Source organism: Oncorhynchus clarkii, chromosome 16 (assembly GCF_045791955.1).
Source record: "Oncorhynchus clarkii lewisi isolate Uvic-CL-2024 chromosome 16, UVic_Ocla_1.0, whole genome shotgun sequence".
NCBI classification, from domain to species: domain Eukaryota; kingdom Metazoa; phylum Chordata; class Actinopteri; order Salmoniformes; family Salmonidae; genus Oncorhynchus; species Oncorhynchus clarkii.
This window is the reverse complement of record NC_092162.1, coordinates 36,407,213-36,467,837: the sequence shown is the minus strand read 5'-3', so window position 1 is coordinate 36,467,837 and position 60,625 is coordinate 36,407,213. Positions and strand designations below refer to the sequence as shown.

The following is a 60,625-nucleotide window of genomic DNA, read 5'->3' as shown; positions in this document are numbered from 1 at the left end:
CATATGACTGCGGGATTGACCTTCTCCCTAGCACCACTCCCGCCCTGGGGATGACTGTACTCGCTGTCGGGACCGGAGACCAAGGCTTTGGACACCTACATTGGGAACTCCCTAGCTGCAGGATTTATACGTCCTTCGTTCTCCCTGGATGTGTTCTCCATGACATGTTAAACCGGTTCGTCTTCGTCTATATTGATGACATCCTCGTCTTCTCCCGCTCCCCCCAAGAACATGTGGTCCACGTCCGACAGGTTCTTCAACGCCTCCTGGAGAACCAGCTGTTTGTCAAGGCAGAAAAGTGTGAGTTCCATCACTCCACCATCCCCTTTCTTGGGTACATCATCTCCGCTGGGAGTGTCCAGATGGATCCCGGGAAGGTGAGAGCAGTGGTGGATTGGCCCCAGCCTTTGTCCAGGGTGCAGCTGCAACGTTTCCTGGGGTTCGCCAACTTCTATCGCCGTTTCATCTGGGGTTACAGCACCCTGGCTTCCCCCCTGTCAGCATTCACTTCTCCCAAGGTTCTGTTCACGTGGTCCCCTGCTGGTGACCGGGCTTCCGGGACCACAAACATCGCTTGACCACTGCTCCCATCCTGACCCTTCCTGTCAGTTCGTGGTGGAGGCCGATGTGTCGGATGTAGGAGTGGGGGTGGTCCTGTCCCAGCATTCTGCCCTGAACCTGTCTTCTGTTTCCAGGCCCATCCCTCCGCCCAGTGTCATTAATGGCCATCTGGCGTGCACGGTGAGATGCCTCCTGAGTGCTCGACCACTGAGCAGGGGTTTCCAGTACCTGGTTGACTGGGAGGGTTATGGCCTGGAGGAGAGGTGCTGCGTCCTCGCTAGAGACATCCTGGACCCAGCCCTCATCGCCGACATCCACCGCCGGCACCCTGGTCAACCAGGTATGCACCCAAGTAGGATGCCAGGTGACACACCTGGGGGGATACTGTCACACCCTGATCTGTTTCACCTGTCTTTGTGCTTGTCTCTACCCCCTCCAGGTGTCGCCCATCTTCCCCATTATCCCCTGTGTACTTATACCTGTGTTTTCTGTTTGTCTGTTGCCAGTTGTCTTGTTTGTCAAGCTTACCAGCGTTTGTCCTGTCAGCTCCTGTCTTTTCCCAGCCTATCTTTTTCTGGCGCTCCTGGTTTTTGACCCTTGCCTGTCCTGACCCTGAACCCGCCCGCCTGACCCCTCTGCCTGACCCTGAGCCTGCCTGCCATTCTGTACCTTTGCCCCGTCTTTGGATTACCAACCTCTACCGGATCTGAGCATGCCTGCCGTCCTGTACCTTTGCCCCTGTTGCTGTAATAAACATTGTTACTTCGACACGGTCTGCATCTGGGTCTTACCTTATCCTGATAATTAACTAAGGATTCAAGAGTCTAAGCTAAACAAGTTAATCTTGAAATGGGGCGAGAGTTGTCAAGATCATTTGTATCCCCACCCTTATGGAGTGGCAGAACATGCTTATGGAATAGTTCCTAAAAACAATGATAAATTAAAAATGTGGGCTACTGAGCCAGCAATAAGGGGTGCACTTAAGCAGACCAGGTTCCAAATGATTCTGGATTTTTTTTGGTCTAATGTTAACAAAGCATCCAGGACTTCTTTATCAGTGAATTTCTGAAAGGAAAACTCTGACCAGCATTTTCAGTATCATTCAATAGATTTTCCCCATCTACATCCAAACTACTCTTTTCAAGAGCTGGCTTTGAAATACATTCAAATATAAAGCGTGCAGAGATACAATGGTGATTAAATGCATTAATGATATCACTTTTTTCAGTAATAGGGCCAGAATCTAAATTAATTAATTGGGGAAGAGAAGAGGAGACACAAACCTTCAGTGATTTAACAGCGTTCCTAAATGTAGCTGGGTTCCCTGTACATTCAGTGTATTAACATAGTAATCTGATTTTGCTTTTTGAACTAGTTTTACACACAGATTTCTCAATCGTATGAAAGACTGCAAGTCTGGGCCCGAGTCTGTGAATCTAGCTTTGGCCCAGGCAGCATCTCTGTTGTGTATGACTTCAGATAGCTCTGGACTGAAGCAAGGGCAAGACTGAGTTTTAAATCATTTTTTTTTTAAAGGGAGCATGTCTATCTACAATACAATTGAAAACATTTGAGAAGTGGTTAAGAGCCAACTCTGGGTCAGGTATAGATGCAATACAATCAAAGTCACCAAAATAAAGGTCACAAAAAAGGCCTGTTCATTGAAATGTTTAAAATTCCTCTTGTTCATAAAACAATAAACGATAATAAACTACTACCTACTAACAACTACCTTTTCTGCTTTTAAAATCATCCTGAGTTTCAATACAAGTCAGATTACTTTGAGATTTCAGAACAACAGGATTACATCATACCTATTAGGAAAAGGAAACAAAGTAGGAATAGCAATTACATTTCTCCAGTTAGCACCATTTGGCATGTCACCACTTTCAGATACAACATGTGGAACTCTCACATTGACAAAAGAGGAGATGGCAGGAAGCTTGGCCCCAGTGATGTACTGGGCCGTACGCATTACCCTCTGTAGTGCCTTGCGGTCGGAGGCCGAGCAGCTGCCATACCAGGCAGTGATGCAACCAGTCAGGATGCTCTCCATGGTGCAGCTGTAGAACTTTTTGAGTATCTGAGGACCCATGTCAAATATTTTCAGTCTCCTGAGGGGGAATAGGCTTTGTCGTGCCCTCTTCACGACTGTCTTGGTGTGTTTGGACCATGATAGTTTGTTGGTAATGTGGACACCTGCTCCAGGTGTGGACACCTGCTCCACTACAAGACTATCAATGAGAATGGAGGTGTGCTCGGGCCTCCTTTTCCTATAGTCCACAATTATCTCCTTTGTCTTGATCACATTGATGGAGAGGTTGTCGTCTCTGACTTCCTCCCTATAGGCTTTCTCATCGTTCGGTAATCAGGCAGCACTGTCATGCCATCGGCAAATTTAATGTTGGTGTTAGAGTCGAGACATAATCCTACAGTTATTTGTCATACCAGACAGAATTAGCAAATTAATTATATTTATTTCTCACCAATTGACTGTCCATTACCAAGACAGTATGTGCCACGTTTTACATATGGCAACAAGGGTATCAGTCAGAGCACAGGAATATATCAGGGCAGATGAATGATCAATGTTTCTCCTACAACTGAGATCAGGTGGCCATGATCTGGATATTGTAGTAGTAATGTTTTCTTGTGTGTATAATGCTGAATAGCCTGAAGGGTGAGAACTGGGATGGGCCTTGAGTCAAAGTGCATGTATTGTCGAATATAAATTCCATAACACACACTGAGTGTACAAAACATTAGGAACATTTGCTCTTTCCATGACATACAGTGGGGCAAAAAAGTATTTAGTCAGCCACCAATTGTGCAAGTTCTCCCACTTAAAAAGATGAGAGAGGCCGGTAATTTTCATCATCGATACACTTCAACTATGACAGACAAAATGAGAAAAGAAATCCAGAAAATCACATTGTAGGATTTTTAATGAATTTATTTGCAAATTATGGTGGAAAATAAGTATTTGGTCAATAACAAAAGTTTATCTCAATACTTTGTTATATACCCTTTGTTATATCTCCCCTGGGGTTGAGATCTGGAGACTGGCTAGGCCTTTCCAGGACCTTGAAATGCTTCTTATGAAGCCACTCCTTCGTTGCCCGGGCGGTGAGTTTGGGATCATTGTCATGCAGAAAGACCCAACCACGTTTCATCTTCAATGCCCTTGCTGATGGAAGGAGGTTTTCACTCAAAATCTCACGATACATGGCCCCATTCATTCTTTCCTTTACACGGATCAGTCGTCCTGGTCCCTTTGCAGAAAAACAGCCCCAAAGCATGATGTTTCCACCCCCATGCTTCACAGTAGTTATTGTGTTCTTTGGATGCAACTCAGCATTCTTTGTCCTCCAAACACGACGAGTTGAGTTTTTACCAAAAAGTTATATTTTGGTTTCATCTGACCATATGACATTCTCCAATCTTCTTCTGGATCATCCAAATGCTCTCTAGCAAACTTCAGACGGGCCTGGACATGTACTGGCTTAAGCAGGGGGACACGTCTGGCACTGCAGGATTTGAGTCCCTGGCGGCTTAGTGTGTTACTGATAGTAGGCTTTGTTACTTTGGTCCCAGCTCTCTGCAGGTCATTCACTAGGTCCCCCCGTGTGGTTCTGGGATTTTTGCTCACCGTTCTTGTGATCATTTTGACCCCACGGGGTGAGATCTTGCGTGGAGCCCCAGATCGAGGGAGATTATCAGTGGTCTTGTATGTCTTCCAATTCCTAATATTTGCTCCCACAGTGTTGATTTCTTCAAACCAAGCTGCTTAACTACTGCAGATTCAGTCTTCCCAGCCTGGTGCAGGTCTACAATTTTGTTTCTGGTGTCCTTTGACAGCTCTTTGGTCTTGGCCATAGTGGAGTTTGGAGTGTACCCCACTGTACACTAACCAGGTGAATCCAGGTGAAAGCTATGATCCCTTATTGAGTGTAGATAAGGGGAGGAGAAAGGTTAAAGACGGATTTTTAAGCCTTGAAAATTGAGACATGCATTGTGTACGTTTGCAATTCAAATCAAATTAAATTGATTTGTCGAATGCTTCGTAAACAACCGGTGTAGACTAAGAGTGAAATGCTTACTTAAGGGCCCTTCCCAACAACGCAGAGAGAAAAAAATAGAGTAGTTAAAAGTAAATCATAATAATGAAAAAATAATAACACAGGGAATAAATACACATTGGGTAATGATAACTTGGCTATATACACATCTAGGTAGGGGTACAGTGACTAGGCAACGGGATAGATAATAAACAGTAACAGCAGGGTACTGCATGTGATGAGTCAAAAGAGATTTGTGCAAAAAGGGTCAGTGCAGATACTACAGTATTTAACTAACTATTTAGCAGTCTTATAGCTTGGGGATAGAAGCTGTTCAGGGTGCCTATTGGTTCCAGACTTGGTGCATCAGTACCGCTTGCCATGTGGTAGCAGAGAGAACAGTCTATGACTTGGGTGGCTGAAGTCTTTGACCATTTTTAGGGCCTTCCTCTGACACACCGCCTGGTATAGAGGTCCTGGATGGCAGGGAGCTCGGCCCGAGTGATGTACTGTGCCGCACACACTACCCTGTGTAGCACCTTGCGGTCGGATACCAAACAGTTTCTAAATAGTGGAGCTGTAGAACCTTTAAGGATCCGAGGGCCAAAGCAAAATATTTGCAGCCTCCTGAGGGGGAAGAAGCGTTGTTGTGCCCTCTTCACGACCATGTTGATGTGTGTGGATCGTGATTAGTTGCTTAGCGATGTGGACACAGAGGAACTTGAAGTTCTCAATCTGTTTCACAACAGCCCCGTTGAGGGAGAGGTTGTTGTCTCTGACCTCCTCCCTATAGGCTGTCTCATAGTTGTCAGTGTTCAGGCCTACCACCGTTGTGTAGTCTACAAACTTAATGACGGCGTTGGAGTCATGAGCAGTTGTGAGTGAAAAGGGAGTACAGGAATAGACTAAACACGATCAAATCAAATGTATTTATATAGTCCTTCTTACATCAGCTGATATCTCAAAGTGCTGTACAGAAAGCACACACCCCTGAGGGGGCCACAGTGTTGAGAGCAAGTGGGGAAGATGTGTTGTTGCCGACACTCTCCACCATCAGGAAGTCCAGGATCCAGTAGCAGAGATAGTTGTTTAAACCCAGGGTCCTTAGCTTAGTGATGAGCTTGGAAGGCACAATGGTGTTGAATGCTGAGCTGTAGTCAATGAACAGCATTCTCACGTAGTGTGGAGTGCAATAGAGGTTGCGTCATCTGTGGATCTGTTGGAGTGGTATGTGAATTGGAGTGGGACCAGGGTGTCTGGGATGATGGTGTTGATTTGAGCCATGGCCAGCCTTTCAAAGCATTTCATGGCTACAGATGTGAGTGCTACGGGGCGATAGTCATTTAGACAGGTTACCTTGGTGTTATTGGGCACAGATACTATGGTGGTCTGCTTGAAACATGTAGGTATTACAAACTGGGTCAGGGAGAGGTTGAAAATGTCAGTGAAGACACTTGCCAGCTGGTCCGTGCATGCTCTGAGTACGCGTCCTGATAATTTGTCCTGCCCTGCGGCGTTGTGAATGTTAACTTGTTTAAAGGTCGCACTCATGCACAGTTAAGTGTTTCTAGCCTCGAAAGAACACATATAAGGTATTTATCTCGTCAGGTAAGCTTGCGTCAATGGACAGCATGCGGCTGGGTTTCCCTTTGCAATCCATTATAGTTTACAGGCCCTGCCACATCCAACGAGCATCAGAGCCGGTGTAGTAGGATTCGATCTTGGTTCTGTATTAACACTTTGCCTGTTTGACGGTTCATCAGAGGGCATAGTGGGATTTCTTATAAGTGTCCAGATTAGTGTCCCACTCATTGAAAGTAGCAGCTCTAGCCTTTAGCTCACTGTGTATTTTTCATGTTTCCTGGCTTCTGGTTGTGATATGAATGTACAGTCAATGTGGGGACAACGTCATTGATGCACTTATTAATGAAGCCGGTGACTGATGTGGTAAATTCCTCAATGCCATCGGATGAAACCCAGAACATATTCCAGTCTGTGCCAGAGAAAGAGTCCTGTAGCTTAGCATCTGCTTCATCGGACGTATTGAACGCACTGTTACTTCCTGTTAGAGTTTTTGCTTGTGAGCAGGAATCAGGAGGATAATGTTGTGGTCAAATTTGGTAAATGTGCCTTTGAATGGGGTATGGTAGTAGGTGCCAGGCGCACTGGTTTGAGTGTGTCAAGAACTGCAACGCTGCTGGGTTTTTCATGCTCAACAGTTTCCCGTGTATATCAAGAATGGTCCACCACCCAAAGGACATCCAGGCAACTTGACATAACTATGGGAAGCTTTGGAGTCTGCATGGCTAGCATCTCGTTAAATGCTTTTGACACCTTATGGAGTCCATGACCTGCCCAATTGAGGCTGTTCTGAGGGCAAAAGGGGGTGCAACTCAATATTAGGAAGATGTTCCTAATATTTTGCACACTTAGTGTAGAGTGAATGCTGCCACAGGGTATTCCTTAATTTCCTGTCAGAATGTTCCTTTACATACACTCAATTAGTATTTGGTAGCGTTGCCTTTAAATTGTTTCACTTGAGTCAGATGTTTTGGGTAGCCTTCTACAAGCTTCCCACAAAAAGTTGGGTGAATTTTGGCCCATTCCTCCTGGCAGACCTGGTGTAACTGAGTCAGATTTGTAGGCCTCCTTGCTCGCACACGTTTTTTCAGTTCTGCCCACAAATGTTCTATAGGGTAGAGGTCAGGGCTTTGTGATGGCCAATCCAATACCTTGACTTTGTTGTCCTTAAGCCATTTTGCCACAACTTTGGAAGTGTGCTTGGGGGTCATTGTCCATTTGGAAAACCCATTTGCGACCAGGCTTTAACTTCCTGACTGATGTCTTGAGATGTTGCTTCAATATATCAACATAATTTGCTTCCACATGATGCCATCTATTTTGTGAAGTACACCAGTCCCTCCTGCAGCAAAGCACCCCCACAACATGATGCTGCCACGGTTGGGATGGTGTTCCTCAGCTTGCAAGCCTCCCCCTTTTTCCTCCAAACATAACGATGGTCATTATGGCCAAACAGTTCTATTTTTGTTTCATCAGACCAGAGGACATTTCTCCAAAAAGTACGATCTTTCTCCCCATGTCCAGTTGCAAACCATAGTCTGGCTTTTTTTATGGCGGTTTTGGAGCAGTGGCGTCTTCCTTGCTCGAATCAAATAAAGTTTTATTTGTCACATACACATGGTTAGCAGATGTTAATGAGAGTGTAGTGAAATGCTTGTGCTTCTAATTCCGATAATGCAGTAATAACCAACGAGTAATCTAACCTAACAATTTCACAACAACTACCTTGTACACACAAGTGTAAAGGGATGAAGAATATGTACATAAAGATATATGCTGAGCGGCCTTTCAGGTTATTTCGATATAGGACTCGTTTTACTGTGGATATAGGTACTTTTGTACCTGTTTCCTCCAACATCTTCACAAGGTCCTTTGCTGTTGTTCTGGAATTGATTTGCACTTTTTGCACCAAAGTACGTTCATATCTAAGAGACAGAACGCATCTCCTTCCTGAACGGTATGACGGCCGCGTGATCCCATGGTGTTAATACTTGCGTACTATTGTTTGTACAGATGAACGTGGTACCTTCAGTGGTTTGGAAATTTCTCCCACGGATGAATCAGACTTGTGGAGGTCTACAATTTTTTTCTGAGGTCTTGGCTGATTTCTTTTGATTTTTCCCTTGATGTCAAGCAGAGAGGCACTGAGTTTGAAGGTAGGCCTTGAAATATATTCACAGGTACACAGGCCTATCAGAAGCTTCTAAAGCCATGACATAATTTTCTGGAATTTTCCAAGCTGTTTAATGGCACAGTCAACTTAGTGTATGTAAACTTCTGACCCACTGGAATTGTGATACAGTGAATTATAAGTGAAATAATCAGTCTGTAAACAATTGTTGGAAAAATGACTTGTCATGCACAAAGTAGATGTCCTAACTGCTTTGCCAAATCTATAGTTTTTAACAAGAAATTTGTGGAGTGGTTGAAAAACAAGTTTTAATGACTCCAACCTAAGTGTATGTAAACTTCCGATTTCAACTGTATATGCTGTTAACCAACGTATTTTTCAGTGGGCATTGCATATACTCAGTTCTTCATCCAACGATGGATATCAAAGTAGTGTAGTGGAGGTATATACACCATATCAATTAATAAGGTTTATGGAACAGATCAGAATGTTTAGCTTAAAATGTTGATAAACTATTATTTCTTCACATTTTAGGCGCAGCAATGTGCACACAGGCGTTAGGCCTACGCATGAATGCTCCAAAATGCAATTAGCAGGAAAACACCATTTTAAAATGAGCAGTTTCATGGACAGAGATGAAAATATCCGTTAGAAATTTAGAAAGAGGGGAGATCTAAAAAGATGCAACACTATCATGGGTTGCTAATATGACAAGGATAATGCCTTTGGCTCTTAGACAATGAAAGAACGTTGAACGAAAACCAATAGAACAGCAGAATGCATAGAAGGAAGTCTTTATAAAATAATTGCCTCCGTGTTTCTATAGTGGGATTTTGGCTATAGGCTACGTTGAAGCAAGTTAAGACATGCCTCATAATATGAGGTAAAACGTCCAAGTTTCAAATAATTAAGGGACAGTAAAAATGTACAGATGCTAATGATAGGCTTAAATTATAATGGTAGATGGAAAGGCTTTCCTGAAAACCTTTCTCAGTTAAATGCTAACTAGCTACAAAGTATCCTATGCTGGCAGAATGATATCATGGTTATTTGCATTTATCCAGTGGCCGTTAGTTTAGCTAACTCCATCTCATGTGCAACAGAACAACCTAACCAAACAACAGTGTTAGGTGCCTGTGCACTTGAATGAAATTATTATTATTTATTTTTTTCCAAACCTCAAAAGGGGTCTACTGATGTGGTTTAGCATGGTTATGCACTTAGAACATCCCAATTGTGTATTTTTCTTTCTATTCAAAAAGTGGGACTGAAACCTAAAAGAAAGAGGAAACTTGTGAATTTCTGACTCAGTTGACAGCTTTCAGTGATCTGTTTCAAAAGTAGGCCTACTATTAGCCTATTCACACAGTACAGCTTGGGTTGGCCTGACTGTGAAAGACCAATATGGGAATTATTATTTTAGGTCATTCAGATTGTGTATGTCGCTGTTTCTCATATAATTTGTCACACAGGGTGCCTTTCCTTAGTTTTGGATAAAAATATATATAATTTGGAGTACACCCACTTCTCCAGGCACCTGTACACTACTGGGTGACTGCTATGTTATTGTTTGAACTGCAGGTTGCAAACCGCAGGGGGAAAAAGCACATCTCTTTATTCCATCACTTACCAAAATGTACTGTAAGTATACTGACTGCAGCAGCACTCGTACTCCCCCTACTATAATGACAAATCCGATTAGTGCACTTAGAAGGTGGCACCGTGGTAGTATCTTGTCTTGTTATCCGGTTTATCTGCTTGTAATCAAATCTATACTTGGCCGTAAAGAGCATGGAATCCACAGCTGTCTCAAGTGACGATGCCTCAAAAGAGGTCCCAAAGGAGACATGCAGGATTTTGATTTTAGAGCTTTATGAGTCGATGCGACATGGAGGCAAATTCAAGATACAACCCAGCTAGCACATAACATTCTGAGAACTCAGAATTGTTTCTCAGAGCTTGGTGAGAGCGTGGTTGTCCTATGGTTATTCTGCACACAACCTTCCTACAACTTTCTGGGAATTGTTGCTTTACTTTGGAACATTCTCAGCACAATTAAGGAACTTCACAAAAAAAAAGTTATTTTCTTGGTATTTTATTACTTTAACAGAACTTTCCTAAAAGTTCAAACATGGTTACATTTAATTTACATTTTGGTAATGTTTTAGGAACTTTCTCCAACTGGTTCAACATTGGAAATGTTCCCAAATAGGTCAGTGAATGTTAAGAAACTACTTTCTACTGTGGGAATTCCAGTACTACAGTATAACGTTTTCTACAGGTTCCGTCATGGTTCTATTTAAAGTCAAGTTCTCAGAATGTTCAGAGAGCGTTAAGAAACAACGTTGTTCTTTGGGAATTTCAATACTTCCGCATAATGTTTTCTGCAGTCATGTTCTCAGAACATTAAGAAAACTTTCCATGAAAACCACATGAAGACATTAGAGCATTCAAAGAATGCTCTAAGAATTGTATTTTAAAACATAGACATTCGGTTCTCATCATCAACAAAACTCTCTCTATCCTCTGTCTTGTTAAGTGTGTTCAAGTGTGTTGGCTGCCCACACAGATTGGCCACACCTTATCTTGTTTCCTTTAAAATGGAGTCTTTTGGAATAGACAAAAATAAACAGCTTTAACGAGTCACGCTAGCTCCATCCTGGTGGCGCAGTGGACTAATTACATGGACAGAGAAAAGAAGATCACTGGTTTGAAACTCACTGATGCCGTGCCACAATGAAATATAAGTGTTTTTGCATGATTAATGCCGAAGCAAATTAATTTCCATTTGTCCTACAGTATCTGTGCTTGGAGATCAAAAGAGTTAACCTAAGCTAGCAGTGTTATTAAAAGTCTTATTTAAACATTCAGGGAACGTTTTAAGGGAAATATTCAAAAACCTCCAAATAACCTTTACATTTTGTTCACAACATTTAGAGAATGTTAATTTCCGTTCTCAGAACGTTAATAAATCGTCCTAGGAAAACTTTCAGGGAAACATAGTAAAACGTTTTCAAAACCTCCCTGCCTCCTAAAAATTTTCCCAGAACAGGCAAAATGTTCACTTCCGTCCTAAGAATGTTTAAAAAGTGTTCAGTTTTAATGTTCAAATTACGTATGGCTTTTTCCAAGAACCAATGGGAAACCAAAAACATACTTTCCCACAACTGAGAAGAACCATTTGAACAGTTGTCTACTATAGCATGAATGTGGTGCTTTACATTAATCTAACAATTCATAAGAGATATAGGTTGGAGCACTGCATGCCAGAATTTATGTTTTATGCATAGTAAAAACATGATATGTGCACTCAGGCTTCATTAGCTGGCCATGTATCTCATAGCTATCAGGCCAGCCTACCTAAGGGAAAGCCCACCTAATTTATAATGTCATATTTTAGTACATGTTGATTCATTTGTATTATACATGTAGTATCACACCACTTCAATCACATCATTCTGAAAAAGGGAGTGGTCAACAGCCTATGAAGGAACATATCAAGGTGTTGGGTGATGAGGTGGAGTGAAGATTTTGTTATACTTTGCTGCCCCCTGGTGAGCAATGCAAAATAACTCAATCTGACTTCTATCACAGAGTACACCACATGTTATACTGCTCCCTCTACTGGCTGAGAGGACGTATTGAGAGAGCTTTGTCTTTAGTAGGCCTTCAACTACAGGTAGTTGCCAAAATAATAGAAACATTTGTGGAAATGAGGGATACAAAGTGAATTGAAAGCAGGTGCTTCCACACAGGTGTGGTTCCTGAGCTAATTAAGCAATTAACATCCCATCATGCTTAGGGTCATGTATAAGAATGCTGGGTAGGCCATCATTTTTTGCTTACCATGGCTATGCTATAGGATAACAATGCCCCCATCCACAGAGCACAATTGTTCACTGAATGGTTTGATGAACATGAAAATATGTAAACCATATGCCATGGCTGTCTCATGGTGTTCCATCCCTCCAATATAATGGTTCTCCATCCCTCCAATAGAGTTCCAGACACTTGTAGAATCTATGCCAAGGTTCATTGAAGCTGTTAAGGCTCCCGGTGGCCCAGATACTTTATGTTGGCGTTTCCTTTATTTTGACCTGTATGGTTTCATTAAATTACATTTTTGACAGTCACTCAAAGTTTGTGTGTTCTGAGTGCAAATACAATTATTGCATATCTAGGCTGCTAATGGTGAAATGAGAATATTAAAAAATATATGTTTATTGGAACATTTTGGCTAAAGGCTTCTTAATGCATACAGAAATTAAATGGAAACAACATTGATTCAACAAGTGTGTGCCCAGTGGGTCATTACTGCAGACATGTCTGTCACTGTGTAACTTGTACTGCACGTCACTGGTGATTATTTTGGTGTTATGTACAGTAGAATGGTGTGCAATATATTATCACAGCCCAAAAAAGGCTAGTGTAGAGGTGTGGAGTCATTTGTTGGGGTGCTGTGTATATCACCTTCAACTTGTGTCCCTTCTCCTTTACTACCACTGGATGCTTCTCTGTCTCTTCCCTTTTTCACAATTTATCCATGGTTTTGATTGTCTCAGGTAAAAAAAAAAAAATGTATACTCCTTTTTTCTCCCCAATTTCATGGGATCCAATTGGTAGTAGTTACAGTCTTGTCTCATCGCTGCAACTCCCGCACAGACTTGGGGAGAGGTGAAGGTCGAGAGCCATGCATCCTCCGAAACACAACCAAACCAATGCACACCCAACCTGGAAGCCAGCCACAACAATGTGTCCGAGGAAACACTGGTGAGCGTGCACTGTGCCCAGCCTGCCACAGGAGTCACTAATGCACAATAAGACAAGGATATCCCTGCCGGCCAAACCCTCCCTAACCTGGGCCAATTGTGCGCTGCCCCATGGGCCTCCCCGTCATGCCCAGCTGCGACAGCGCCTGGGCTCAAACCCAGACTCTCTGGTGGCACAGCTAGCACTGCAGTGCCTTAGACCACTGCACCACCCAGGAGGCCCCTATCTCTGGTTTTTACACAGACTTCATGACATCGAATGCTCATTTATGTGTGCAACCCAAGTTGGGAAATTCTGGGTGACAGGGTTGAACACAGGCTCATAATTCTAGATTATGCAATCATGGCTGCCATGTTGGAATTCACAATGAAAAAAATGTTTTTATTTAACTAGGCAAGTCAGGTTAAGAACACATTCTTATTGTCAATGATGGACTAGGAATAGTGGGTTAACTGCCTTGTTTAGGGGCAGAAAGACAGATTTTTACCTTGTCAGCTCAGGGATTTGATCTTGTAACCTTTCGGTTACAAATCCAATGCTCTAACCACTAGGCTACCTATATGCATACAGAATCAAGATGAAAAACTCAGACAATCCAAGCAGTTTTCAGTAAACACATTTAATTGTTTGGTAGCAAAAACAGCACCTCAGGCAACAGTACACTGTGGGCAGCTTCTTTGGGGTCCAATAGAACACGACAGGGAAGACATGCACTTCTTTCTACTTAAGCCTAGCAGACATTTTAGACTAGTTGACCAAGAACACGGCTGCTGCACTGTTACATTCACACACTCTGAGCAACACTACTCATGAACACAACGTTATCATCCTTTTCATGCAACTGAACTCAGAGAATGGCCCTCTATACAGTTAACATGGTTGCATAGGTTTGGACAGAATGTACTACAAGTTGCAACTTATGGTTTTGCTTATTGACTTGTGGTGTAGCAAACTGCAGGCATTTTGTTTTAGTACAGAATTAGAAAAGGCGAAAGACATACAGTATGAACAAGAAAAATATTATTTGGTCCCTTTCAAATCTTTGGTTGGATTAAAAATGTTTATTGCTAAACAGCCACATTTATATTTCTTCTCATGTAGCATTGTTTACCTTTGACTTGAATTGTTACACTGTAGTGGAATGGTGAGCAAGAGAGTAGAGAAGGGGGCATTATCCAGCCGCTCAATCATCGACCACTTCAGAGGACTCGGAAACAACTTTGCCATCCTTGGTCTCGATCATCTTGATGACAACACTCTTCTTGTTCTGAGTGGTGACGCTGGTGCCGCTGCCGCCGCCGTAGCGGCTGCCGCCGCCATAGCCGCTACCAGAGCTGTAGCTGCTGCCACCGCCGTATCCACTGCCGTATCCACCACCGTATCCGCCGGAGAAGCCACTGGAGTAGCCGCTAGTGTAGCTGCTGTTAACACTCTCAGAGGGGAAGGAGTTGTAGCTAGCTGTAAGGTGACACAGAGAGAGACAACAGGTGAGTAGGGGCTGGCTAAATATGAATATCAAGATGTTATGAATGCACCACAACACATAAGGAGAAAACACAGGGTTTTATTTGAAGAAAGCAGGTACTTACAGCTCTGTTTGGTTATGTTGATGGACTTGATACCAGTTGCTAGCCTGGTGGTGAAAAGAAGACCATTTTGAAAATGTTTGTTTTTGGTAATAAATGTCCATTATCTTATATTAAGATTACACTGTACTTTCAAATTGATGTTTCCCATTTCCATGTTTGTCAAAAGGCTCACCTGTCCTCCTCTCCTTCCAGCAGTTTCCTGTAGGTGGCGATCTCAATGTCCAGGGCCAGTTTGACGTTCATCAGGTCCTGGTATTCCCTGATCTGGCGGGCCATGTCCTGCTTGGCTCTCTGTAGGGCATCCTCCAGGTCTCTGATGCGGAGCTTGGCATCCTTCACTGCCATCTCCCCGCGCTCCTCAGCCTCGGCGATCTGGTTCTCCAGGTTGGCACGCTAACAGAAGACAAAGACGCAGCATGTCGCTACTTCTGCTTATTATCAAATTGATAATTCCGTTGAAAAATACCCTATTCTGTCAATATCATGTAGGTCTACATGCCACCAATTTAATTCTTAGCACAGAGATTCTTTATTGTGTACCTGTCCCTTGACGGAGTCAATCTCAGACTGCAGCCTCTGGATCATACGGTTCAGGTCGGAGATCTCTGTCTTGGTGGATCTCAGGTCATCCCCATATCTGGTGGCAGATGTCTGCATCTCCTCATACTAAACATCCAACAGAGGAGAAAGTGGATGGTTTGTTGGTAATACATGGTTAGTGTGGAAGAACCATGTGACATCAACTTATGTTCCTTTGAACCGCATACAGTGTACTGAAAGGCTATTAGCAGCCCTGAACATAATCAAGAGGCCAAATATATATTTAAGCCCATTACTGTACCTTGCTCTTGTACCATGTCTCCGCCTCGGCCCGGCTCTTGTTGGCGACGTCCTCATACTGGGCGCGCACTTCCGCCACGATGGCATCCATGTCCAGGTTACGGCTGTTGTCCATCTCCACCACCACTGAGGTGTCCTTAATCTGGCACTGAAGCTCACGCAGCTCCTGGAAAGAGGGAGAAGGAGAGAGAGAGAAAAGAGAGAGACCATTAAACACTTGGCCTATTGCAGACAAGGCTTTCAGACGTCTGCCTTCCCCAGAGATAAAAACCCACCCAGACTGAGTCCATCAGTTTGACGTCAAAGTCCAGATACCAAGCAGATCCGTATGCCATAACTCAGTGAATAAATAAACCATACGCAAATACATCAGAGCAGTTGTTAGAAGCCGCCAACAACACAACTGGTTATAAGGAATGAGTGTCTTATTAACAACTGAAGTAGCTAAGCGATGAGCTCAGTGCCGTACCTCCTCATAGATCTGCCTCAGGAAGTTAATTTCATCGGTCAGGCTCTCCAGCTTAGCCTCCAGCTCAACTTTGTTCATGTACGCCTCATCCACGTCCTGAGTGGATAATTCACAATCAATATGTTAGTAAAATGGCAAGATGACAATAAGTGAATGACAGAAAAACGAATGGGATCCAAACTTAAGTTACTAACCTTCTTAATGAGCACAAAGTCATTTTCACACTCTGTACGCTTGTTGATCTCATCTTCATACCTGAGAAGATACAGAGCAATTGTTAGCTTTTTCTGATATTCATATATTCAAGATTACTTTATATATTTCTATGTCATAATTATATTGTAACTATTTATTATGTGTTTTTAAAAAACATGTATCATTCTTATTTACAGCAACGACCTGTGGAATAGCTACAGGGGAGAGGAGGGGGATGAATGAGCCAATTGTAAACTGGATTATTAGTTGACCGTGATGGTTTGAGTGCCAGATTGGGAATTTAGCCAGGTCACCGAGGTTAAAACCCCTACTCTTACGATAAGTGCCATGGGATCTTTAATGACCCCAGAGAGTCAGGAGACCCATTTAACAACCCCCAGTTTCCCTCAAACACTGTCCTGGGAATTGGGATATTTTTTAGACCAGAGGAAAGAGTGCCTCCTACTGGCCCTCCAACACCACTTCCAGCATTATCTGGTCTCCCATCCAGGGACTGACCAGGACCAACCCTGCTTAGCTTCAGAAGTAAGCCAGCAGTGGTATGCAGGGTGGTATGCTGCTGGGCTATTGTGATTTTCTTTACATAGATAATGTACCATTTTCACACTAGGGGGCATAAGTGCTACATCCACAACAAACATGCGTCTGGGAATTGTTTTCTACTGTGGTATCTTGACTCCATGCCAAACTTGTGTGGTGTTTCTTTACTTTGTGCTTTTTCTCCTGAGGACATAAATTATATGAGCACATAAGCAGTCTGTCAGGACTGACACACTGATGTGTGCGCCATGATGCAAGTGTGTGACATGAAGCTGAAAGACATCCAGCTCTGTCATCTAAATGATTTTCACCTCCAGACATGTGAAAACAATGGACTGCAGTTGGGTGTTGTCCATCCATAGTACTGAAATGTCCTATTACTGGTGTGTCCTGTATTACTGATTAAATCAAATACTCCATGAAACTCCCTTTACTAACATGCGTTCCATGACCTTATCTCTACAGTGGTGCTATGCACTGGGACAGAGGGTCTGCTATGGAAAAAGGAGTAACATTTGTAGTCACTTCTTCTTCAAGTCTTACTCACTTGTTCTTGAAGTCCTCGACCAGACCCTGCATGTTGTGCAGGTCAGCCTCCAGCCTCATCTTGTCGTTACCCAGGCTGTCCAGCTGTCTGCGCAGGTTGGCGATGTAGGCCTCAAACATGGCATCAATGTTGGAGCGGGTGGTGGTCTGTCCCTGGAGGAGACCCCACTTGGTCTCCAGCATTTTGTTCTGCTGTTCCAGGAAGCGTACCTATGTGTAGAGAGAGGGGGTAGATGTTTATGCATTTGATAGGCACACTGATCACAAGTTTATCATATTATATTGTTGCCTTTGGGACTTTTTCTGTTTTATATGAAAGAATAAAGAGAATAATCACATTTTTGAATAAAAGGACATTAGGAACATTGATGGTGGGCTAACATGACTCATCCATTACTATCATGTCATCCTCGTTAAATTAGGGTGTTTATTGCTTCAATTAGTGTTTGGAACATGTACGGACAGCTGACTCTGTTTTCAGGATAGACCTAGCAAGCTGTTTTTCCAAGGAAGCTATGACGTGCATCCTGACAGGAGGCAGAGGGGGCAGATGGAAAGAGCTGGTGAATTAGGCTTCCTTCATGTTTTCCTGTTTTAATAAAAGGGCAAGGTCGGGAAGTGGAGAATGGAGAGGAACAGGACAAAGATATAGGCGGGGCTTCATCCAAATGGCTAGAATGTAAATATTTGACTGTAGTATACAGGTAGGTGTTAATGGGGGAAGGGGAGAGCATGCAGGCTGACATGTTGGCTCGCTAACAATAGGGTGAGAAAATAGATAGATGGCTGTCAGTGGACATTGCTGATGAATGAGCCTCAGGTGAGATCAGGAATTCTCCTAAAATGGCTGTGTCAACTGGTATTGGATAAGAGTCAATACTTAGAAATAAGTATAAAAGGGAATTGTTATCACGATAAGAAAAGAGAGTCTATTTGCACATTTTTATTTCGTTTCTTTGGAAACATGCAGAGGTGAAATCTCTTTCTGATTAGTTTTGCTCCTTTTTATGTAATCAATCCACTAGTGTTAGCTAGAACATGAAACCAGCTGCCCTTATAAAATATTAACCCGCTGGAGCAGCCTACACGTGGGACAGTAGAAAACTGATAGGCCAGTAGACAACTCATAAAGAAAACACCCCCCAGGCACGAATGAAAGCAAACATTGCTATCACTTGTAAATGTTATCTATTGATGTTTGACCGTGTTCAGATGTTGCCCTCCATCTATCGGTATAAGCTACCCTATCAATGAATTTCACTCCATTGTTCCAAGACTTGTTAGGAATGTGAAATGTATGTAAGCATAGCAATGATGGTGATGACCAAATGCTCCTGTCTGTGCTTCAGGTGTATGGCCTTTTTTGTCATGTCATCCAGGGTAGGGGCGGATCACATACACCCCTCTGCAGGGTCAGGGTAGCCATTCCCAAAGTAAACCAGATCACTAGCTATGAGCTATACTCTAACCAGAGACAGACACACCCTTCTGTAGAAACTCTCTCCCCCACCCCACCCTGCTGCACTTTTGTTATTCATCACTATAAAAGGACAATTACTGCAAACCATTAGATGTGAAATCTTGAGAACCCAGGGAAAATGATCACACTTAGTTAGTTTGACTGTATCTGTGCTTTATTCAATATCAGACTTTTCTACATTTCCTTCCCTTTTCCAAAGTCATGAGTTTGCTTGTGCGTGTAATCAACCTAACATAATGTAACAGAGCTCTAACGGCGTGTACCAGCATTACACAACGTGGACTTTTCTATGTATCTTCTCCACTGTTCCACATTCATTACACAACAGACACCTCAGCATTCGAATGGCTAATAGAGATAGATTCATAAAACCCCACAGTACATGACTGTCTCTACTTCCCTTTTAAAATTTCTGGCAGTTTACAAGCTCCAGGCAAACTACATTGTCAGACATCTTCATAGGTACAGAAAGACAGACAGACAGGTTACCAGGACTGACCTTATCAATGAAAGAGGCAAAGCGGTTGTTGAGGCCCTTGATCTGTTCTTTCTCATGGGTGCGGACGATCTGGATGTTGGGGTCGATGTCCAGGTTAAGGGGGGCAAGCAGGCTCTTGTTCACTTGGACAGCAGTGATGGGGGCATGAGAGATGCCACCCATCCCCATCCCCATCCCCAGGCCCATGCCACCTCCATAGGCAGAGGAGCTGGAAATGTAGCTGCCGCCTCCACCACCGGCCCCGAACCCACCTCCCATGCCTCTGTTGGCCCCTCCATAGGAGCTGCGGGCGCTATAGCTCTGGCGAGAGACCCCCTGGCTAGGTCCAGAGTAGGACATGCTGCTAAAGCTGCGAGGGGCTGCCCCGGAGGAAGAGGACTTGACGGTGTAGCTGGTGGTTTTCCTGACCGACATCGTGGTTGGTGAGTGCAGGACAATAAGGGGGAGATAGAATGGCAGGCGGCTTGTCTTGAGTACTGGGGAGACCTGAGTGGATAGACAGAGAATTAGTTACAGCACTGGTTTTAAGAGCCTCCCTGGTGGGAGGGGCCAATGGCTAACTCTCATTGGCCAGGCCTCTGGGTGAATGGTAGGAGAGGGAGGAGTTGTGCAGTGTAACAGAACACTTTTAGTTTCTAACACAAGCCCACGAAACCATAACCTGGGTTTTGGAGCCTGTTAGGAAAAACACAATTTTGTAGGTATTTTGGGGTGTTTTTTTCCGTGATGGAGGTACGGCATAGGGGCTGGGGCATTAGAATAACTGTTAGAATGTGACATCTGTGGTGAAATAAGAGAGCAGTATGTCCTCAGCAGGCTATTGTGTAAACAGATCTGAGGCCTTATGTCAGTCCTTACCCAGCTCCTTGCTAAACTTTCTGATCTATTTATGTTGTTCAGATATTATGGTACTTAAGTTTGGATGGTAGCACTTTACATTAATGTAAGGGTTTCTAGGCTTTATAAGTAGATTGTTAATCATTAGTTTAGTTTAAGAATCAATAATAAACAAATATTTCTTACTATCACACTATTTGCCAAGCATCAAAACTTCAACCACACAATTTCAACCAATGTCTTACTAACCATTTTCTACAGATTTATAATGATCTATAAGTAAGTGTATCAACTGACTTATGAACCCTTTTTAATATATTTATCTGTTAGAGATATCTGAAATGAATGTTGAATGTCATGAAGTTAATCAGCCTCATATGAACTTTGTTTTACCTTTTTTTTTAGCACTCCCTCAGCTTATTCAAATTGTCATGTAGTTGAACAGTGTCACCTCTCAGCATACAGTTGAAGTCGGAAGTTTACATACACTTAGGATGGAGTCATTAAAACTCGTTTTTCAACCACTCCACACATTTCTTGTCAACAAGCTATAGTTTTGGCAAGTCGGTTAGAAGTCAGTCATTTTTCCAACAATTGTTAACAAACAGATTATTTAACTTATAATTCACTGTTTCACAATTCGAGTGGGTCAGAAGTTTACATACACTAAGTTGACTGTGCCTTTAAACAGCTTGGAAAATTCCAGAGAATGATGTCATGGCTTTAGAAGATTCTGATAGGCTAATTGACATCATTCAAGTCAATTGGAGGAGTACCTGTGGATGTAGTTCAGGGGTGTCAAAGTCAAATGGACGGAGGGCCAAATAAAAAAATCAGCTACAAGACGAGGGCCGGACTGTTCGAATGTTCATTGAAAATTTTTTAAATGACGCATATAGTCTAGTGAACCTAATTGAACCTACTGAAAACCTAACAAATATATTACAATATGATCAGATAAATAAAGCAATATTTTCTTATGGCTCTGTCAGTAATCTTTAATTTTCAACAGACACAAAAGACAAATTTCCTTTATATAAATATCCCCATAACATGAACATTAAATGAAAGAAACCGGTATTCAAGGCACCATCAGTAGACTATATTTTCTATTTTAGCAAAAGTGGGCTAAATTTACTTCAAAGAAAAAACAATAATAGCAATTTTCTATCATCCACTCAACTGAAATATTTTTAAAATATAATTGGATTGAAATACAAAAAAATAAAGTGCAAAAATCTATTAATCAAAAACAACACTTTGTTTAAGGAGAAGTAACATGCAGTGAAAACAAATATTAAATTTTAACTTTTAAACTTGAACTGAGTAAAAACTCTAAATATGTGATTGCACAGTAATGTTCACTTGTTTGAGGTTGAGGGTGATACTTGGTGGTGTCCCATCTTTTCCACAAGTTCATCAATGTTCGGGGTAAGGCTCTGAGCTGAAGAAATCCTCAGAATTGAGTGGAGGTGTTCAGCAGTAAGTCGACTTCTGTGTGATGTTTTGTTCAGGTTCATCAAAGAAAACAGTTGTTCACACAGGTATGTGCTGCCAAACATAGACAACGTTTGAGCAGCCTGGATGCGCAGCTGGGGCATTGTGCCGGGGAGGAAACGGGCGAACTCCGCAGCACCCACTGCCGCATATTTTGCCCTCAGTGCATCATTGCATTGGAGGTCAATCAACTCCATTTGGAGGTTTGGTGGTGAGCTTTCCACGTCAACAGCAAATGGGTTACCGAGCAGTTCCAACCTGCTTTTTTGTGCTTCAAAGTCAGCAAATCGGCGTCGAAAGTCAGCGGCAAGCATACCTATTTTATCAGCCAACTGTGTGCTCGGGAACGCACTGGTAGAGAGCTTCTCTTTCATGGTCTGGCAGCTGGGAAAGTGGCTCAAATTTTCTTTCCGCATCTGCGTCTCCCACAGAGTCAGTTTGGTTTTAAATGCCTTCACTGTACTGTACATATCAGAGATGACACGATCCCGACCCTGCAGCTGCAAGTTTATTGCATTCAGATGACTCGTAATGTCACACAGAAAAGCCATTTCACACAGAAACATTTCGTCTCGGAGTTGTGTTGTGTCTTTCCCTTTGCTGTCCAAGAACAGACAAATCTCCTCACGAAGCTCGAAACATCTTTGAAGCACCTTTCCCTGGCTTAGCCATCGCACCTCTGTGTGATAAGGCAAATCACCATGCTCCGTTTCTAACTCCGTCAGAAATGCCTTGAACTGGCGGTGATTCAAACCTTTGGCTCTGATAAAGTTAACTGTGCGCGTGATGATGCTCATTACATGCTCCATTTTCAAGGCTTTACCGCACAACGCTTCCTGGTGTATGATACAATGATAAGCTGTCAGCTCACCTGTCGCGTTTTCCTCTTGCATCTTTTCCCGTATCTTCGCCACCAGTCCGCTCCTGTGTCCACACATCGCAGGTGCTCCGTCGGTTGTCAAACCCACGAGTTTTTCCCAAGGCAGCTCCATCTCATTTACACATCTTGACACCTCTTCATACAAATCATGCCCCGTAGTTGTGCCATGCATAGGACGTAAAGCCAAAAACTCCTCTGTCACGCTTAGGTTGGAGTCCACTCCGCGGATGAAAATTGACAACTGGGCAATGTCAGAAATGTCGGTGCTCTCATCCACAGCCAAGGAATATGCAATAAAATCTTTTCCCTTTTTCACAAGCTGCTCTTTTAGATTGATGGACAACTGGTCTACTCTCTCGGCAATGGTGTTTCTGCTCAGACTCACATTTAAAAAGAGTTGCCTTTTTTCTGGGCAAACTTCGTCACAAACTTTAATCATGCAGTTTTTGATGAAATCCCCCTCCGTAAATGGCCGGGCTGATTTAGCGATCTCTTCTGCCAAAATAAAACTGGCCTTGACAGCAGCCTGGCCTTGTGATTTGGCTTTTTTGAACAGAGCCTGTCGAGATTTGAGGCCTCGTTTTAATTCCTCTGCCTTTTGTAGCCTTTGTTCCATGTCCATATTCTTGTTTTTGTCCGCGTGTTTCGTTTCATAATGTCGTCTCAGATTATACTCTTTCAGTACCGCCACACTTTCTCCACACAGAAGACACACAGGTTTTCCAGCTACCTTCGTGAACATATACTCCGACTCCCACCTTGTTTGAAACCCCCGGTTCTCAGTATCCACCTTCCGTTTTGCCATTTTTGATGGGTATCTGAAAGTTAATTTTACTGTGATGCTGACGACTGCTGTGCCAATAAATATTGAAATGAAGCAGCCTACTGCTCGGTGCGTCACCTTTGCATTGTGGGAAATGTAGTATTGGTGCGTGTAAAAGATCTGCGGGCTGCCGGCTTGCTGCGGGCCGGTTCTAATAATAAATCAAGATCATCCCAGGGGCCGTAAAAAACCTTCTTGCGGGCCGGATGTGGCCCGCGGGCCTTGACTCTGACATATGTGATGTAGTTCAAGGCCTACCTTCAAACTCTGTGCCTCTTTGCTTGACATCATGGGAAAATCAAAAGAAATCAGCCAAGACCTCAGAAAATAATTGTAGACCTCCACAATTCTGATTCGTCCTTGGGAGCAATTTCCAAAGGCCTGAAGGTACCACGTTCATCTGTTCAAACAATAGTACGCAAGTATAAACACCATGGGACCACACAGCCGTCATACCGCTCAGGAAGGAGACGCGTTCTGTCTCCTAGAGATTAACGTACTTTGGTATGAAAAGTGAAAATCAATCCCAGAACATCAGTAAAGGACCTTGTGGAGATGCTGGAGGAAACAGGTACAAAAGTATCTCTATCCACAGTAAAACAAGTTCAATATCGACATAACGTGAAAGGCCACTCAGCAAGACTACGGTTTGCAACTGCACATGGGGACAAAGATTGTACTTTTTGGAGAAATACAAATAGAACTGTTTGGCCATAAGGGCCATCGTTATGTTTGGAAGAAAAAGGGGAGGCTTGCAAGGCAAAGAACACCATCCGAACAGTGAAGCACGGGGGTGGCAGCATCATGTTGTGGGGGTGCTTTGCTGCAGGAGGAACTGGTGTACTTCACAAAATAGATGGCATCATGGGGTATGAAAATTAATGGCCAATGTCCCCAAGCATACTTCCAAAGTTGTGGCAAAACAAGAAAGTCAAGGTATTGGAGTGGACATCACAAAGCCCTGTTCTCAATCCTATAGAATTTTTTTTTAGTCAGAACTGAAAAAGCATGTGCAAGCAAGGAGGCTTACAAACCTGATTCAGTTACACCAGCTCTGTCAGAAGGAATGGGCCAAAATTCACCCAACTCATTCTGGGAAGCTTGTAGAAGGCTACCCGAAACGTTTGACCCAAGTTAAACAATTTAAAGGCAATGCTACCAAATACTAATTAAGGGTTGGTAAACTTCTGACCGATGGGGAATGTGATGAAAGAAATAAAAGCTGAAATAAATAATTCTCTCTACTATTATTCTGACATTTCACATTCTTAAAATAAAGTTGTGATCCTAACTGACCTAAGACAGGTCCTTTTTTCTAGGATTAAAAGTCAGAAATTGTGAAAAAAGGAGTTTAAATGTAGTTGGCTAAGGTGTATGTAAACCTCCGACTTCAATTTTAGCTTTGAATAGTCAAATTTGACACATGACAAGGATTCAGAAGCTTGTCAGTAAATCTCATAGAATGAAGTTGCCAAGCTGAACTATTGCTCTTTGTTTCATTACCTGGTTGCATACATGAATGAACTTGTATGAATTACTGCTGCCAATAGGCCATGTCCTGATATCATATCAAAAACACCGTTTTTTAAAATTAATTGACCTCATAGACGCTTTACTATTAGTTAAATAATACCTTTCTGAACCATCATGTTCTCAATCAGCAATAGTAATCTCTCAGCACAACCAGTAAAAAAATGGAAACTGGGACAACCGCACCAACCGGCTAGGTTCTCATTCAAATTCCCCCAATGGGACTTGTAGTAGTATGGAGTAAGGCCTGAGGCTGCATGCATTATCTTTGTCTGAGGCAACATGTCACGGAAAACCATGTCAGAATATCATGGTGATGAGATGATGATGGTTCATTAACTGTGTTGTGATTTACTGAAGACTGACAAAAGTTGCAGGCAAATAGACCTTGGTCTAGGTATAGTGCTATAGTAGCAATATGTGTGGCCTACCATAACGAGTAGGGTCATCTTTTCAGGAAGAGAATTCCAGTATTATTGAGCTGTACAACATCAATCAGCATATGCAGAGCTTTCGGAAAGTACAGACCCCTTGATATTTTCCATATTTTGTTAAGTTACAGCCTTATTCTAAAATTGATCAAATAGTTTTTTTCCCCTCATCAATCTACACACAATACCCCATAATGACAAAGCAAAAATAGTTTTTTAGACATTTTTGCAAATGTATTACAAATAAGAAACTGAAATATCACATTTGCATAAGTATTCAGACCCTTTACTCAGTTCTTTGTTGAAGCACCTTTGACAGCATCAAGTCTTCTTGGGTATGACGCTACAAGCTTGGCACACCTTTATTTTGGGAGGTTTTCCCATTCTTCTCTGCAGATCCTCTCAAGCTCTGTCAGGTTGGATGGGGAGCGTTGTTGCACAGCTATTTTCAGGTCATCCAGAGATGTTCGATCAGGTTCAAGTCCGGGCTCTGGCTGGTGCACTCAAGGACATTCAGAGACTTGTCGCAAAGCCACTCCTGTGTTGTCTTCGCTGTGAGCTTAGGGTCGTTGTCCTGTTGGAAGGTGGACCTTCGCCCCCAGTCTGAGGTCCTGAGCACTCTGGAGCAGGTTTTCATCAAGGATCTCTCTGTACTTTGCTCCGTTCATGTTTGCCTCAATCCCGACTAGTCTTCCAGTTCCTGCCTCTGAAAAACATCCCCACAGCATGATGCTACCACCACCGTGCTTCATCGTAGAGATGGTGCCTGGTTTCCTACAGACGTGACACTTGGCATTCAGGACAAAGAGTTCAATCTTGGTTTCATCAGACCAGAGAATTTAGTTTCTCATGGTCTGAGAGTCTTTAGGTACCTTTTGGCAAACTTCAAGCCAGCTGCCATGTGCCTTTTACTGAGGAGTGGCTTCCGTCTGGTCACTCTACCATAAAGGCGAGGATAGCTGTGCTGCAAGCCCGGCTTCAGACGCAATCATTAGGCAAGGGTAATTTCAGTGTAGGAAAGGATGAAACAGTGTCTGTGCCACCAGTAAGTACAGATAGTAATGTTAGTATAAATCCCCTCGCACGATTCCCGCAGCCAGACAACTTTCTCATGGCTTCTAGAGGGAAATGCTGTAGGAATACTCAACCGGTGTCGCTCATTCAGCCGACAAAAACTTTCAACCAGGTTTTCCCCATTAAACAGCAAGTCTGAGTCTAAGGCCAGCCTTCACTCCTCCCGCTACGGGGTCTGGGACGCCGAAGCTTCCCACCATTAGCTCTGACAAATTGAAAACCCTAGTCATTGGCGACTCCATTACCCGCAGTATTAGACTTAAAACGAATCATCCAGCGATCATACACTGTTTACCAGGGGGCAGGGCTACCGACATTAAAGCTAATCTAAAGATGGTGCTGGCTAAAGCTAAAACTGGCGAGTGTAGAGATATTGTTATCCACGTCGACACCAACGATGTTAGGATGAAACAGTCAGAGGTCACCAAGCGCAAAATAGCTTCAGCGTGTAAATCATCTAGAACGATGTGTCAGCATCGAGTAATTGTCTCTGGCCCCCTCCCAGTTAGGGGGAGTGATGAGCTCTACAGCAGAGTCTCACAACTCAATCGCTGGTTGAAAACTGCCCCTCCCAAAATATAGAATTTGTAGAAAATTGGCCCTCTTTCTGGGACTCACCCACAAACAGGACCAAGCCTGGCCTGCTGAGGAGTGACGGACTCCATCCTAGCTGTTAGCCAGCCTGCCAGCTTAGTGGAGTCTGCCACTAGCACAGTCAGTGTAGTCAGCTCAGCTATCCCCATTGAGACCGTGTCTGTGCCTCGACCTAGGTTGGGCAAAACTAAACATGGCGGTGTTCGCCTTAGCAATCTCACTAGGATAAAGCCTCTTCCATTCCTGCCATTATTGAAAGAGATTGTGATACCTCACATCTCAAAATAGGGCTACTTAATGTTAGATCCCTCACTTCAAAGGCAGTTATAGTCAATTAACTAATCACTGATCATAATCTTGATGTGATTGGCCTGACTGAAACATGGCTTAAGCCTGATGAATTTACTGTGTTTAATGAGGCCTCACCTCCTGGTTACACTAGTGACCATATCCCCCGTGCATCCCGCAAAGGCGGAGGTGTTGCTAACATTTACGATAGCAAATTTCAAAAAAAAAAATTACGTTTTCATCTTTTGAGCTTCCAGTCATGAAATCTATGCAGCCTACCCAATCACTTTTTATAGCTATAGCTATGGCCTCCTGGGCCATATACAGCGTTCCTCACTGAGTTCCCTGAATTCCTATCGAACCTTGTAGTCCTTAGCAGATAATATTCACATTTTTGGTGATTTTAATATTCACATGGAAAAGTCCACAGACCCACTCCAAAAGGATTTCGGAGTCATCATCAACTCGGTTTTGTTGAACAAAAACATCAGTTTTGTCACTGTCACAGTCATACTCTGGATCTAGTTTTGTCCCATGGAATAAATGTTGTGGATCTTAATGTTTTTTCCTCATAATCCTGGACTATCGGACCACCATTTTATTACGTTTGCAATCGCAACAAATCATCTCAGACCTCAACCAAGGAGCATCAAAAGTCATGCTATACATTCTCAAGACAACACAAAGATTCCTTGATGCCCTTCCGGACTCCCTCTGCCTACCCAAGGACGTCAGAGGACAAAAATCAGTTAGCCACCTAACTGAGGAACTCAATTTAACCTTGCGCAATACCCTAGATGCAGTTGCACCCCTAAAAACTAAAAACATTTGTCATAAGAAACTATCTCCCTGGTAATACAGAAAATACCCGAGCTCTGAAGCAAGTTTCCAGAAAATTGGAACGAAAATGGCGCCACACCAAACTGGAAGTCTTCCGACTAGCTTGGAAAGACAGTACCGTGCAGTATCGATGAGCCCTCACTGCTGGTCGATCATCCTATTTTTCCAATTTAATTGAGGAAAATAAGAACAATCCAACATTTATTTTGATACTGTCGCAAAGCTAACTAAAAAGCAGCATTCCCCAAGAGAGGATGGCTTTCACTGCAGCAGTAATAAATTCATGAACTTCTTTGAGGAAAAGATCATGATCATTAGAAAGAAAATTACGGACTCCTCTGTAAATCTGCGTATTCCTCCAAAGCCACAGTTGTCCTGAGTCTGCACAACTCTGCCAGGACCTAGGATCAAGAGAGACACTCAAGTGTTTTAGTACCATATCTCTTGACACAATTATGAAAATAATCATGGCCTCTAAACCTTCAAGCTGCATACTGGACCCTATTCCAACTAAACTACTGAAAGAGCTGCTTCCTGTTCTTGGCCCTGCTATGTTGAACATAATAAATGGCTCTCTATCCACCGGATGTGTACCAAACTCACTAAAAGTGGCAGTAATAAAGCCTCTCTTGAAAAAGCCAAACCTTATCCCAGAAAATATTTTAAAAACTAATCGACCTATATCAAATCTTCTATTCCTCTCAAAAAAAATTAAAAAGCTGTTGCGCAGCAACTCACTGCCTTCCTGAAGACAAACAATGTATACGAAATTATTCAGTCTGGTTTTAGACCCCATCATAGCACTGAGACTGCACTTGTGAAGGTGGTAAATTACCTTTTAATGGCGTCAGACCGAAGCTCTGCATCTGTCCTCGTGCTCCTAGACCTTAGTGCTGCTTTTGATACCATCGATCACCACATTCTTTTGGAGAGATTGGAAACCCAAATTGGGCTACATGGACAAGTTCTGGCCAGGTTTAGATCTTATCTGTCGGAAAGATATCAGTTTGTCTCTGTGAATGGTTTGTCCTCTGACAAATCAACTGTAAATTTCGGTGTTCCTCAAGGTTCCGTTTTAGGACCACTATTGTTTTCACTATATATTTTACCTCTTGGGGATGTCATTCAAAAACATAATGTTCACTGCTATGCGGATGACACACAGCTGTATATTTCAATGAAACATGGTGAAGCCCCAAAATTGCCCTCGCTAGAAGCCTGTGTTTTAGACATAAGGAAGTGGATGGCTGCAAACTTTCTATGTTTAAACTCGGACAAAACAGATATACTTGTTCTAGGTCCCAAGAAACAAAGAGATCTGTTAAATCTGACAATTAATCTTGATGGTTGAACAGTCGTCTCAAATATAACTGTGAAGGACCTCGGCGTTACTCTGGACCCTGATCTCTCTTTTGACAAACATATCAAGACTATTTCAAGGACAGCTTTTTTTCCATATACGTAACATTGCAAAAATCAGAAACTTTCTGTCCAAAAATTATGCAGAAAAATTCATCCATGCTTTTGTTACTTCTAGGTTAGACTACTGCAATGCTCTACTTTCCGGCTACCAGGGATAAAGCACAAAATAAACTTCAGTTAGTGCTAAATACGGCTGCTAGAATCCTGACTAGAACCAAAAAATTTGATCATATTACTCCAGTGCTAGTCTCCCTACACTGGCTTCCTGTTAAAGCAAGGGCTGATTTCAAGGTTTTACTGCTAACCTACAAAGCATTACATGGGCTTGCTCCCACCTATCTTTCCGATTTGGTCCTGCCGTACATACCTACACGTACGCTACGGTCACTAGAATTTTTAAGCAAACAGCTGGAGGCAGAGCTTCATTTTTATAGAATGGTCTGCCTACCCATGTGAGAGACGCAGACTCGGTCTCAACCTTTAAGTCTTTACTGAAGACTCATCTCTTCAGTGGGTCATATGATTGAGTGTAGTCTGGCCCAGGAGTGTGAAGGTAAACGGAAAGGCTCTGGAGCAGCAAACCGCCCTTGCTGTCTCTGCCTGGCCGGTTCCCCTCTCTCCACTGGGATTCTCTGCTTCTATCGCTATTTTCAAGGGCTGAGTCACTGGCCTACTGGTGCTATCCCATGCCGTCCCTGGGAGGGGTGCGTCACTTGAGTGGGTTGAGTCACTGATGTGATCTTCCTGTCTGGGTTGGCGCCCCCCCTTGGGTTGTGCCGTGGTGGAGATCTTTGTGGGCTATACTCGGCCTTGTCTCAGGATGGTAAGTTGGTGGTTGAAGATATCCCTCTAGTGCTGTGGGGGCTGTGCTTTGGCAAAGTGGGTGGGGTTATATCCTTCCTGTTTGGCCCTGTCCGGGGGTATCATCGGATGGGGCCACAGTGTCTCCTGACCCCTCCGGTCTCAGTCTCCAGTATTTATGCTGCAGTAATTTATGTGTCGGGGGGCTAGGGTCAGTTTGTTATATCTGGAGTATTTCTCCTGTCTTGTCCGGTGTCCTGTGTGAATTTAAGTATGCTCTCTCTAATTCTCTCTTTCTTTCTCTCTCTCGGAGGACCTGAGCCCTAGGACCATGCCTCAGGAATACCTGGCATGATGACTCCTTGCTGTCCCCAGTCCACCTGGCCGTGCTGCTCCTCCAGTTTCAACTGTTCTGCCTGCCTGCGGCTATGGAACCCTGGCCTGTTCACCGGGCGTGCTACCTGTCCCAGACCTGCTGTTTTCAACTCTCTAGAGATAGCAGGAGCGGTAGAGATACTCTTAATGATCGGCTATGAAAAGCCAACTGACATTTACTCCTGAGGTGCTGACTTGCTGCACCCTCGACAACTACTGTGCTTATTATTATTTGACCATGCTGGTCATTTATGAACATTTGAACATCTTGGCCATGTTCTGTTCTAATCTCCACCTGGCATAGCCAGAAGAGGACTGGCCACCCCTCATAGCCTGGTTCCTCTTTAGGTTTTTTCCTAGGTTTTGGCCTTTCTAGGGAGTTTTTCCTAGCCACCGTGCTTCTACACCTGCATTGCTTGCTGTTTGGGGTTTTAGGCTGGGTTTCTGTACAGCACTTTGAGATATCAACTGATGTAAGAAAGGCTATATAAATACATTTGATTTGATTTTGAAATAAGTAAAGTTTCCAAAATTTCTAAAAACTGTTTTCCCTTCGTCATTATGGGGTATTGTGTAGATTGCTTAGGATTTTTAATTTTTTTAAAATTTTTTATTTTAGAATAAGGCATGTAGGCAGGTAACAAAATGTGGAAAAAGTCAAGGGGTCTGAATACTTTCCGAAGGCACTGTATGTTATGTCAAGAGAGAGGCTAGCATTTGACTGTTTTTACAGAGGTTTCTGTTGGGTGTGACCATTTGTGGTAATAAATCATTTGTGATCATACACAATACTTTGGCACTGTTTCCCCTCTCACCTCACCTTTCCTCTCCAGTCTCAGAGTGAGTCACGACTCCTTGAGCCAAACCCTCCATTCCCTCTCTTCCCGCCAACGAATCCCTTGCCCTTGCCCTTGTCATTGCCATGGAAACCTTGAGAAATACATTATGGACTCCCTCAGTCTCTTGAAATAGATCCAAGTGTGTGAGCTGTGTGACTGGAATGTCCACAGACTGTTAAACCGTTTTACATACCATGAACAATATGTGCATGTGAGTGACAATATCGACACACTGTTGTCAATGCAAGAGCCATATACAAATCTTGAAATATATTCATTGAAGCACCTTAGAATTTATTTTTGGGCACTTACTACCTTTTCAGATTAGCATGGGATGTGGTTATCAGTTGACCCTATTGCTTTCAAAACAGTTGACCTATTCATTCCAAACTTGCATCAGAGCGTGCTCTACTTAAGCAATAAGGCACGAGGGGGTGTGGAATATGGCCAATGTACAACGGCTGAGGGCTGTTCTTAGCACGACAGATCGTGGAGTGCCTGGACACAGCCCTTAGCAGTGGTATATTGGCCATACACCACAAACCCCCGAGGTGCCTTATTGCTATTATAAACTCGTTATCAATGTAATTAGAGCAGTAAAAATACATGATTTGTCATACCCATGGTATACGTTCTGATATACCACGGCTGTCAGCCAATCAGCATTCAGGGCTCTAACCACCCAGTTTGTAATAATCAATTTCTCACCTGCTCTAATCACCTTTCACCTTATTTGGCCTCAAAAGTGTCAGTGAAGTATTTATGACCACTCCTTTCTAATCTGTACATCAGGGAACAACACAGAGGATCCCTTTTCTACAGTCTGAAGAATCTCTGTCCCTCCCCGTGCAGTGCGCACACTATGATGATTACTTCATCAACTGTGTTTACCTCAGTTGTCTTAGGCTGGTATCTATTAGATAACCTCCTAGCTACAGGCTTACTGAAGAGTTCATCTCTCGGGATTGATTCTCGTGGACAGATGACACGGCAAGAATCTGTCAAGGCTCATGTAGAATTATGTGATTACGAGCAGCTGTAGTTGCTAGTTTTTCGTTTTTGCCATTGATTATTTGGATGAATCGGGATTGGGTGAAGGCAGTGCTTAAACTGGTGCAGTTATTTTCAAGCCATTGTGCAGATGATAAACGGTTTCCAAGGGTTTGTCCGAGAGTTTCCATTTGTGAGGAAGGAGACTTCACTTCCTTCCTTTGCACAAAGGTAATCACAATTGTTAATGGCATTCCAGCCAGAAGTTAAAGAGGAAATGACAATCTTTCGCAAGCATATTTGACTTCTGGCTAACCGAGATTACTGAAGAATTATCTAATTTGAAATCATGTAAAGTGGTCGTTTTACATACAGACCACTTTACAGAGAGATCATGTGGGCATTCAAGCTTTGTATGCAGTCAGCTCTGGGTAAAAGGGCAGTAAGAAATATCTCTCTCAACCTTTGACCCCCACATAGGACCCAGAAAGGGTGTGTCTAGGTCTGGGTGTGTCTGTGTATGTTGTGGAACTTGTGCAACTCCCTCAGGTCATAAGTGCTTTAATCCAATGAATTGTTTTAGAATAAGGGGGTGGAGATTGAATATCATTACCATAAATATGAGCAAAATAGGTGTTGAATAAAAGGATTTATTCAGTTGTGGTGCTTTCACAAACATTTTTCTTTATTGAGGACATCAGATGCTCTGTGGTGAAATATCAGTTCCAAGCAAAACCCAGACCACTTTCAATGTGCAAACACAACCATAATAGATTGATGTCAATATGGTGTTTATGTTTTGTTCGACTGTTGTTAAACTATTGTTCAATATTGTCATGTTTATTGTTGGTACTCAAGTAGCCATCGCTGACAATACATGTGCATGACCTAAGAGTTGTAAGGCCATTGTAAAGCAATTGCTCTGCACCATACTTCAAACTGCTGAAATGCGACCCCGTCTCTAAAATTGCACATACCCTTTTCTTACTGCACTTTCACCCATTTGTCTGGTTCTTAGATCCTGTTTGGAGACATAAGGTTAACCACATCCCCAACCTCAAGTTAAGGAAATAAATAACATGTGTATCAATGGAAAAGCATGGTCCTACAGCGCTGAGCCCGCTTGAACATGGCCTGCAAAATGGGTTTTTAACTCCAGTTTTGCTAAAACAATCTCTTTCTCTCTCCCATACGGGAGCATTTTCTGTTCAGTGAAAACAGACTCTTTATGTGAAAGATGTGTGTGGGGCTTTTGTTTGCTGCAATTTCTGCTGGTCTTTGAGGATCTTTCTTTCACTTTCATGAAACTCTGTGCTGTCCTGCAGTGATCCTTTTCTAAGGGCTTTTCCTCTCACTGCCTTCGCTGCCACACCCACTGTCGTTATGGCAACAGTGTTACCACAGATCACTGATGACTTTGCCAGATACTCTTGCCATACTCTTGCCATGGAAAGTTGAGGGATGTTGCCATGGATACTGGGATAAGTATAGCCATACAATGTGTAATCACTTGTGAGGATATACCGCAAAACTGCATGCATAGTGCATCATTTGTGACTAAAGTTTGCTTGACGATTTGAACAGTGCAAACTCATTCAAAGACATACAAATGCATGCAGCAAGGAAATGCCTGCAAATACAAAAATTGTAGTTCACCAACAAATGTAAATATTGACAGTACATCCTCCTGGCACACTTTCTATGCAGGAACACCTCCCCTTCCCATGAGACTAAACACACCTGTAGTCTACAGTTTGTGATTTTCTAGCCATCAGGTTTATGTAGTAAAATATTAAAGAAGTATGAATTAAAGTCCACTTCCTATTCCCTGTCCTTAATCAAACTCATTGATTTAGTTTATGTGTCTGTTATCATTTTTTATTTATTTATTTTTTTACATCTGGCAACAAAACATGGAGCTCTACAAAGGTAATCAACCAACTCTTCATTATCATCAATCCATTTCATCACATAATAAAAACATTATCTCAAATGTGAAAGTTGTATTCCAACCTCCTGATGCAAAAACAATAAGTAGTTCAGACCACAAATCATCATCTCAGAGCTGCCCAGACATATCATTCAGTAGGAGTTCAATAGGACTGGTTACAAAATCAGATTTTTCTATTGGATTCTATCTTATAGGATTTCTTTTTATAGGATCATATGCGATTCCAATTCAAGAATCCAGACTGGTTCCAAAATCTGCTAGGATTTTTCTACTAGGGATCTACCAGATATCATGAAAAATGTATTGACTTGCCTATAGAGAGGCAAATATACTACTGTTTAAAAGTTTGGGGCCACTTAGAAATGTCCTTGTTTTTGAAAGAAAATCATATTTTTTGTCCACTAAAATAACATTAAATTGATCAGAAATACAGTGTAGACATTATTAATGTTGTAAATGACTATTATAGCTGGAAACGGCAGATTTTTTATGGAATATCTACATAGGTGTACAGAGGCCCATTATCAGCATTAGCGAATTCAAGTTTATAATTTTAAAGGGCTAATTGATCATTAGAAAACCCTTTTGCAATTATGTTAGCACAGCTGAAAAATGTTGTTCTGATTAAAGAAGCAATAAAACTGGCCTTCTTTAGACTAGTTGAGTATCTGGAGCATCAGCATTGGTGGGTTTGATTACAAGCTCAAAATGGCCAGAAACAAAGAACTTTCATCTGTAACTCATCAGTTTATTCTTGTTCTGAGAAATGAAGGCTATTCCATGTGAGAAATTGCCAAGAAATTGAAGATCTCGAACAAACTGTGTACTACTCCCTTCACACAACAGCTCAAATTGTCTCTAACCAGAATAGACAGAGGAGTGGGAGGCCACGGTGCACAACTGAGCAAGAGGATAAGTACATTAGAGTGTCAGATCTCAGATTGGCAAATAAAAAGAAAATATTAAGACCGGCAAAAGAGCACAGACACTGGACAGAGGAAGATTGGAAAAAAGTGTAATGGACAGAAGAATCTACCTTTGGTGTTCGGATCACAAAAAAGAACATTCGTGAGATGCATACAAAATGAAAAGATGAAAGGAGTCCAACAGAGATTTACATGGTAATCAAAACATCATGCCAGGGTTAGCCTACATGAAACACAGCCCTTATTTTAAGTGTTTCTAAAATTCTCTATGGGAAAAATTAATGGTGGAAAAACTATTGGAACCATTTCCCTGTTTGACCGCTAGGTTTAATTTTATGGTTATTATTACACCTCCACTGTGGGGCTCTTTTGGCATCTGATTGGGGTGATAAAATCCTACAAAACCTATATGATAGATGTACTTTTAATCCATCTGTCTGAATATTTCAAGACATGGCACATGAGGGTGCAGTGAGATAGATACCTGATGGGTTAGAGGATACTTTTCTCATCAATCAGCTTGAAAAAGTACACTTAAAAATTGGAAGTCAACCAATCCTCTATCATTAACAATGTTGAATGTGTGTGGTTGACAGAAATGAAAAAGGTGCCGTTTGAGGCCATGTGGTGGAGAGTGGCTGTGTGAGCAGGTGGGTCTTGGCAGGGGTGATGTTGTGGATGTTTGTATGTAGATTTTTTATTTTGTAAAATAATATATATATATATATATATATACAGTGCCAGTCAAAAGTATGGACACACCTACTCATTCAAGGATTTTTCTTTATTTTTACTATTTTCTACATTGTAGAATAATAGTGAAGACATCAAAACTATGAAATAACACACATTTCTGTTTGAAAAGACTGATATTTCTGCCTGTTTTTGTGGGATGGAGTTTGTGACATCACCAGGTGGCAAATTAGTCAATAGACCAATAAGAAAGAGAGTTCCAAAACTTTCTGCTTTGCTAGCAAAATTATTGCTTGAGAAACTGCTCTATGCCAAGAAACTATTTTTGTTTCTTTTTGACCGTTGTTTTCTATTACAATCACAGTAAGCTACTTAATTGTAACCCAGGAATAATTTGATGTTGAGATTAAAAACTGCTGTATTGGACCTTTAAGGAAGAGTGTTCAAGTAAAACCTACATCAAGGCCCTCAAGATGTGGAAAACGTTCAATGTTATACAATCACAAAATTGACTCATATTGTCAATTTTATAAACCACTTTTCCACTGGTAGTGTATTTTCTTCCAAAATGTATACAAGGATTCTCACAAAATGAGCAACCTGCTTATTAGTCATCGTGAGGAGGGCTCTTCGAGAACATTAAGGTGAACAGATGTGGTTTATCCATAAACTGTAAGGGTTTATCACTGACTTTCAATACAGCTTATTGCATTACTGTGGTTAAAGTAACCTCATTTGAAGTTAGGAGGATAAGTTCTATGTTAAATAAATGGAAATGTAATTCTCCCCAGAGAGCATCAAATGTTGAAGTTTTACTTCTAGAAGCCTGTGGGACATTGAAAAGAAAAGCATAGTGGATGACTTTGGCTTCAAGCCTTGGATAGCATAAAGAGTATTTGACCGATCCCTCCAACTTTATTTCATAATAAATCACTATGCACTGACAGATCACTTTGGATGTTGGGTGTGTATGTGTCTGGGGTTGTGAACGGGGGCAGGTGCACTGCTGGCGAGTGTGCATATGTGTGTGTATCAACAACGTGGTCTTAGGGCAATTCGTATTATTCTGTATGTAAATCTGTGACACTCCATTTAGTATGATAAATTACTTTACGTTCGGTTACATTATGAATAGAATAGCTATCATACATATGGATTATAGGACATAGTGTCATACTTCTTACCCGTTCGCACAATAGTATATGAATTGGCTGAAGTAACTAATATAAATCTTGGAGGACGTATAGTATTATATGTCTTTCTCTGAGACCAGGTTGCTTGTTGCGCTGTAACAACAAAGGAGAACTGCAGGGTGTATTTACGTTGGAGCTCAGGGGAACTAACGGCAAATGTTAGGATCATTTACGTAAAAGGTTAGGAGAACTAAAATGACAAAGATTAGGTGAATTTAGGTAGCAGGTTAGGTGAATTGTGTTACATTTTAGAAGTAGGGTTAGGGGGAAGGGTTAGCTGAAATGCTACATGATACGTAAAGTATGTTTCGTATGCCTCTGAGACCAGCCTGGTATCAAAGAGGTACAATAATATTTTCAACAGGACTCTAAAATGTCCTATCAGTCATGACAGTTGCACCTTTTCTTATCGCTGAGCTAGTCCATTACTCATAGTGGTGATGCTCACAGACGTGTGAGAGATTCATTCATAAAAACAGCCGGTCTGTGAAGTAATCATAGGGTACAGTAGCTACCGTGAGATATCTTCTACAGACATGACTCACACATTGCACCTATCATGATGAAGGACAGTTGCCGAATCCCTTGGCACCTTGATATATATAGACATGGGAGGTGATATCTCTCTGTCTCTGGCTTCCCCACTACCTTCATTGCTTCCTACCCACCCACACACACACCTACTCACCCTAAGACCCTGACTATGAGACATACCCTACCATATAGTTGTTGTAAAATGTGCAGGTTCAGATTACAGGTTTCCGGAATGAGTGTTTCCCAACACTGTGTGTACTTACGCACATACAAACAAAGACATGCACTCTTGTCACCCATCGAGATTGTCTCACCACAATCCCATATTGAATCTGTGGGTGACAGTTGAGTGGCTGTGTCTTTAGCCTTTGGTCGTTACTAGTCACACTTTCTGTCTGTGAGGCACAGTCAACATGTGGTTGCCAATAGGTACATCTAGAAGACATGATTATAATTATACATTGTAATCCAGTAAATCATGTCTTGAAGCTGATGTCCCTGTAAAATGCTCAGAATCACATTCCAGAGAGATTAGCAGCATGTATTTTACAGTTCAATGTAATAATTAAAGACAACAGAAATTGATCAGAATACATTTTGTCTCAATGTTGAAATGAATGCACTGCATATTTGTCCGTGTTTTACGTTGTAGTTTGAGTAAATAAAGCAGGGAGGTGATGTTAGCTGGGGCGTATGCTTTCCAGCTAAATGATATTATAAGTATAATATGTGACCTCATGAGCTTGACATTTTTATTTGAGTTTTATTTCACCTTTTTTTTAACCAGGAAGGATAGTTGAGAACAAGTTCTCATTTACAACTGCGACCTGGCCAAGATAAAGCAAAGCAGTGCGACACAAACAACAACACAGAGTTACATATGGAATAAACAAACATGCAGTCAATAATACAATAGAAAAGGTCTATATACAGTGTGTGCAAATGAGGTAGGATAAGGGAGGTAAGGCAATAAATAGGCCATAGTGGCAAAATAATTACAATATAGCAGTTAAACACTGGAGTGATAAATGTGCAGAAGATGAGTGTGCAAGTAGAGATACTGGGGTGCAAATTAGCAAAATAAATCAAATAAATAACAGTATGGGGGATAAGGTAGTTGGATGGGCTATGTACAGGTGCGGTGATCTGAGAGCTGCTCGGACAGCAGGTGCTTAAAGTTTGTGAGGGAGATATGAGTCTCCAGCTTCAATGATTTTTGCAGTTAGTTCCATTGGCAGCAGAGAACTGGAAGAAAAGGCGGCCAAAGGAAGAATTGGCTTTGGGGGTTTGTATGTGTGTAAGTACACACAGTGCTTTGGGGGTTCATTAGAACGTGCGTTGAAGATGTCGTTCCCATAGCAACGATTAAAACATTCCCAAACCAGAAACCGTGGATTGATGGCAGCATTCGCGTGAAACTGAAAGCTCGAACCACTGCTTTTAATCAGGGCAAGGTGACCGGAAACATGACCGAATACAAACAGTGTAGCTATTCCCTCCGCAAGGCAATCAAACAAGCTAAGCGTCAGTATCGAGACAAAGTAGAATCTCAATTCAACGGCTCAGACACAAGAGGTATGTGGCAGGGTCTACAGTCAATCACGGATTACAAAAAGAAAACCAGCCCTGTCACGGACCAGGATGTCTTGCTCCCAGGCAGACTAAATAACTTTTTTGCCCGCTTTGAGGACAATACAGTGCCACTGACACGGCCTGCAACCAAAACATGCGGCCTCTCCTTCACTGCAGCCGAGGTGAGTAAAACATTTAAACGTGTTAACCCTCGCAAGGCTGCAGGCCCAGACGGCATCCCCAGCCGCGCCCTCAGAGCATGCGCAGACCAGCTGGCTGGTGTGTTTACGGACATATTCAATCGATCCCTATCCCAGTCTGCTGTTCCCACATGCTTCAAGAGGGCCACCATTGTTCCTGTTCCCAAGAAAGCTAAGGTAACTGAGCTAAACGACTACAGCCCCGTAGCACTCACTTCCGTCATCATGATGTGCTTTGAGAGACTAGTCAAGGACCATATCACCTCCACCCTACCTGACACCCTAGACCCACTCCAATTTGCTTACCGCCCAAATAGGTCCACAGACGATGCAATCTCAACCACACTGGCCTAACCCATCTGGACAAGAGGAATACCTATGTGAGAATGCTGTTCATCAACTACAGCTCGGCATTTAACACCATAGTACCCTCCAAGCTCGTCATCAAGCTCGAGACCCTGGGTCTCGACCCCGCCCTGTGCAACTGGGTACTGGACTTCCTGACGGGCCGCCCCCAGGTGGTGAGGGTAGGCAACAACATCTCCACCCCACTGATCCTCAACACTGGGGCCCCACAAGGGTGCGTTCTGAGCCCTCTCCTGTACTCCCTGTTCACCCACGACTGCGTGGCCACGCACGCCTCCAACTCAATCATCAAGATTGCGGACGACACAACAGTGGTTGGCTTGATTACCAACAACGACGAGAGGGCCTACAGGGAGGAGGTGAGGGCCCTCGGAGTGTGGTGTCAGGAAAATAACCTCACACTCAACATCAACAAAACTAAGGAGATGATTGTGGACTTCAGGAAACAGCAGAGGGAACACCCCCCTATCCACATCGATGGAACAGTAGTGGAGAGGGTAGCAAGTTTTAAGTTCCTCGGCATACACATCACAGACAAACTGAATTGGTCCACCCACACAGACAGCATCGTGAAGAAGGCGCAGCAGCGCCTCTTCAACCTCAGGAGGCTGAAGAAATTCGGCTTGTCACCAAAAGCACTCACAAACTTCTACAGATGCACAATCGAGAGCATCCTGGCGGGCTGTATCACCGCCTGGTACGACAACTGCTCCGCCCACAACCGTAAGGCTCTCCAGAGGGTAGTGAGGTCTGCACAACGCATCACCGGGGGCAAACTACCTGCCCTCCAGGACACCTACACCACCCGATGTTACAGGAAGGCCATAAAGATCATCAAGGACAACAACCACCCGAGCCACTGCCTGTTCACCCCGCTATCATCCAGAAGGCGAGGTCAGTACAGGTGCATCAAAGCTGGGACCGAGAGACTGAAAAACAGCTTCTATCTCAAGGCCATCAGACTGTTAAACAGCCACCACTAACATTGAGTGGCTGCTGCCAACACACTGACTCAACTCCAGCCACTTTAATAATGGGAATTGATGGGAAATGATGTAAAATATATCACTAGCCACTTTAAACAATGCTACCTAATATAATGTTTACATACCCTACATTATTCATCTCATATGTATACGTATATACTGTACTCTATATCATCTACAGCATCTTTATGTAATACATGTATCACTAGCCACTTTAACTATGCCACTTTGTTTACATACTCATCTTATATGTATATACTGTACTCAATACCATCTATTGTATCTTGCCTATGCCGCTCTGTACCATCACTCATTCATATATCTTTATGTACTGTACATATTCTTTATCCCCTTACACTTGTGTGTATAAGACAGTAGTTTTGGAATTGTTAGTTAGATTACTTGTTGGTTATTACTGCATTGTCGGAACTAGAAGCACAAGCATTTCGCTACACTCACATTAACATCTGCTAACCATGTGCATGTGACAAATAAAATTTGATTTGATTTGACCAGTGAGATATACCTGCTGGAGCGCGTGCTACGGGTGGGTGCTGCTATGGTGACCAGTGAGCTGACATACGGCGGGGATTTACCTTGCAAAGACCTGGAGCCAGTGGGTTTGGCAACGAATATGAAGCGAGGGCCAGCCAACGAGAGCATACAGGTCGCAGTGGTGGGTAGTATATGGGGCTTTGGTGACAAAACGAATGGCACTGTGATAGACTGCATCCAATTTGTTGAGTGGAGTGTTGGAGGCTATTTTGTAAATGACATCCCCGAAGTCAAGGATCGGTAGGATAGTCAGTTTTACGAGGGGATGTTTGGCAGCATGAGTGAAGGATGCTTTGTTGCTAATAGGAAGCCGATTCTAAATTTTATTTTTGGATTGGAGATGCTTAATGTGAGTCTGGAAGGAGAGATTACTGTCTAACCAGGCACCTAGGTATTTTAAGTTGTCCACATATTCTAAGTCAGAGCCGTCCAGAGTAGTGATGCTGGACAGGCGGGCAGGTGTGGGCAGCGATTGGTTGAAGAGCATGCATTTAGTTTTCCTTACATTTTAGAGCAGTTGGAGGCCATGGAAGGAGAGTTGTATGGCATTGAAGCTTGTCTGGAGGTTAGATAACACAGTGTCCAAAGAAGGGCCAGATGTATACTGAATGGTGTTGTCTGCGTAGAGGTGGATCAGAGAATCACCAGCAGCAAGAGGGACATCATTGATGTATACAGAGAAAAGAGTCAGCCCGAGAATTGAATCCTGCGGCACCCCCATAGAGACTGCCAGAGGTCTGGAAAACAGGCTCTCCGACATGATGCAAGTCAAACTGAGGAGAGAGACTGCTCTATTCGTCATAATATGGTTCCCGGTCTGAGAATTAACGACAGTAACAACAGTTTAGAAAAGTTACTATTACTGTGCATTTTCCTTTAAAGCTAGAATCCTTAGTTACTACACCCATTTTTGGACTATAATATATATATATATATATATATATATATATATATATATATACACACACACACACATACAGCATCATTTGTTTTTCAATAGGACAATGACCCAACACACCTCCAGGCTGTGTAAGAGCAATTTGACCAAGAAGGAGAGTGATCGAGTGCTGCATCAGATGACCTGGCCTTCACAATCACCTGACCTTAACCCAATTCAGATGGTTTGGGATGAGTTGGACTGCAGAGTGAAGGAAAAGCAGCCAACAAGTGCTCAGCATATGTGGGAACTCCTTCAAGACTGTTGGAAAAGCATTCCTCATGAAGCTGGTTGAGAGACTGCCTAGAGTGTGCAAAGCTGTCATCAAGGCAAAGGGTGAGTACTTTGAAAATTCTCAAATATATTTTGATTTGTTTAACACTTTTTTGGTTACTACATGATTCCATATGTGTTATTACATAGTTTTGATGTCTTCACTATTATCCCACAATGTCGAAAATAGTAAAAATAAAGAAAGTAGTAGTTGTGTCCAAACTTTCGAGTGGTACTGTATATATAAGGGTAATGAATAGTTTACTTGCCAAACCTTAGTGGATAGTTTTACTCAAACAGGCATTTTCTAACTTCCTGCAAGTTGGCCCAAATTATAGTGCCCAGGGGTCTGATCTAAGCTGACTGTTGAATTTAAAGAGATCCATTTAGATCTTTTCAACACGTAGTTATTGTTGATTCTCTGTCACATACAAAGCAGGGCTTGGGGTTAGCTCTCTAAACTAAAACATGTGTCATTTCTAGTACCGTAGCTAGACCTTTCCTGTTACCTTAGCTGCAGACAGCCTTCAGCCACAGACTGACAGTGGTATTCTGTAAAGCCTTGTCATGTCTTACCCCATAATGTGTTATCATAAGCCTCTTATCTTATTCACGATCATGTGTACAAGCGTGTAGGAGTGGTGCTTATACCTGCAGGAGGGTGTTTTTCTAGGTGTGTGTGCCTGTGTGCTGTGTGCATGCCTGTCTGTGTATACATGCACATGCTATGTGTGTCTGATCCTGTTGGTGTCTATGCATGTTTGTGTGATTGCATCTAGGTTATGTCCATTGGCATCAGGTCTGTATGTTTTCCTCCTTGCATTTTTGTATAAAGATAGTATGTGGCCCTGTTTGAGCTTTGCTCTGGGTTCTCATCTGTGCTCAAGTGTGTCTGTGTGTTTGCACGAGTACAACACAATGTGTAGTGCAGCTTAATTGCAGTATTTACATTGTGCAGCTCTAATGTTTAGGTGTAGATTGAGGGTCTCAGAGCACACTCTTCTAATGAGGTTTGGTTAGTGATAGAGTGGGGTGTGCCATGGCTGCTACTTACTACTCACATAATAGTAATGATTTGGGATGTATGGCTATTGGCTACTATTTAAATGACATGCACAAAATGGAATAGCATTGTTTATCTAGACACTATAGAGGTGCAATGCATTAATCAGTTTGAAGATCTGTTTATGAGTAAATAGAAATTCAGTTTTCTGTATTGCCTTGGGAGTGTCCCTCAGGAGAGTTTTGCTGATATGTGTGGGAGGGGCTCTTACATCCCCTATAGGTAGGCAGGCCAAAGCAGCAAACATGCATATCAATCATCAGGTCTGAAGTGTGAACCATGTTCCTTAAGGAGGTGAGAGAGTGGACAAAGCTAGACATTTCTGTTGAATGTCTACCAACTTGAGAAGTTAAAATGGTGACAAACCTGTCTGTGTGTACTGTACATGCACATAGACTTTGTAGAGGATAGAGAAGCTATTTTTGAAGTGTGCAGTTCTTACTGGCAACTTCTTGGCATGGGAGCACTCAAAAGCTGATAGGTGTGTCAGTTAGAACGAGATCCATAATGTTGACAGAAACCTTTGGGTGGACTGTAGACTGTACCTCAATTTCATCCTCCTTGCCCTGAGAAGTATGTATCTACTCAGCACCTTAGCAGAAATGAAGTTTTGGACATTGCCATGAGCCAAAGGTAATAAAGTAAAACACAATAGCGAAGCAAAACAGGAGGCACTCACGGAAGGGAAATGAAATGGTCTGACTCATTCCCCAAAGGCTGCTTCTGTTTAAGAAAGCAACATTTGAACATTTTAGTTCTAGCCCTCAATTTCTGGATCTGTAGTGCTCAGCTCACCACTCATGGAGGTTATTATATCCTGAGCGGATAAGGATTTTACTACTCCTTTCCACAGAGGTGCAGACTTATTACGTGCTGCCTGGCTGCTTATAAACTTGCCAAAAAGAGCCCGTAACCAGAAACAAGGGGCTGTGTAAAACAAAGAAATAGGTGAGGAAAGTCAGCACACGTGCAATGCACTTGGGCAAATATTTCCCCTGTGTTGCTCGCGTTGCCAACCCGATTTTTTCCCCCGTGGATCAAGCTAGCATGGGCCAGGAGTCCAGCAACACCAGAGCCTTTTGTCCAGGCCTGTTTTACAGCAGGGAGGACTGGGGAGCTTTAGGTCTGTGTGAAAAGCTTGCAGGGATGATGGCAGGGGATAGGAATGCACTGAAACGGGCATACAGAGAGGAGGAGAGCGGGTGAGGGGTTGGAGAGGTGGAGTTAGAGGGCAGTAACTAACGAGCAGCGTTGCTGTGGAACAGATGCAGCAGAAATAAAGATTAATAGGCTTCAGGAAAAACATGTGAGGTGTTCAATTCCTCACTTCTTCTGTCCACAACCCATAATCCAGCTAAAATGAGACATTTTATCCGCTACAGTCTACCTCACCTGTGACCTTGTGTTAAATGTGCCTGAGAGAATGAGAATATTAATTCTTCATACACACTATCTTGTTACGCCCAGTTGAATGTTAAAGAATGCTGAATGCTGAATTCTTATCTCATTGTTCTTTCACTCAGCACTCCCACACTGTTCTGATAGTGAGCTGCTTTGGTTATTCTCAGAGAAGGAACACTCCCTGCACAATCATTTTGTCAGGCATTTGGAGTGAATTATGAAGAGACTTGGCCTGTGGTTAGCGTTGCTGGAGGGGTTAAGTGTGTGGGAGGGGCCTCAAGGGAGAGAGGAGAGCAAGTTTATTGTGTTACCCAGTCCAGACTATCTGGGGACAAATGTGTGTTGTGTGTCCCACATCTGCATCTGCTCTGATTGCGTAACACCCAAAACAGGCCAAACCCAGATAAGAAATGTAATACGTTTCTTCCCAACTCAATATTCACACATATCCTGTCCTTCTGGTCAGTTAGATCTTGTTGTCTGTAAAATCAGCTGATGGATAGGTCAGCTGGAGTCCATGTTTACACACGGTGTTATCTTAAGAAGTGGTCACAAAGTAAATCCTCAGAACATGGGGCTCTTTTAGGTTGTTTCCCAGTTGATATTTAGAGCATTTATCAATGTCCGGCTGTGGGGTGACCTGTATCCCTGCATGGTGCTTGGAACAAACACTGTTTTGCCAGTTTTCCAATGGGTTCAGATAAGTTGTTCTTTTATTTGATTACATTGAGAACGTATGACAAGCATTGTGCAGAGGACTAGTACTCTAGGTCTTTGTACGGTGAAATTAGTATATTTGGATGTGTTAACATGAGATTCAGGACATCTTGTTTTCCTGCCTAGCATGATTATGTCAATTGACCCAAGTGGGGAATTAGTATTCATAGTCATATACTATGTCATAAAATGTTACTTCAGTAAATGATGGGTCAACAGAAAATGCAAGCCCTTAACCAACAATGCAGTTTTAAGAAAGATAAGAGTTAAGAAAATATTTACTAGATAAACTAAAGTAAAAAAATAAAAGAGCAACATCAAAATAACAATAACGAGGCTATATACAGGGGGTACCGAGTCAATGTGTTGGGAACAGGTTAGTCGAGGTAGTTGAGGTAATATGTACATCTAGGTAGAGGTAAAGTGACTATGCATACATAATAAACAGCGAGTAGCAGCAGCATCAAAAAGGGGGGGGGGGGGTCAATGCAAGTAGTCTGAGTAGCCATTTGATTAGCTCTTCAGCAGTCTTAAGGCTTGGTGGTAGAAGCTGTTAAAAAGCCTTTAGGACATAGACTTGGTGCTCCGGTACCGCTTGACGTGCGGTAGCAGCTAGAACAGTCTATGACTACGGTGGCTGGAGTCTTTGGCAATTTTTAGAGCCTTCCTTTGACACCACCTGGTATAGAGGTCCTGGATGGCAGGAAGCTTGGCCCCAGTAATGTACTGGGCCGTAGGCGCTACCCTCTGTGGGTCCTTGAGGATCTGAGGACCCATGCCAAATCTTTTCAGTCTCCAGAGGGGGAATAGGCGTTGTTGTGCCCTCTTCATGACTGTCTTGGTAAGTTTGGACCATGATAGTTTGTTGGTGATGTGGACGCCAAAGAACTTGAAGCTCTCAACTCGCTCCACTACAGTGCTGTCGATGAGAATGTGGACGTGCTCGGCCCTCCTTTTCCTGTAGTCCACGATCATCTTCTTTGTCTTGATCACATTGAGGGATAAGTTGTTGTCCTGGCACCACACTGTCAGGTCTTTGACCTCCTCCCTATAGGCTGTCTCATCATTGTCAGTGATCAGGCCTACCACTGTGGTGTCGTCGCACCTGGGTTTGTGTGTTGATGCACCCTACCCTGCCCTGAGAACAATGAGCTGAATCTATCTTCAAAAACATATACACTCAAGTACTTGTGGTTGTCAGAAAAATTACATACTCCTATAAAGACAACAACTGACAACCTGATTTGTGTAACTTATTTTTATTTTTAACCTTTATTTAACTAGGCAAGTCAGTTAAGAACAAATTCTTATTTACAATGACGGCCTACCAGGAAACATTGCCTTGTTCAGAACAACCGGTTTTTACCTTGTCAACTCAGGGATTCGATACAGCAACCTTTCGGTTACTGACCTAACGACGCTCTTACCACTAGGCTACCCGCTGCCCCAGATTGTTCTCATGGAGGCCTATTGTTCTGTTACATTCAAGTGTATTTTAATTAGCATTTGTTTTGTATCCAGGAAAAATTATGGGATTCCAGATCCAGGAAAGGAGGGGTTAACTAGCAGGACCGACTGGTCTATCTGACAGCAGAGGCCTCCTGGCTAACCTCAGGAGACTAATGGGGGAGAATCTGGGGTCACGGAGCAAGAGAGAGGAGGCACTGAAAGAGTAAAACAAGGCAAATGGTGCAGGTTATTAACACACACAGAGAGAGAGAGAGCGAGAGCGAGCTACAGGATATTTCTTTCCACAGGGCCGTGGGGTGAGACAGGGATACAGCTTAAACCCCAGCCTCTAACATATATACCAACTAATTGGCGAAGGCACTAAAAAAGTCTGCAACACCCTCACCCAACACCGTCACCCTACTAGAATCTGAAGTCAAATGTCTACTGTTTGCTGATGATCTGGTGCTTCTGTCACCAACCAAGGAGGGCCTACAGCAGCATCTAGATCTTCTGAACAGATTCTGTCAGTCCTGGGCCCTGACAGTAAATCTCAGTAAGACAAAAATAATGGTGTTCCAAAAATGGTCCAGTTACCAGGACCACAAATAGAAATTCCATCTAGACATCTAGCCCTAGAGCACACAAAAAACTATACATAACTCGGCCTAACATCAGTGCCACAGGGAACTTCCACAAAGCTGTGAACGAGCTGAGAGACAAGGTAAGAAGGGCCTTCTATGCCATCAAAAGGAACATAAAATTCAATATACCAATTAGGATCTGTCTAAAAAAACGTAAATCAGTTATAATTCACAAAATGGGTCAAACACCAAATTGAGACTGTCTATGCAGAATTCTGCAAAAATACTGTATCCTCAGTGTTAAAACACCAAATATTGCATGCAGAGCAGAATTAGGCCAATACACTCTAATTATCAAAATCCAGAAAAGAGCTGTTGAATTCTACAACCACCTAAAAGTAAGCGATTCCCAAACCTTCCATAACAAAGCCATCACCTACCTGGAGAAGAATCCCCTAAGCAAGCTGGTCCCGGGGCTCTGTTCACAAACACAAACAGACCCCACAGAGCTCCACGACAGCAACACAATTAGACCCAACCAAATCATGAGAAAACAAAAGATAATTACTTGACACATTGGAAATAATTAACAAAAAACTGAGCAAACTAGAATGCCATTTGGCCCTAAAAAGAGAGTACACAGTGGCCTGACCACTGTGACTGACCCAAACTTAAGGAAAACTTTGACTATGTACAGACTCAGTGAGCATTGCCTTGCTATTGAGAAAGGCTCTCGTAGGCAGACCTGGCTCTCAAGAGAAGACAGGCTATGTGCACACTGTCCACAAAATGAGGAGGAAACTGAGCTGCACTTCCTAACCTCCTGCCAAATGTATGACCATATTAGAGACACATATTTCCCTCAGATTACACAGATCCACAAAGAATTTGAAAACAAACCCAATTTTGACATACTCCCATATCTACTGGGTGAAATCCCACAGTGTGACATCACAGCAGCAATATTTGTGACCTGTTGCCACAAGAAAAGGGCAACCGGCGAAGAACAAACACCATTGTAAATACAACCCATATTTATGTTTATTTATTTTCCCTTTTGTACTTGAAGTATTTGCACATCGTTACAACGCTGTACACAATATGACATTTGAAATGTCTTTATTCTTTTGTAACTTCTGTGAGTGTAATGTTTACTGTTCATTTTTATTGTTTATTTCACTTTTGTTTGTTACTTACTTCACTTGCGTTGGCAACGTTAACATATGTTTCCCATGCCAATAAAGCCCTAGAATTGAGTTGAGAGAGAGGGTACAGCAGTACAATAGTGGGGGGAGCTTACAGGTCTGTAATTTTCTGTTGATTTTTTTTATTTAACCTTTATTTAACTAAGCATGTATTGATAATGAGGCGGAGGTGATGAAATACAAGTCAGTTAAGAACAAATTCTTATTTACAATGACGGCCTACCCCGGCCAAACCCAGACAATGCAGGGCCAATTGTGTGCTGCCCTATGGGACTCCCAATCACAACCAGATGTGATACTGCCTCTTGCACTGAGATGCAGTGCCTGAGACCACTGCAACACTCGCATAATGTCAAAAAAAGTCTGCTTTGAAACAAGAAACCCATGTGAGGCCTCTACAAAGAAAACCATGTGAGGAAACGAGTGCAAAGAAAAAAGAGCGGAGACTAGAGAGACCCCGTCATTGTGCTTACCTGTTCTTTACCTACTATACCTTGTAGCCTACCTGTTCACAGAACACCTACCCTCTTCTGCCCCCTACTGAAGTTTAAGAAAACAATGTTGCCCTGCACAGTGGCTGTTGAATGTGAAACTATCTATGACATGAAGTAAGATACAGCCTTAGACCCTTGGCACTTGTATTACTATTTAGCCGCACAGTGCGTATCCACTTGGTTTTTCATCCCTGTTCGCCAGTGATTAGACAAGATAAAATGTCTCTTCTGCAAAGGGTTCGATACTGTATCTAATGTTGACCACTGAGTCAATCACAACTGACCCATTTCCCTGGAAACCCATGTTTACACCTCTCATTTCAAGAAAGCGCCATTGACTCAGGCATGTGTGACTAAGTAGATGTATTCCTTACCTAACAGCTGCACGTTCCATCTACACACGTCTGAAGTTTCCTGCTCTTCACTTAAATGTTTTAACCATATAAAGCAATGTGGGAAAATTAATCATAGGAGGTTTTCTGGGTGTATTGACAAACCAAACAGAAACCTCCAGAAATCGAAATGACCTTGCATTGTCACATCTCTTGTGAAATACGCGAGTGGACTGTTGAATAGATATATGTAGCAATAAATAGAGAGGAGAGAAGAGTATGAAATGGGCATAGAGAGAAGAAGTCAGTCGAGAAATAAATTAACGGGACAGGTCATGGCCTTCCTTCCAATGTTACGCTGATATTGTTCGACAGAAAGCTGTGCTTCTTGCCGACGACTCTGCTCAGTTCTTATGTCTCGTCATGTTTCCACCATGGGATACGGGGTCAGAAGGAACAAATTCCTACATTGCAGCTAAAGGGTCAGCTAGAAAGAGAGAGAGACAGAAACACATTAAAGAGAGAGAGAGAGACAGAGACACATTGAAGAGAGAGAGACAGAGACACATTAAAGAGAGAGAGGGGAGAATGAAATAAGAGAGGCAGTGACGGGCAAAAGGGAGGGAGATCTTTTTGGGGCACTGAACTGCAGCCGGTTCTGCTTTTTCCACAGAGTGTGTTCATTGGTCATATGATGCTGCCACTCCCATGTCAAAAGGCCAGAGGTTAAGCAATTCATTTTTTGGTTGCTATTTTGATAGAGGCACCACATTTCACACATAGATAGGGAATGTCTAAAGAAGCATTTTTGGCTATAGTACCATCCCAGATTTTGTCCATTACCACCCTGACGGTCATTTCCAAATATGGCTGCCAACCAGGTCCATTTGGCCAGGTTGGACAGGAGTCACATGGCCATATCCCCATACATAATTGGTATATACAGCCCAATGACGGCTTAAAATGCTTGATGGGGTCTGGAGAACACAATTAAATGGTCTGAATATGCTACATACATTCCCCTACGTATTTATTTGGACAATGAAGATACAACTTTTAGTTCTATACTCCGGCATTTTGGATTTGAGATCAAATTCATATGAGGCGACAGTACAGAACGTCACGTTTATTTTGAGGGTATATTAATATATACTGTATTTGTTTTACTATTTAGTTTCTGAACACTTCTACATGAATGTGGATGCTACTGTGATTATGGATAATCATGAATTAATCGTGAAAAATGAACCCCCCCAAACCTCCCAAACCTATTGGTAATGGTGAGAGGTTAGCATTTCTTGGGGGTATGATCATTGAGCCTCTATCTGCCTTTCTCACTAGTCATTATCCGCAAAACATATTATTTTATTAATATTTACAATAAAAGTTACTCCAAAATGACACAAAATGACACATTATTTGCCACTAATATCTATTGGGCACAACATCATCTGAAACACAATCAAAACAAACTGCAAATGCATCCAACAAATGTGTATAGTCAAGCTTGATGTAATCATTGAGTACTAGGAATATGGGACCAAATACTAAATGTTTGACTCATTTAACATACATATGAGTTAACTTGTCCAAAAACGTATGCAACCTTTAAACAACGGGGGGATGCTTTCGTTTCTAAACGGGAAAACAGATGAAAATGCCCTCAAATAAAGTAGATATTCTGTATTGTCGCCTCATATGAAACATTGATCTTTTGAGTATAGAGCCAAATTAAAGGTTTTACTGTAGCTTCACTGTCCAAATAAACATGTAGGGGGGTGTATATGTATTCTTCAAAAACGTAGTAGAAAAGTGGAGACAAAAGTGCCCAAAATTACAGTTTTTTGGTAATTTTCTTAATCTCTAGTTCTAGTAATTTTACATGTAAACACTACAAGTTATATTAGGTGTTCCCTGAAGTCTACTGATTAAAATTATGCGTAATATCATCAAAATCAAATCAAATTATATTGGTCACATACACATGGTTAGCAGATGTTAATGCGAGTGTAGCGAAATGCTTGTAGTTCTAGTTCCGACCGTGCAGTAATATCTAACAAGTAATCTAACAATTTCACAACAACTACCTTATACACACGCAAGTGTAAAGGAACGAATAAGAGGTTGAAGAGGTTGAAGAGGCGCTCTTCACCACACTGTCTGTGTGGATGGACCATTTCAGTTTATCCGTGATGTATAAGCCGAGGAACCTAAAACTTTCCACCTTCTCCACTACTGTCCCATCGATGTGGATAGGGGGATGCTCCCTCTACCGTTTCCTGAAGTCCACGATCATCTCCTTTGTTTTGTTGATGTTGAGTGTGAGGTTATTTTCCTGCCACCACACTCCGAGGGCCCTCACCTCCCTGTAGGCCGTCTCGTCATTGTTGGTAATCAAGCCTAACACTGTAGTGTCGTCTGCAAACTTGATGATTGAGTTGGAGGCGTGCATAGCCACGCAGTCATGGGTGATCAGGGAGTACATCATATTACATGATGTGTGAATTTTAAAAAAAATGGATAAACTTGATCTTAATTATAATCCCATAGGAATGCATTATATCCTGCAGAGACAGGTCACCCATTTTCACAAAATGTCTTTGTGATGACACCATTCAACCTTTACAAAAAGCTAGCTATAGTCTAGCTATACAGCACAGGAGGTTGGTGGCACCTTAATTCGGTAGGACGGGCATGTAGTAATGGCTGGAGCGGAATAAGTGGAAAGGTATCACGCCATTCCATTTGCTCCATTCAAACCATTATTATGAGCTGTCCTCCCCTCAGCAGCCTCCACTGCTATCGTTCCATTGTAGATTTAACCTATTATATTTTAAAAGGGACCAGTATTCCAAAGTGGCCGCCAACCAGCTTCATCTGTTCTTATTGGGCAGGAGTCAAAAGACTATTTGTTTCATCAGACGAGAGGACATTTCTCCAAAAAGTACAATCTTTGTCCCCATGTGCAGTTGCAAACCGTAGTCTGGCTTTTTTATGGCAGTTTTGTAGCAGAGGCTTCTTCCTTGCTGAGTGGCCTTTCAGGTTATGTCAATATAGGACTGGTTTTACTGTGGATAGAGATGCTTTTGTACCTGTTTCCTCCAGCATCTTCACCAGGTCTTTTTCTGTTGTTCTGGGATTGATTTGCACTTTTCATACCAAAGTACGTTCATCTCTAGGAGACAGAATTACTTCTCCTTCTTGAGCGGTATGACAGCTGCGTGGTCCCATGATGTTTATACTTGCGTAGAATTGTTTGTACAGATTAACGTGGACCCTTCAGGCATTTAGAAATTGCTCCCAAGGATGAACCAGACTTGTGGAGGTCTACAATGTTTTTCTGAGGTCTTGGATGATTTCTTTTGATTTCCCCATGATGTCAAGCAAAGAAGCACTGAGTTTGAAGGTAGGCCTTGAAATACATCCACAGGTACACCTCCAATTGACTCACAGGATATCAATTAGCCTATCAGAAGCATCTAAAGCCATGACATCCTTTTCTGGAATTTTCCAAGCTGTTTAAAAGGCACAGTCAAATTAGTGTATGTAAACATCTGACCGTCTGGAATTGTGATATGGCTTAAGGACAACAAAGTGAAGATACTGGAGTGGCCATCACAAAGCCCTGACCTCAATCCTATAGAAAATGTTTGGGCAGAACTGAAAAAGCATGTGCGAGCAAGGAGGCCTACAAACCTGACTCAGTTACACCAGCTCTGTCAAGAAGAATGGGCCAAAATGTACCCAACTTATTGTGGGAAGCTTGTGGAAGGCTACCCGAAATGTTTGACCCAAGTTAAACCATTTAACCTGTTGTGACACCCCATCCCGTGAACGGGACCGTTGTCATCATCTGACACTAATTAGCATAACGCAACGGACATAAATCTTTCTAGAAAATATTCCTATTCATGAAAATCACAAGTGAAATATATTGGAACACAGCTTAGCCTTTTGTTAATCACCCTGTCATCTCAGATTTTCAAAATATGCTTTACAGCCAACGCTAGACAAGCATTTGTGTAAGTTTATCATAGCCTAGCATAGCATTATGCCTTGCTAGCAGCAGGCAACCTTGTCACGGAAATCAGAAAAGCAATCAAATTAAATCGTTTACCTTTGATGAACTTCGGATGTTTTCACTCACGAGACTCCCAGGTAGACATCCAAAGTTCATTTTCTACCAAAATATTCTTTTTGTAGGCGAAATAGCTCCGTTTGTTCTTCACGTTTGGCTGAGAAATCGCCCGAAATTGCGGTCACCACAACTCCGAAAAATATTCCAAATTAGCTCCATAATAGCAACAGAAACATGGCAAACGTTGTTTAGAATCCATCCTCAAGGAGTTTTTCTAATATCTATTCGATAATATATCCGTTGGGACAACGGATATCGTTTTTCCCTAGGACCGATTGGAATAATGGCTACCTCTGTATTTTACTCGAGAATCTCTCTCGGAGCCACCATGTGACCACTTACGCAATGTGGCCGCCTATGGCTATTCTTCAACAGAAATGCGTAAAACTACGTCACAATGCTGTAAACACCTTGGGGAATACGTAGAAAGCGTAAGCTCGTTGATGGTACATTCACAGCTGAATAGGGAGTCATTGGAACGCAGCGCTTTCAAAACCTGGGGCACTTCCGGATTGGATTTTTCTCAGGCCTGCAACATCAGTTCTGTTATACTCACAGACAAAATCTTTACAGTTTTGGAAACGTTAAGAGTGTTTTCTATCCAAAGCTGTGAATTATATACATATTCTAGTATCTTTTCCTGACAAAATATCCCGTTTAAAACGGGACCTTTTTTTTTCAAAAAATGAAAATACTGCCCCCTAACTTCTGATCCACTGGGAATGTGATGAACGAAATAAAAGCTGAAATAAATAATTCTCTACTATAATTCTGACATTTCACATTCTTAAAATAAATTGGTGATCCTAACTGACCTAAGACAGGTAATATTTTCTAGGATTAAATGTCAGTAATTGTGAAAAACAGAGTTTAAATGTATTTGGCTAAGGTGTATGTAAACTTCCGACTTCAACTGTATGCTGACTGTATTAATATGGGCTAGTTTCAGCCCTTTCCTGGGTAGCTTATCAGAGAGACATAATATTGAAAAGAGCAGACAAAGCAAGAGAAAAAAATATACATTCAGCAGTCCATTAATCAATTAGTTTATGTGTGTGCTGCGGGGTTGAGGCTACGAACCCGTGGGCTTGGCTCTCTCATCCCTTCCAGGCTTCTGGGAGGGATGATGGACAATGAGCCTGACGTAGTGGATGTACGCAATGTCCTCACACGCTCTGAAAGGTTTCATGACTGGGATCAGTTCTTTCCTCTTCTGGCGCACTGCTTCAGGATAGTCCTCGTTGAGGAAGATATACATTGATCTCAAGTTATTGGCTCTTTCCAGAACAGCTACCATGTCCTTGAACCTCAGGAACTTGACCACTATCGGGCTGGGCCGATGGTTGAACAAGTTGAGGGGATTCAATTACTTGGAGTTAACTTAGATTGTAAACTGTCATGGTCAAAACAAATAGATTCAATGGTTGTAAAGACGGGAGCGGTTTGTCCGTAATAAAGAGGCTCTAGTTTGATCTTATCTTGATTATTGACCAGTCATATGGTCAAGTGCTGCAAAGAAAGACCTAGTTTTAAGCTGCAGCTGGCCCAGGACAGAGCCGCACGTCTTGCTTTTCATTGTAGTCAGAGGGCTAATATTAATACTATGCATGAACATTTATTTTGGCTAAGTGTTAAGGAAAGACTGACTGTGTCACTTCTTGTTTCTTAAGAAACATTAATGTGTTGTAAATTCCAAATAGTTTTCATAGTCAACACACAGCACTGACACACACACTTACCCCACCAGACATGCCACCAGTGGTCTTTTCAGGTAGAAAACAAATTTAAGGAAAGGGATAGTATTATACAGAGTCAGGAGTGCATGGAACTCCTTCCGTCTTATATAGCGCAAGTGAACAGCAAACCTGGCTTAAAAAAATAAAGCAACGCCTCTCCCCCATGTGACCTACTTGTTGTGTATATGTACTGACATGTACAGTGCCTTGCGAAAGTATTCGGCCCCCTTGAACTTTGCGACCTTTTGCCACATTTCAGGCTTTATAAATGCACCTGCACTGTGATAGTCTCAGAGGTCCGTTAAAAGCGCAGAGAGCATCATGAAGAACAAGGAACACACCAAGCAGGTCCGAGATACTGTTGTGAAGAAGTTTAAAGCCGGATTTGGATACAAAAATATTTCCCAAGCTTTAAACATCCCAAGGAGCACTGTGCAAGCGATAATATTGCAATGTAAGTAGTATCAGACCACTGCAAATCTACCAAGACCTGGCCATCCCTCTAAACTTTCAGCTCATACAAGGAGAAGACTGATCAGAGATGCAGCCAAGAGGCCCATGATCACTCTGGATGAACTGCAGAGATCTACAGCTGAGGTGGGAGACTCTGTCCATTGGACAACAATCAGTCGTATATTGCACAAATCTGGCCTTTATGGAAGAGTGGCAAGAAGAAAGCCATTTCTTAAAGATATCCATAAAAAGTGTAGTTTAAAGTTTGACACAAGCCACCTGGGAGACACACCAAACATGTGGAAGAAGGTGCTCTGGGCAGATGAAACCAAAATTGAACTTTTGGCAAAAATGCAAAACGTTATGTTTGGCGTAAAAGCAACACAGCTCATCACCCTGAACACACCATCCCCACTGTCAAACATGGTGGTGGCAGCATCATGGTTTGGGCCTGCTTTTCTTCAGCAGGGACAGGGAAGATGGTTAAAATTGATGGGAAGATGGATGGAGCCAAATACAGGACCATTCTGGAAGAAAACCTGATGGAGTCTGCAAAAGACCTGAGACTGGGACGGAGATTTGTCTTCCAACAAGACAATGATCCAAAACATAAAGCAAAATCTACAATGGAATGGTTCAAAAATAAACATATCCAGGTGTTAGAATGGCCAAGTCAAAGTCCAGACCTGAATCCAATCGAAAATCTGTGGAAAGAACTGAAAACTGCTGTTCACAAATGCTCTCCATCCAACCTCACTGAGCTCGGCTGTTTTGCAAGGAGGAATGGGAAAAAATGTCAGTCTCTCGATGTGCAAAACTGATAGAGACATACCCCAAGCGACTTACAGCTGTAATCGCAGCAAAAGGTGGCGCTACAAAGTATTAACTTAAGGGGGCTGAATAATTTTGCACGCCCAATTTTTCAGTTTTTGATTTGTTAAAAAAGTTTGACATATCCAATAAATGTCATTCCACTTCATGATTGTGTCCCACTTGTTGTTGATTCTTCACAAAAAATACAGTTTTATATCTTTATGTTTGAAGCCTGAAATGTGGCAAAAGGTCGCAAAGTTCAAGGGGGGGCGAATACTTTCGCAAGGCACTGTATGTGTAACTGATCGATACACACACACACACAAACACACACACACACACACACACACACACACGTTTTTGTATGTAAATTGTGAAGTATTTTGTCTGTAATGTATTTTTCATTGTGTGACGGACCCCAGTAAGACTAGCTGTTGCCATTGGCGTCGGCTAATAGGGATCCTAATAAATACTTACATGCCAACACCGGTGTCAACGTCACAGTCCAAAGATATTGGTGTTGAGAGTCAGGTTGTGATTACATTTTAGTTATTTAGCAGGCGCTCTTACAGTAGTGAGTGCATTCAGTTTCATACTTTATTGTACTAATCTACGAGAGATAGGCAGGCACCTAGATGCTTGGACTTGTAAAACAGACTCTCCTGACAGTTCATGTAGGAGGGGAGGAGTTGTTGTGTATTAGAGTTGTACCATTTGCACCCCCATACTTACCGTAGTTGTATACGCAGAGCATCATAATGTGTGTTGACAAGATCACATTCCAGATAAGTGGTTGAACTTATTCCTGTCTCCCATCTCATCATTATTGAGTTTTTATAAAGACATGGTTTTGGAACCCACAAGACATAACAATGATTGTGTCAAATCACCACTATAAGAGTTCAAAATGTTCAGTATTTCTGTGTTCATATTTCAGAACCACATATGGATTCATTAGACATTCAAAATAGTGAAAAAATGCATTCTGAGGTCAAATAGCCACTCTAGGAATCATCACTAACCCAAATGGGTCTCTAAATAGATAAAAATACAAAATATGTTACAACTTCCCCCGGTCTCCCCTTACTAGTGAGTGTGCAACTTTCAAACAAGGCCGAGTCAAGACGGGGTAAACAGTCAATATGGGGTTTGAGACGGGACTCGAGTACTACAACACTGCTCTCCAGACCCCCCTTAAACAATTTAAGCCATCATTGGGCTGTATGTACCTATTATTTATGCTGATACGGCCACGTGACACCTGCCCAATTTGGCCCCATGGAGATGGTTGGCAGCCATAATATAAACAGCCACCAAGGGGGTAATATAAAAATCTGCACTATAGCTAAAAACACTTCTAAGGACTTGTCCTAGCTGTGTGTGCAATTTGGTGCCTCTATCACAAAAGTCACAATTCCCCTCAAATGTTACGATTAGCCGCTGGACTAAAAGGCTGCTGGTGGAGAAAGATTGAATCATGATCTACACCCTTGTTTAAGGTTCCATTTCCTGGTTGCTAAAATTCTAATAGTTTGCCTAATTTCTGTTTATGTGACAAAACAAGCAATCATTTTACGACCTAAAACCGAGGTGAAATATATTTTTAATAAGCAGAAATATTGTATTTCCAGCTTTTTGAAGCTGGTGTACAAACACGAAAGTAACGCAAAAAACAAAACGTAAGTATGGAAGCATAGAAATAGCGCACATAGAACAGATCGACTGCTTCTTAGACTTCCTTTCAATGAGAATGACAGATCTATAACTCATATTTCTATCTGAATTTGGTCGGGTCGCCCAAAAAGTTATATTTCAGAATATGAATACTGTATAAAGTCACAATAGAGACACAGCAGAGTCAGAATGTCCAAGATATATTATATTTGTCATGAAGAAATGAGAATGGTACAATTTAATTGGTCATGTTTTATAGCTTTGTACTAAAATGAAGAGACATGACTCAAAAAGGCCATGACTCTTATTGTCTATCCCAGACACCAAAATGCCAACAAGTCATTGCCAGACAGATAGATTCATCTTGAACTTAGACTAGAGATATACCCCTTGTGACTGACAGAGATCGCGTTACTGTTTGATTTCATGATAGCAAACCATGTAGAGAAAAAGTAACTTCCCAGGTCGTTTTCATACTCATGTGGTGCTCTCAGCAAATACATGAGACATTTCTCTGAGTGTGTGGGTGGCGGCCTGGCGTGGCGCAGTGGGGAAAGGGGCCAAGGAGGGAGTTACTGAGCAGGCCTTTCCCAATTCACACCAGTATGAATGAAGTTGAGCAGTATGCTTCTGCCACTGTGGCGTGACATGGAAAAAAGAAAAGCAGTGGAATATGTGATGGTTTCCAGAAGTGCTTATGGTTGTAAAGGAATGCTTCTCTTGGGACTGGGGATACCCCATTTGGAAGGGGTTTTCCAGATCAATCATCCCTATTGTAGGTTCAGTTAAGTGCACAGACTGTAGCTGGTAACTAAGGTATAATTACATTTCTGTTAACAATTTGTGACTCAGATCCTGAAATAGACTCACTTTCCAAAAATGACTTGGTTACCCACGTGTCAACTGAAAACTTTAACAAACTCCTTGATTCATTTATTGGATTAACATTGGGAGATACTGTAACTGCCGGTTCCTGATCTCACTTGGTGAAGATGCGGAGTGGCATTTTTAATGTCTGTTGGGTAGAGCCGCAGATGTGGCTGGGATGTCACACTCTGTATTATTTCGGGACCTATACGTGAAGGCCAGTGGAGTGAAAGATCAAATAATTGCTTTGTCTCATCCATTCCCTTCCCTTTGCCTCTCAATGAAATCTTATAGTGGAACTGACTGCATTATACCAACATGAAATCTTATTAAAATCTGTTCATATACTGTACACCACCAGGAAGACAATTACACTTTCTGACAAGCAAGCACTTCGATATTGTCATTTTCACGTTTTCATAAATTCTAAGAATGTTTGGGAATTACATATAGTAAGGCATTTGTGAAAATTCTAAAGCAACGTAGGTAGGGTGTGTTCATAAATTCCCTCTGGAGTGCTAGAGTGTGCTCAGAGTGTGCTCTGGGCATTCAGTAAATTCAGAGCATTGTCGGGTTGTCTGTTCATCAATTCAGTGTCATGTACTGTCATGTTGTGTCTTGTCTCTGTCCTTTCCCTTCACCCTGTCTCCCTCTGCTGGTCGTTGTTAGGTTACCTTTTCTCCCCCAATTTCCACCAGCTGTGCCTTGTCTCCTCCTAACCACCTCGTCACCCCGTTTCCCACCTGTTCCCTTTTTCCCTCTGATTAGGTCCCTATATCTCTCTCTGTTTTTGTTCCTGTCCTTGTCGGATTCTTGTTTGTTGTGTTTCATGCCTGAACCAGACTGTCGTCATGTTTGCTGTAACCTTGTCTTGTCCTGTCGGAATCTGCCGGTCCGTCTGAGCCTACCTATGTTTGGTAATTAAAGAAGCTCTGCTTAAGTTAATTCGCTTTTGGGTCCTCATTCACGCACCGTAACAGAAGAATCCGACCAAGAATGGACCCAGCGACTT

At 42.3% G+C, this 60,625-nt stretch overlaps 1 protein-coding gene across 1 annotated transcript; it reads right to left on the bottom strand.

The window, feature by feature from the left end:
- Positions 1–13,704: 13,704 nt before the first annotated feature.
- LOC139368359 (keratin, type II cytoskeletal 8-like) lies at positions 13,705–19,797 on the bottom strand. Its single transcript, XM_071107135.1, has 9 exons — positions 19,281–19,797; positions 17,303–17,511; positions 16,194–16,254; positions 16,000–16,095; positions 15,532–15,696; positions 15,231–15,356; positions 14,863–15,083; positions 14,691–14,734; positions 13,705–14,559 (listed from the first exon to the last, which is right to left on the bottom strand). The coding sequence occupies exons 1-9, from the start codon at positions 19,692–19,694 to the stop codon at positions 14,285–14,287; spliced, it is 1,611 nt and encodes a 536-aa protein (XP_070963236.1). The 5' UTR covers positions 19,695–19,797; the 3' UTR covers positions 13,705–14,284.
- Positions 19,798–60,625: the final 40,828 nt, after the last annotated feature.

Bases quoted from the DNA above. Each gene is read 5' to 3' on its own strand.
- LOC139368359 (XM_071107135.1), bottom strand. From the start codon at position 19,694: ATGTCGGTCAGGAAAACCACCAGCTACACCGTCAAGTCCTCTTCCTCC. The intron at 16,255-17,302 runs GTGAGTAAGACT...GTATCTTCTCAG, and splicing joins GTCGAGGACTTCAAGAACAA to GTATGAAGATGAGATCAACA. The intron at 15,697-15,999 runs GTACGGCACTGA...CCCTCTTTCCAG, and splicing joins TGAGGCAGATCTATGAGGAG to GAGCTGCGTGAGCTTCAGTG.